This window comes from Gopherus flavomarginatus, chromosome 7 (genome assembly GCF_025201925.1).
Source record: "Gopherus flavomarginatus isolate rGopFla2 chromosome 7, rGopFla2.mat.asm, whole genome shotgun sequence".
Taxonomy (NCBI): domain Eukaryota; kingdom Metazoa; phylum Chordata; order Testudines; family Testudinidae; genus Gopherus; species Gopherus flavomarginatus.
The window spans coordinates 49,309,007-49,369,568 of record NC_066623.1 but is presented as its reverse complement, the minus strand read 5'-3'; the positions used below and the strand labels follow the sequence as shown (position 1 = coordinate 49,369,568).

Below are 60,562 nucleotides of genomic sequence, written 5' to 3'. Positions count from 1 at the left end.
ATGATCATCTGATGCCCAATTGTTCCAGTAGCAGCATGTGATACAGCATTATGTATACTACTCCACATGATCACCACGTCATCCGAGAGCGTATCAAAGTTATGCATGTCATCTTTGATAGCCTGGGTGTATCTTATGGCTTCAGCAGGAACCTCAGAGAGATGCTGGACATTATATTGTTGGTGGATGTCTGGCTTGTGAGGAGCTAGAAGTCGCAGTGACAACTAGGGTGACCAGATAGAAAGTAGGAAAAATCAGGACGGGGGAGGGGGGTAATGGGCACCAATATAAGAAAAAGCCCCGAATATCAGGACTGTCTTTATAAAATCACTACATCTGGGCACTCTAGTGACAGCTGAGTGATAACTAAAGTGTTGTAGCCATGTTGGTCCCAGGATATGAAAGATAGAGGATGGGAGAGATCCTGTCTTTTATTGGACGGACTTCTGTTGGTGTGAGAGACAAGCTTTTGAGCTACATAGAGCTCTTCTTTACTGGTGCTTCTGTGCTGCTGCAGACTGGGTGAGATTTCACTACGGAGTGATTTCTGGTGAGTATGTGGTCAGTTTCCTTCATGGCATGTCTGTTGTTTGAAACCCAGGTCCAGTGATGGTGCCTAAACCAGGAGCCCATAACAGACAAGTCCTTGGTGGCACACAATATCATAAGCTGGGTGATAGGATCATTTGGGGAACCTGAACCAAAGGGACCAATCACAGTTTTATACCTTCCCTGCCACACAAATTGGTTCTTTGGAAATGTAATATTAGGAATGTATTTCATGTAGTTTTTGCTGTCTCAGTGCAATTTAACCAGCACCACGTGACCAGCAAGCTGTCTTCTCACAAGTGCCGCATGCAGTTTGATGAGTGGGACTGAAGCAAGAAGATCAGGTTTCAGGAGGAACTTAGTTCAATGTGTCACCATGGGGGAATGCAAGCTGGGCCCTGGTTGCTGGCACATAAAACTGTACAGGATCAGCATATAACATTGGTTGCTCAGCATGCTTAATAGAGATCTCTTTCCTACAGCTGTGCCTGCCCACTGCCTCATTTATTGCTAATGAAACATTCAGGAACCTCTGATCTCAGCAATATTGTGCAGCTCTTCTTTCGTTGTGTCTTAGGTCTTGATCCTCATTAATTGGCCATCTCTATTGTGAAATACTTTTGTACTATATTGTGTTCCTCAAAGTTTACAATAAAATGAGTTTATAAAGAGAGAGATTTTATACGTGATGGTAGAATGACTGGGTCTCTAAAAACATGCACAGAATCAAGTTCCAGCATGGGGGATTGTACCCCCCTATTCAGTTCTGTCTTATGGAGAGACAATAATGATTTGAGGCTTTTTATGTTGATCTAGCTCTGAGTACTTCCATGACTCAGTTGCTCTCTCACTATCATATCATGTCAGATCCTCTGGAAGCTTTGTAATTTTTCCTTCCCTCTTTTAATCTTTCTGCTAGTTTTCCAAGACCTTGAAGGTAAATGCAGTATTGTCCTATCCACACCAGTCATGTGCAGTTTATAAAGAGGCTTTTTCTGGGAGCAATAGGCTTGTGATACAGCACAATGGGATGTAACAACTGCCCAAGTGTGCTCTCTGCACCATTACCCAACAGTGAAGTGGCGGCATTCCAGCAAGAGAAGTTCTTCAGCTTATTTTCAGGGCCAGACGATCAGCTATTGATGAACAGGAACATATTTCAACAAGGACAGCAGTCTCTTTCTGCTTTCCATCCTGCAGATTTTATAGTGCAGTCTCTTAATTAGCAGCTGATTTGCATTCCTGTTTCCAAGACTCAACACATCCTTTGCATGGCTTAATCACAGATGGATTATCCACACTAGTTGCCCAGATAGCAAACACATCAGACAATGAAAATCCTGGAGCTAGAGCTAATGAGGAGCTATAAAATACAGGCAAATAAAACATCCTACCTCTGGGTTGTTCAAGTTAGGCAAGGAAAGCTCCAAAGCTGGGAAAAGGGGTGGGTCGAGAGAGCAAAGGTGGTGTCAATTTCATTCTCTGACTGAATATAGCTGCAGGGTGACAGTATTGTACTGACGGCTGGTGGAACTCATTGTGAAAGGGCTCAGACATCCTGGGCCCTGTTAGCTAGGAAAGCGATCTTTTGTAAATGGATGCTACCACCCTGGTCAGGTGGTCGGTAGCATAGATGCCGACTCCGTCAGTGCTCTGGGGCTGGAGCAGCCATGGGGAAAAATTGGTGGGTGCTCTGCACCCATTGGCAGCTCCTCGCCCAGCTAACCTCCGCTCCACCTCGTCCCCTGAGCATGCCATCTGCCTGCTTTCCCCCCCAAGCTCCTGGCACTTGCACTGTGAAACAGCTGTTTTGCATGGCTGGGAGGGAGGGGGGAGGAGGGAGAATGCGGAATGCTCAGGGAAGAGGCAGGGCCGGGCCGGGGATTTGGGGAAGGGGTTGGCATGAGGGTGAGGCGGGGGGTGGGGAAAGGATGGAGTCGGGGCAAGGCCAGCGGCAGGGGGGCACGAGCACCCACTAGCACCAGGGAAAGTTGGCGACTATGGTCAGTAGTATATTCCTACTGCTATACTCATATTAGTCAAGCTTGGAATTTCTATCCATAGAGATTCTAGAGACAGTTTGATACATTTAACATTTTTACTTTATTTGACTCTATGCTTTTTTTCACATATAGTGCCAATCCCCTACCAGCACGCCCTACTCAGTCATTCTGATATATTTTGTACCCTGGTATTACCGCATCCCATTGATTATCCTCATTTCACCAAGTTTCTGTGATGCCTATTATATCAATATCGTCATGTAATGCCAGGCACTCTAGTTGACCCATCTTAGTATTGAGATTTCCAGCATTTGTATATAAGCACTTGTACATTTGGTCAATATGCAGTTGCTTGCCTTAATGTGATATTTAAATGGGACTTGTTTATGTTTAACTGTTCCTCACTAGCTCCTACCTGTACTTTACCAACTTCTTTCCTCTCCTGTTTACTAGCATATAGAGTTCCTCCTTTAATAAATTCATTCCTAAGGGATGTCTCCCCTCGAAATGTGTGCTCTTCCGCACCTGTTGACTTTCCCCCAACCCTGACTTCAAAAAATTCTCTACAACCTTTCAAATTTTACATGCTAGCAATCTGGTTCTGTTTTCGTTTCTGTGGAGCCCATCCTTCCTGTCTAGGCCCCTTCTTTCCCCAAAGATTCCCCAGTTCCTATTAAACCTAAAATCTTCCTCCTCTCGTCTCATCTATGCATTGAGACCCTGAAGTTCTGCCTGTCTTCTTGGCCCTTTACACGGAACTGGAAGCATTTCAGCAAATGCTATCACAGAGGTCCTGGACTTGAATCTCTTACCTAGAAACCTAAATTTGGCCTCCAGGACCTCTCTCTTTACTTTCTCTATGTCAGTTGTACCTTCACGTACCACAACCACCAGCTCCTCCCCAGCACTGTGCATAAGTCTGTCTAGATGTCTCACAAGATCCACAACCTTCACACCCAGCAGGCAATTCACCATGCGGTTCTCCCAGTCACCACAAACCCAACTATCTATATTTCTAATAATTAAATCCCCCATTAGGACTACCTGGCTCTTTCTAGTAACTGGGGTTCCCTCCCCAGGACTCTCCAGGAGGAGTCTCCCTTTTCTTAGGGGCTGACCCAGCTGGATAGGAGACATCCTACCAGCTGACAATTCTACCCTACGGTCACCTTCTTGACTCCTCCATCCCTGGCGTGCCCTTTCCAACTCACATTTCCATTCTCCATCACAGATGTCTCTGGTTTTCCCTTTGGAAAATCTGGTCCCATAGAAAAGAAGGGTGCCAAGATGAGCCTTATTTGTCTCGCATGTTCTGTTTATATTTTTATTTTTCATGAAAAAAGCCCAAACCACATCCCATAGTGCAACATCCCCTAAAACATATTGATATATCAACTTTGAAGCAATATCCATATACTCTGCAAGCAGTGAACTAAACAATATACAGGAATATATTTACCAATGAAATGAAATTTACCTATGCGTCCCATGTTGCTTTAAATGTCTCTGGATGTCCTCTAAGTTCATAGGTAATACATTCAAACAGGATACCTGCATCCATATATTTGATCCCATCTGACAATGGAGACACTGAGTCCTGTGTCCAATATCTCATTATGCGTGTTCTTGCTACTGATAATGCTAGTCCCATATATTTTCTTTGGTGTCTGGTCATTGCGACATCTTCTACATTATTTGAAATGCAAACATCTGGATGGAATGAACCAATGGCTTTCAGCTAACCTTGTATTGACCTGTTAACTTCTGACCTTTCTGCATTTCTCAGCCACATGTGCAAAATTCGCTGTATATCCAGTACAATGCTCCCAATATTCGTTTTGAAGAGCTATATAATCTGAGCTGCAAATCAAATAATGTCATCCTGTGTTTAAAATTTATTGATACAAATTTAACCTGCTCATAGATCAACTTCCAGTCTTACTCTGAATAATCTGGATTTAATTCTCCATTCCACCTTTCTACTGATCTTTTCAAATCACTCTCATGACTCCCAATCACAAGAGGAAATAAATTAGAAATGCTCCGAGATCTTGCTGAAGTATTAATCATTTCACTTTCCAAAATGTTCAGTTGAGGCTCTTCTAGTTGATTTCCCAGAAGTGTGGTGAAGTAATGTCTTATCAAGGAATAGCATGACTTTTTGAAAGGGTTTCTAAATTGTTATACATTATACTCTTCTTTCCATAGCTCGCACTGCTGTGAGTTGTGTCAACAACTGATGAAAACGTTTGTGTGGGACTTATCAGTCATACTGCCATCTATCACCACAGTATCTGAGTGATTTCCACATTAAATCAGGGGCACTAGCAAAGTCCCTAGTGAACTTAGGTGGTGGCACTTGGCACTTTGCCATAGACTTCAGTACTTCTGTAGGTTCATCCAGAGTAACATAAATTATTGGCCCAGGGAACAAGAAGTGGACCTGTAACATCAAACCTTAAGTGTCATGCCTGTTATGTAAAGCCTCCACTCAAATGCGATTGTAAGATCTGTAACTTGTATCATTAAGTCCTGCAACCTTGTTGCAGACTTTGTAACTTCAGTTATTGTTAGCATAGCCTTTTAAGTTAACAAACCTCGATGCTAACCCTGCCCACATATTTACACCAGTGACACCGTCACAGGACCTAACCAGATCAGCCACACCATCACCAGTTCATTCACCTGCACATCCACCAATGTAATATACGCCATCATATGCCAGCAATGCCCCTCTGCTATGTACATCGGCCAAACTGGACAGTCTCTACGGAAAAGGATAAATGGACACAAATCAGATATTAGGAATGGCAATATACAAAAACCTGTAGGAGAACACTTCAACCTCCCTGGCCACACAATAGCAGATCTTAAGGTGGCCATACTGCAGCAAAAAAACTTCAGGACCAGACTTCAAAGAGAAACTGCTGAGCTTCAGTTCATCTGCAAATTTGACACCATCAGCTCAGGATTAAACAAAGACTGTGAATGGCTTGCCAACTACAGAACCAGTTTCTCCTCCCTTGGTTTTCACACCTCAGCTGCTAGAACAGGGCCTCATCCTCCCTGATTGAATTAACCTCATTATCTCTAGCTTGCTTCTTGCTTGCATATATGTACCTGCCCCTGGAAATTTCCACTACATGCATCCGACGAAGTGGGTATTCACCCACGAAAGCTCATGCCCCACGACGTCTGTTAGTCTATAAGGTGCCACAAGATTCTTTGCTGCTTTTAAGTTTTGTAACCCTTTGCAAGCTCTGTAACCTTTTCAAGTTACCAGTTGTATGAACTTCCAAGCAGTGTAATATCCAATCAAACAATCAGAGAGAGTGTGAATAAGGGAGTGTATGTGGGACTGGGTGGAGAAGAACTGCAAGGAGAAAGGAGCCCGGAGCCAGGAGTGTCTAATACAGGGGTCGGCAACTTTTCAGGAGTGGGGTGCCAAGTCTTCATTTATTCACTCTAATTTAAGGTTTTGCGTGCCAGTAACACATTTTAACATTTTTAGAAGGTCTCTCTCTATAAGTCTATATTATATAACTAAACTATTGTTGTATGTAAAGTAAACAAAGTTTTCAAAATGTTTAAGAAGCTTCATTTAAAATTGAATTAAAATGTGATCTTATGCTGCCAGCCTGCTCAGCTTGCTCCCAGCCTGGGGTTCTGATCACCTAGGTCAGCAGTGGGCTGAGTGGGGCCTGCGGCTGGGATGCTGGATGGCAAGGGGCCGGCAGCTGGGACCCCAGACCCTGGGGGGGAGTTCAGGGGTCAGGGCAGAGGGCTGGGGTGTGCGGGGGGTGTAGGGCAGAAGGTTGGGTGTGTAGGGGGGTCAGGCCAGAGAGCTTGGGGGTGCAGGGCAGAAGGCTGGGAGTGTGTGGGGATTCAGAGTTCAGGGCAGAGAGATGGGGGCTGTGGGGATGCAGGGCAGAAGGCTGGGTGTGTGGGGGGGTCAGGGCAGAGGGATGAGACCTGTGGGGGTGCAGGGCAGAAGGCTGGGTGCGTGGGGGGGGTTCAGGGGTCAGGGCAGAGAGCTGGGAGGTGTGGAGGATGCAGGGCAGAAGGCTGGATGTGTGAAATGGGTGTGTGAAATACTTCCAGTTCCGTGTACAGGTGTGCGTTGGGGTTCAGGGGTCAGGGCAGAGGGATGAGACCTGTGGGGGTGCAGGGCAGAAGGCTGGGTGTGGGGGGGGTTCAGGGGTCAGGGCAGAGGGCTGGGGGGTGTGGGAGATGCAGGGCAGAAGGCTGGGTGTGTGGGGGAGTTCAGGGGTCAGGGCAGAGGGATGGGGACTGTGGGGGTGCAGGGCAGAAGGCTGGGTGTGGGGGGGTTCAGGGGTCAAGACAGAGGGCTAGGGGTTGTGGGGGATGCAGGGCAGAAGGCTGGGTGTGTGGGGGGATTCAGGGGTCAGGGCAGAGGGATGGGGGCTGTGGAGATGCAGGGCAGAAGGCTGGGTGTGTGTGTAGGGGGTCAGGGCAGAGGGCTGGGGGCTGTGGAGGTGCAGTGCAGAAGGCTGGGTGTGTGTGTGGGGGGGTTCAGGGGTCAGGGCAGAGGACTGGGGTGCTCAGCTCGTGGGTGTGCTCCCAGCCCCTTGCCCTGAGCGGCTCATGGCATGGGGCTGAAAGTGATATGCCCTGTTCCACCCCCTTCCCCAAGGCCCCATCCCTACCTCTTCTCTGCCTCCTCTACAGAGCAGTGAGCACGCTGCCGCTCCTCCCCCTCCCCCTTGCAAGGGCCATCAGCTGATTGGTGCAGGGAAGGAGAGGAGGAGGGGCAGGAAAGCAGCACGCTGGGGGAAGAAGTAGGGGAGGGGAGAAGCTTGGCTGCCACAGTACCAGGCTTCTGCCTCTTGCCTCCACAGGGGAGAGTCGTGGGCAGGGGGCTGAGTGGGGCTGGGGGCCGGGACTGCGTCAGGCAGCAGCGTGCCACTTAAAATTGGCTTGCATGCCGTAGGTTGCCGACCCCTGGTGTAATATAATCTGCCCTGAGAAGGCAATCACTGAGTGCTGTAAAGAAAAGAAGAACCTGGTGTGCATGAAAGGAACTGGTTTGGGAATGCCTCTTGGTGACAGACACAGAAAGGAAACTCAGTGTACGTAACAGGAGCTGCCCAGTTCCAAAATAAGTGGAAGAAGGCATGCACACAAGCCCCTGCTTCTTGACCTGCTTAGCAGCCTGGATTTGTGACCGCAGATAGACACACCAGATCTACCATGCTTGAGCTTCTCAGCCTCTATGCTGTCTCTGTTAACTCTCCTCCTGTGTAAGTGTGTGGGTGCATGAAGGTATGAATGCAGTGTATGTGTGCGTGTATGAAGAAGCTCCATCTCTTTTCTATCTGACCTAACAATGGCATTGTAGTAAAACTAATACAAGTGTGACCCTGAGTTGGTTTTTAGGGGAACAGAGGTAACAATGCCTGCCTTGTGTTCCACACATTTACAAAAGCAGCAAAGAATCCTGTGGCACCTTATAGATTAACAGACGTTTTGGAGCATGAGCTTTCGTGGGTGAATACCCACTTCCTCAGATTGAGACGGTCACATTTCCAGGGACATTCCTGAGTTCTGAAATGATCCACTTCAGAAGAACCCTCCACCTTATTCCCCACATCCTGTCTCATCCTGGTGGTTTGGCTCCATTGGAATTCTACAGCTGCAGATTGTCAGTTCACCTGATTTAACACAAGTGCAGAGGGAAGGTGTCTCATGTGCTTGTGGGTGTTTTATGGTCCATATCCAAGACAGGTAGAAGTCCTTAGTTCATCTTACACAAAAACAGGCAGACCAAATGAGAATGAAGCTACTATTGCACTTTAGAAGAAAAAGTTTCTCTTCAAGGTAGCTTGTGATCTGTTACATAAACAGAATGACACCAGATCTCAATCATGTTTGTGCTTCAGTAGTAACGATATTTATATTGTGCTTTTCATTTTCTCTATAACAAACAAGAAGGTCAAATAACCATAGAACCAGAGGGTTAGAAGGGACCGCAAGGGTCATCTAGTCTAACCCCTTGCCAAGATGCAGGATTTGTTGTGTCTAAACCATCCAAGACAGATGGCTATGCAGCCTCCTTTTGAAAACCTCCAGGGAAGGAGCTTCCACAACTTCCCTAGGCAGTCTGTTCCATTGTTCTGCTGCTCTTCCAGTTAGGACGTTTTTCCTGAGATTTAATCTAAATCTGCTTTGCTGTAGTTTGTCATGTCCTCTATGCCAAGAGAGAACAATTTTTCTCCATCTTTTTTATGGATGCCAAGCTGTGGAACACACCTGGAGGAACGTTTGAGAGGGGGTATGGCAGCGCCTGGGCCAGCCCCCAACGGGGGAGGCAGGGAGGGAGCGCTACCTAGCCATGTTTTGCCCCCAACTCCACTCTGGCCCTGCCCCCAGCCCCACCTCCAGCTCTGGGCCCGGCATTGGTCCCCAGCTGCAGCCCTGTTCCTAGCCCTGGCTGCAGTTCCACTTTGGACCCAGGCTGTGGATCCTGGCCACAGCCCCAGCCGCAGCCGCAGCCGCAGCCCCAGCCTCATCTTCTGGCCCCAGCCATGGCCCCGCTCCCGGCCATGACTCCTGACTGTGACTCCGCTCCTGGCCACGGCTCCACTCCTGGTCCCAGCTCCCAACCGTGGCTTTGGACCCGCTACTGGCCGCAGCTTCCGACCATGCCCCTGGAGGGAATGGACGTGGACAGGTTCTATTATGGGTAAGGGGGGAGGGTGCTACAGAAAAAAATTGAGGGCCATTGATTTAGTCTCTATGCTGATTTATTTTTGTAAGTCACCATTGTGATTCAGGGCACCCAGTGATCGGGAATTGTATATTGGGGACATGGCAAGCTGAAGAATTAGCGTCTGTCACTGTTCCTCACTGAGATGTAGCTAGTGCAGGCTCAGAGTACAGCTTTGCAAAATTTGTAATTTCCAGCCTGTTGACAATTCCAGTATTTCTCTTCATACCAAATTGGGCCAAAAAATTGGAATTTTGAATTTTTTTAGTCAATGGAGACTTCAGAAAATATCGATTCAGAAATATTGAATCAGTTAAAAATGAAGCTGCCTTTTTCCATTGTGATGCATTGCCTTTTGGGAGTTGTGGTTCCGGAGACTGATGCTGCCATGTTCCACTATGGGCCAGGCTTCCTGGCTGGACTACGTCTCTCATGAAGGAGCCAGAGTCATGTGACTCCCATGATGCCCCATGCAGCTTGGTCAGTGGGAAATAAACATTGCATTATGGCAGAGGTGGCTTAAGATTTATTGGGGCCCTGGGCATAAAGAACATTTGGGACCCTCACACCCGAGAGGCCCTGGAGCACCCAGAACTTTTTAACATGGGTGTGGTAGCCTTGGGCAGGTGTGGTGTAGCAGTGGCAGGTGTGATGTGCCATCAAATAGAGTCCTGGCAAATGTGCATGGAACGATGCAGGAACCCTTGCTTCACTGTGTTTGCAGACTAGTGCAGGATGCAGCATGTTACTGAACTCTGGAGAATAGTCCTGCATGATGGAATTGTCTGTCTTTAAAAAAAAAAAAAATCCTAGGCAATTCCATACAGAATTAAAAGAAAAGTGAATCACTGACACATCAGGAACTGCCAGGATTAAGGTAGCATGGGACAGTCTGGTCTTTCTCAGCAGGCTGTAAGGAGCTGGGTGCAGTACAGAACCTCTTGTCTTGAGTCAATGGCCATTCACCATGGTGACTTAGCAAAGGTTGCTTACACAAGCATATTAGTCCCAGTGATAACTTCTAGTAAAGACGTGGTTCTGATTTCATGAGGAGAAGTGTAATGGTCTCAGTCTGGGCAGTCATACTTAGAAAAAAAAATCCACCTGTAGTCAGAGCTATGTACCTTTAATTCCCCTTAGCTTTAAGAATAAGCAAATAAAATATTAAACTGAAATGACAAGTCCAATGAAAAGGATCTTCCCCCAGAACAAGGCTGTGTGCATTTCTCCCCATTGTATAGAGCATCTCTGAATCTCACTAAGTGGGAAATGAAATGGAATAATGAAATTAATTAGGATCTTAATAGCACATTTGATTAGCGGAACTCCCTCCTTCAGGCGCTTTCTGGTTTGTGTTAATGGGCCCTGCAGGGGACAGCAGGCTAAATGATCCTATTAGGGGAGAAGAGCTGATGAAGGCGGTTTGTGATTGCCAAACACAATAGAAGTGTTAACACAAAGAGCTGGTCTGTGTGCCCATGTGACCAGCTTAACGGAAGGATTTTGGTAACTCCTGATATAAGCTACACCAGCGACTCAGAGCTGGGCATAGCTACATCAGCACAGCCTCCTATTGTCAATGCAGCTGATGCCAACAGCAAGGTTTTTTCTGTCAGTGTAGGAACATCACCTCCCCAGAGTCTTGTGTCAGCATAGCTGTGTCTACAGTGGGGTTTTTGTCAGCAGTGCTGTGTCAGTCAGAGGTGTGTTTTTTCACACCCCAGCTGATGCAGCTATGCTGATATGATGTTTAAGTGTAGACCAGGCCTCAGAAAGTCTTGAGGCAATGGTTATTGATGGAGGCACCGATTACGGTTCTATAGATTATTGTGAATTGAGTTTTGCATTTAAACAGGAATTCAAACTGTTTTTGTTATGTTTTGTTATGTTTGTTATGTATTAAAAAATAGAGTGTACTTTCCCAAAGTTATAGCACATACTCTTGGAGCATAAAATTAATATTTTGAGAATTTACAAGTGAATCTGTTGATTAATTTCAATTTAGATTAATAAATACTAGGCCCTTTAAGAAATTTAGTACCTTGTCCTGGATCTCTTTTTGTCCTGAATTATCTTAGTATTGGAATAATGCAGACTCCTCAAACGTCTCATATAGCTAAAATTCATTGAACTCTTGTGCATAGGCTGTATTTGAAGACAATATTTTAGCATTAGCAGTATTGTTGCCATTATTTTGCATAACTGACAGTTTCTGTTTCAGTTGAGGCCAAAGTCTAAAGTCCTGGTCCACAGAATTCCATAAAGACATGCCCTGTTTCAAAATGGATGCCATCTCCTTTTGTTCTCACTGTGACAGAAGCCACAGGCTGTCCTTACAAAGATGGTTCCTTTGGCCATTCACCTTCTCCTTTCTACTTCCTGACAGAAAAGGACACAAATTACTGGAAGAAAATATCAAATTGCTGCTGGTAGTCTGCAGACAGCACAAAGATGGGTGGAGTGGTGAAGAACAGTGACAAGACAGCTATACAGAACTATCTGAATGGCTTGGTAAACTGGGCTTATTTCGATAAAATGTATTTACTACAACCAAATGCTGCATCATAGTTTAGCAAAAAGGAATGTAGGTTACACTTACTGGATGTAGGACTGTATCTTGGAAAACAGTTACACACTGAAAAGGCATGGTGGGTAACCAACTGAACATGAACTCCCAGTGCAGTGCTGCAACTGAGAATGTGAATGCAATTGCAGGGTGTATATACAGGTGATTACGGAGTTGGAAAGTGATATTACCCATGTATACGGCATTGGTGAGACTCATGCTTGAATACTGTGTCCAGTTCTGGTGTCAACAGTTTAAAAAAGATGTCGTCAATTGGAAAAAGTTCTGAAAATGGCTACAAGAATGATTTGAGGCCTGCAAAACCTCTCAGTGCAGTGAGAGACTAATGAAGCTTGAGTTATTTATCTAAGCCAAGATTGGTTAAGAGGTAACTTGATCAGAGCCTAGAAGTAGTTTTCTGATAGTAGAGGGCTCTTTAATGTTGCATACTAAGGTAGAACAAGAGCCAGTGGTTGGAATTTGAAGCTAGACAAATTCAAGGCCTAAAGTTAAGGCTTGAAGAGACCAATGTGGTCATGTGGTCTGACTTCCTCTGTAACACAGGCCACAGAGTTAAACCTACTAACTCCTACAATGAATTCATAACTTCTGGTTGAGCTAGAGCAGGTCTCTTAGAAAGGGACACTCACTTTTGATTTAAAGATTTTAAATTATGTAGAATCCACCACATCATGAGGTAAGTTGTTCCAATGGTTAATTACCCCTCATGATTAAAAACTTGCCCCTTATTTCCAGATTAATAGAATCATAGAATATCAGGATTGGAAGGGACCTCAGGAGGTCATCTAGTCCAACCCCTTGCTCAAAGCAGGACCAATTCCCAACTAAATCATCCCAGCCAGGGCTTTGTCAAACCTGACCTTAAAAACCTCTAAGGAAGGAGATTCCATCACCTCCCTACGTAACTCATTCCAGTGCTTCACCACCCTCCTAGTGAAACATTTTTTCCTACTACTACTACTGCTACCACTGAGAACAGTCTAGATCCATCCTCTTCGGAACTCCCTTTCAGGTAGTTGAAAGCAACTATCAAATCCCCCCCTCATTCTTCTGCATACTAAATAATCCCAGTTCCCTCAGCCTCTCCTCATAAGTCATGTACTGCAGCCTCCTAATCATTTTTGTTGCCCTCCACTGGACTTTTTCCAATTTTTCCACATCCTTCTTGTAGTGTTGGGCCCAAAACTGGACACAGTACTCCAGATGAGGCCACACCAATGCTGAATAGAGGGGAATGATCATGTCCCTCGATCTGCTGCCAATGCTCCTACTTATACAGCTGAAAATGCCATTACCCTTCTTGGCAACAAGAGCACACTGCTGACTCATATCCAGCTTCTCGACTTAGTTGGGGATTGGTCCTGCTTTGAGCAGGGGGTTGGACTAGATGACCTCCTGAGATCCAATCTTACATGGCAGACAAGTTGTCGCTGCTGGTACTCAGGGAGACATTGGATGGGTGATACTGGGGATGCACATTTTCACCTTCATGCCATCATTTGCATTTCACTGCAGATTAGTATGATTGGCAGCTATGTCTTCTCAGTATGCTATGACATTGTTGTCTTTCTTTTGGGGTGAAATTCAGCCCTTTGCAGAGGGCCAGGACAAGGTCCATGTATTACTTAGAGTCCTCTTAAGTTCTGTTTTATGGGTGAAGTGACCCATGGCTCTTTTCATGTGGCCTTATATGGCCCTTTTCACGGAGGTGAATTTCACCCTGAGATAAGTTTTTATTGGGGCTGAGTGAAATTCAGCCCTTCCATCTTGCTGGAAATGCTGACATTTCAGCACTTTTTTAGGATAAAAACATGAAACGTTGAAAGTTTTCGTGGAGTGGAAATTCCAAAAAAATTGGATTCAGAAATATCATAAGAACGGCCATACTGGGTCAGCCAAAGCATAGGGTTGTGTGCCTGACCATCTAGGCTAATAGCCACTGATGGACCTATCCCTCCATGAACTTATCTAGTTCTTTTTTTAACCTAGTTATACTTTTGGTCTTCACAACATCCCCTGGCAACAAGTTCCACAGGTAGACTGGGTATAATGTGAAGATGTACTTCCATATGTTTCTTTTAGATCATCTGCCTCTGAATTTCATTGGGTAACCCCTGGTTCGTGTGTTATGTAAATCAAAACATTGCATTTTGACATTTGTAATTGAAACAAAACATTTAGACATAGCTGAAATCCAAATGTTTCATTGTGGTTTGTAGAACTGACTTGAAATGCTTTGTTTTGAGTCAGTTCGATATTCAACAGCATTTTCCCATTATGACACATTGTCTCATGGGAGTTGTAGTTTGCAAGTCTGATGCCCACATTCTTCTCTATGTGCCAGGCTCTCTGACTGGACTACGTCTCCCCTGATGCATCCAGAATCATCTTTAGTGGCTGGAGATGGGAAACTAGATGGAGAGGACTCTTAGTAACTATAGATCATTCTTTTCCAAGTGTGTGGCTGGTGGGTCACTCTTGCCCACATGCTTAGGGTCTAACCGATCACTATATTTGGGGGCGGGAAGGAATTTTCCCCCAAGTCAGATTGGCCGATCTCCTGGGTATTTTTCACCTTCCTCTGCAGTATGGAGCATGGGTCACTTTCTGGTTTGAACTAGAGTTAATAGTCGATTCTCTGTAACTTGAAGTCCTTACATCAAGATTTGAGGACTTCAGTAACTTAGCCAGAGGTTGTTGGCCTACCACAGGAGGGGGTGTTGAGGTTCTGTGGCCTGCGCTGTGCAGGTGATCAGATGATTGTGGTCAGGGCGGGTGCAAGGATGTTTCGCGCCCTAGGGGAAACTTCCACCTTGTGCCCCCCCCCACCGAGCCCTGTGGCAGCTCTCCACATCCTCCCCCACCCTAAGGCTCCCCCCCCAGGTGGCAGCTCCCCACCCCTACCTCCACCCTGAGGCGCCCCCCCCATGGCAGCTCTCCCCCTCCACCCTGAGGCGCCCTTCCCGCGGCAGCTCCCTGGGGAGCCATGTGGCAGCTTCCTGCCCCAGCTCACCTCTGCTCCGCCTCCTCCCTGATCACGCTGTTGCCGTTCCACTTCTGCCTCCGAGGCTTGCAGTGCCAATCAGCTGTTTGGTGCCACAAGCCTGGGAGGGAGAGAAGCAGAGCAGTGTGGCGTGCTCAGGGGAGGAGATGGAGCAGGGTTGAGCTGGGGTGGGGAGTGGTTCCCCTGCATGCTGCGTCCCCCCTTACTTGCTGCAGGCGGCCCTCCCCGTGCCCCTCTGCCCCAGGTCCCTCTGCCTAAATGCTGATGACGACCAAGGCGGCTGAAGATCCAGCCATCGCGGTCATCGCTGAAAGCCCTGAAATGCCACCTCCCAAATACTAGCACCCTAGTTAACAGCCTAGGTCGCCTAATGGGTTGCACCGCCCCTGACTGTGGTGGTCCCTTCTGGCCTTAAGGTCTAGGAGTCTCTCAGGGTGCACCAAGCACCTTGGTCAGAGGGAAATCTACATTACATTATGGAAGGTGTAGTTTGCTGGGGCACAGTCCATAGGAGAGAATGGGGACCTGAACTAGTTCATTAGTCACCCCATAGTCCAGCTGCATATACTTCACCTGTAATCTTTCCGCATCAATCAGTTCTCCCTGTGTATTTGTTTGTTGTCTGTGTGTATATTTGTAGATATAGGTGTGAATCTGCAGTTTCCACAGATTCAATAGGTTCTGCGCTTATTTAGGGGCCTAAATATGGATTTAGGTGCGTAACTTTAGGCACCCAGGTTTGCAAATGTTTGCTGCATACACAGAGTGCCATCCCATATACAACCTGCAAATAGATCAAGGAAGACAGAGGCTTGTGTGTCTAACTGAGCGCCACTATGACACTGCAGCACAATGGGTTCAAACTTGCTGACATTCCCCTAGATAAATGTTAATGGGCTTGTTCTCACAGTCTGTTTCCTGAACATTAGTTAACAGCCTGGTTCTTTGTGTCTAATCTCTTCTCTCTGACTATAGAAACACCTCGGGCTTTTGGGTTCTGTTATGGCAACAGCTTAATTCCTTGTACTTAATCTTTGTCATGCACAGGGCTTCATTTTAGCATCATTTTTATTTCCTTGCTCCAGCCCCTGAAGTGTCAGAAGAAACAATAGGATTTTTATGCTGTTTTTTGTGAAAATCTTCCGATCCATAGATTGAATACATTATGTTACCTCCTCATAGCCTGGATCCTGAGACTGGCTTAACAGGGATTAACTCTGATAAATCCCTGTCTGGTAGAGGCTGAACCATAGGTATGGACAGCACCTTGTCAATGTGCAACAGTGCTAGGGACTGGGGCCAGAAGTGCTGGCAGTGCAAAGCTTCTGTAGAGACATAGGACCTGCCTGCCTGTGGCTCTATCCACCAGGGTCTGTGCTGATCCCTAGGAGTTTTGGGTTGTGCAGGAGAACCCCGCACCTCTGCACTTGATTGGGGTAGGACTCTGCAGGGGGTTCCCATGGAGACCTCTCTGGCAGCTTTTACCAAGAGAGAGCAATCTAACCCTATAGCAGGAAAGCCAAGAGATTCCCATTTTTCATGCCCTCAGATCGTATAGTACTGGGGTAGGAAGACCAGAACTGGATTTCTGTGCTCACATGGAATGGATTCAGGGCACAGTCCCCAGAAGGCAGAAAACCTGCCCTGGTGTTCTGTGGAAGTCTACTCTTCCCGGGGCAATTTCCAGAATCAATTCCAAGGGCAACAAAGAAATCCAGTTCAGATTCTCGCCCTCCCACGGAAAGCACAGAAACCTAGTCCTGAGGTGGCCACTGCACTCTACTTTAGGTGTCTGCAATGTGTATTGTAGGCCAGCATACAAATCTGATTCAGTTTCTTGTCCACCCAGGTGTATGAAAGAACCTAGCTCTTGCTATACGTCTTAGGCTAGCACTGTAATGACTGTGGACCACCCATCCTGTATGCTAAGCTAGCATCCAAAGGTCCCAGTCTCTACTTGGTGACCTCTGCAAATGGGGCTAAACCAGGTTTGGAAAACTTTCCGTTTCATAGTAACTTTGTCCCTGTCCAAAGAGGCTGGACTGAACTATATTATAACCTGGTGGTATGTTCCATAGGAAGACGACCCCACCTCTACAGTGTACCTAGCTGTCTACAGTGCCAGTGCAATGGCACTGCCCTTCCTGGGGGGACTGCAGCCTCTGTTGTGTGAACAGGCACTCGGTCTGTCTAAGTGCCTTTTCCATCTTCAGCTACTGCGAGCCTTTGCAATAGCAATTTTCAGTCCAGCTCGTGAATGTGTTGACTGGTTTGGGAGTGAAGGAAGGATATATCACTGTTATGATAAAACCTCCAAAGCGGAAAGATCTCAGCTGACAACTGTGGCAAGGGACTCTGTGTTTCCCTGCACCAAGAGGGCCGTCTGTGATGCATTATGGGAGATGTAGGCCAGATGGGGATCCGAGCCCACAGAGAAGAATGGGGACATGAGAAAAAAATACAACCTCCATTTTTGGCCAAAATCTCTCGGTTTTGGTCTGAACTATTTCATCAGAAAAGCAAAATGTTCTGTGGGAAGCAGACACTTTTTGTGAGAAATTTCATGTAGTCAAAAACCTGCTTTTATGTTGAAAAACAGTTTTGATGGAAAAATTTCAACCAGCCCTACTTATGAGATTAGAACCAGTTTAAATGCATCTACATTAGGGTTTGCACTAGTGTAGCAGCATCAATTTTAAATCCATTTTGTTTCACAAATGTAATTCACTTAATCCAGACCTGCCCTGAAAGATTATTAACAGGTGGGGAGTGCTTCTGGGCTGAAATCCAGGCCCTGCTGTAGCCAATGCAACTGTGCCATTGCTGTGCGAATAATGAACAGCTGTGACTGTGCCTGTCTAAATCTGAAGACAGCTGTGTGCATGATGAATAACTATTCCCCAAGCATTTGTGCAACCATTTGTGTGACAGAATGGGGGTGAGTGCTGCCGAATCAAATGCCATTGATAACATGTAGGAATGCTTGGGAATAATTTTCCCACTGGTCCACCCAGCTGGATCAGGACACAATCCTGTCAAAGTTAGACTCAGGACTCACAGTTTGTCAGACCATTCTGTTTTATTAGCACAGCACTCTGCTAATAACACACAGATAATGTGAGCACCATGCAAGACACAAGCTATCTTATTTATACAGATAAAAGGGCGAGAACTTAACAAGATAACAAAGGAAGCAGAATCTGATAAGTTTACCTGGGCTAGGCATGCATATCTTATTTCCTTAGTAACTATTACCGATCTCCTGTTAATGTTTCACCATTAGCACCATTGTTTATGCCTACTGTTTCTTTTCCTGACACCTGTATTTCAACATTTCTTATTTTTGCTTAAAAATACATACAACATTTCTTTAAACCATTCTTATTTTTACAATATAATTCATTCTACTTTCACAATCCCTCCTTTTGGTCAAGCTACACCATGACCAACATTTTACTGGGTTCCACATATTAACCGTTCTTTATCTCTTTGTTCATCAGCGATATTCAAAATCATCATATTAGCACTCTGTTTTGGGGCAGTCACCTGGGTGGCGTGCCTTAAACAATTTTGGATACAACAGGAGACTAACTGAAAACATACAAAAATTATTAGGATTCCAAACAGGATAGTCAGGGCTCCTTGAAACAACCAGTTTCCTATGTCAGAGAAATTGAACAGCTCTTCATGGGGAAGATATGCGACTTGTTCTAAGTGGCTAGCGTGATCAATTATCTCATTGATATCATCACGTATAAACACACAACATTGATTTCCAATGAGAGCACGGGTCCTTCCTTTGCCGTCAGCACTATGTCCAATGCCTGACGGTTTTGGAGGGTCACTTGTCGGATCACCCATGTTTCTTTGGCCAGGGCTCTTAAACTTTCTCCAGTTTTATTTGCCATTATTTTAACTACTGCTTGTAACCTCAGGAGCCTTTTTGCATGGTGTATTACTCCCCCAAGTGGGATAAAGGAACTGCCAATAGCCTCTTCCCAGGTGTCATTACTGTTCCATATCATGTTAAACAGACAAGGTCCTCCAGTGAGGTCTGGGGAATTGAGTGGGATAGCCAGGACAGGAACATCAGTTTGAGAGTGGGAAATATTAAGGGTCTGAGCTATCCACACTTGCTGCTGGATAAAAGAATTGTCATTGTGGACTCCCCAGAACTTAAGACACTAGGAGCCGAGGAACAGGCGCCACCAGAGGTGCATGTTGGAGGCAGGGCCCTTCTGGTTCTGACAACCTCAACTGAGGAAACCGCAGTCATGGTTTTACGTCCACCAGGCAGCAGGCGCTAGGCTTGCTACTACTTCTTCTTGGGCCTTGCTTTAGGTCGTCGTCTGCTTCTGGCAACCCTTACGAGAACGTAGATTGTAAGGTATTGCAGGCTGTTCCTCTATGTCTTCTTTTGGAGTCAAAATTGACTCTGCATGGTCCTGAGGTGATGATTGGTTCACTGGGGGTGGTGCCTTCTTGACAGTTTAACAGCCGTCTGGCTAGTAAGCAGTGCCTGATGATTCTTTGATGTTCTTTGTCTCTTTACTACTTCTTCCTTGACTCTGGCTATAACAATGGCAGTCACAGCTTATCTTTTCCTGATGCATACATTCCTCATTCACACAAACAGATTGAGAATACAAACAGCAGTATTTTATATCGAGCAAAAAGGCATTTGCAAATTAAACCTTGCTAAGTTTTACAATCAATAACCAAGACAATTTACACTGAGACCCAGGTTCTCAATGTTCCTCTAATCTACATAACATAGACACAATAGAGAATCCTGTCTTTTATTTACTAAACCCTAAAACAAAGAAATGTATATTTAACTAGAGTGCCTAATTTGTAATACATATAGGAAACCATAGTAGACATTATAACTCATCATAAAACAAAAGGGTGACCATAATCACTCATAAGGATTGTTCTGGTCTGTCATTCCTTTCTGCTATTCAAAAAGGGGTGGCTTGCAGGATGAAATCAAATCATACATTAATTCTCATAGTACATTATAAAATGCAGCTCCTTCATATCCCCCTTTTGACACTAAGATTACTAATCGCCAGTGTCACTTCCTATTTAGTCCGCATAATAGAAAATACTGGGAGGTGATTTGGGCCTGTGGCTCTAGCTTTGCATACATTTGTTTTATCCAACAGCACATTTCAAACATTTCAATAAAACACATACAATTTAAAACCAAAAATGATTAGGGGTAGTAACATTAGTATGCCAGTCGTTATGGGAGACAATCCAGAAAATATGTTATACCAATGGTAAGCTGTTATGTCTTTCTGCGGTGGCAATTCTTAACATGTCCCCATTTGCGTGTATAATATGAATGGTCCTGTTTCCCACATTGTTTTTTTTTTTCTAGGAACTATGTTACCTTTTACTTTTTAACAGATGATTTGTAGTAAGCTAAGACTTTTTGGTTATGGCAAATAGTAAATGTGTAAAAGCAGCAAAGAATCCTGTGGCACCTTATAGACTAACAGACGTTTTGGAGCATGAGCTTTCATGGGTGAATACCCACTTCATCAGATGCATGCATAGTAAATGTGATTATTGGTAAACACAGTACTTACATTACATGTACATTTGTCTACTGGTGGGTTGCTACCCATTATACAATACTTTGGTTTAATTATTAATTTTATCCCACATACAGAATCCTAGTGAGATGTCTTTACTACAGGGCTTTGGAGCATCAGACATGGATAAACACACCCACTTTTGAAAGATCCCAGGTGCAATCTGGGGAGTGGGCTAACTTGCCATATCTTTGCTTCCAGAGCCTGTTGGTGTGCGATTTTAACAACAATTTCTTCACTTAACAAATTTGGTCTCACCATACTGTAGACATATTCCATCCATTTATATTGAAAGGTATTAAACAATGATCTTTTCCTTTGCTTTAACAGATGCATCAAAACCTTAATATTTTCTGATATTACCCAAAACATCTTATGCTCTAAATAACTGCATTTCAGACCATTCCATAGCTATTGCAGTATGTTTTTTTCCTTTCATTTGTTTTTGTAATAGGTTGTTCTGTAGCTGGTATTAGCTTTTTCTGATTTTCTGAAAGACAAAAATAACATTTTTCTACCCCTTTCGGGGTGGCATTGATTATTGCTTAAAAGATTCCTTTCTTTTACAAATACCCTTGCTGATTTCAGGCAAAACAGAGGAATTACCCCCATATTTTCATGTTTTTTTTTTGTTCTATAGGCAGGCCAGGTTTTAATGGCTTCTACTTTTTAAGGATTATGGGGAAAATATCCCACTGTTTAGTCATTAAATCCATGAGGTGGTGTACCTCAGTTTTTCCTCTTATATAGCAGACCAAGTTTGTAATGTTTTTCCTGCTGTGTTAAGCTTTAAGTTTATTCACAGGTAATAGCTGAGAAGCATCATTACCATATTACCTTAAAGGATTTTTCCAAAAATCATACACACTATACGTTGTTACAGGGGTACTTACTAACATTAAATTTATTTCAATGTTTAATATTAAAAATAACATTAGCGTCAAATCTATTAAAGGTATCTTGTTATACCATGTCTTTTATTTAGGCAATTTCTTTTGTGCTGGCAGTTCTCACCTTCTTTTATCAGTTAGATAATTTGCATCAACACAGGCTTGGCTTTTGGATTCAAAGCCATCAGCAGAGTTCAGAGGCCATGGCTACACTAGAGAGTTGCAGCGCTGGTGAGGGGGTTACAGCACTGCAACTTAGGATGTGGCCATACTTGCAAAGCACGGCCAGCGCTGCAACTCCGTGGTTGCAGCGCTGGCTGTACACCTGGTCGAGCCTCGGGTGTAGCGATTCCAGCGCTGGTGATTCAGCGCTGGTCAGCAAGTGTGGACCCCACCAGCGCTTTTATTGACCTCCGGGGTATAAGGAGGTATCCCAGCATACCTTTTAAGCCTCTCTGGTAAGCCTGCACACTCCACTGCCCTGGGCTCAGCTAACCCCACCTTTAAATGCCCCGGGAATTTTAAATATCCCCTTCCTGTTTGCTCAGCCAGGTGTGGAGTGCAATCAATCAATAAATCAATCAGCGACCATGCCTCCACGCCCCAGACGAGCCCCAGCATGGAACAGTTCCGAGCTGCAGGACCTCATCAGTGTTTGGGGTGAGGAAGCTGTGCAAGCACAGCTGTGCTCCAGCAGGAGAAATTATGATACCTATGGGCAGATATCACAGTCCTTGCTGATAAGGGGCCATGAACGGGACGTGTTGCAGTGTAGGGTAAAAATTAAGGAGCTGCGCAGTGCTTACTGCAAAGCCCGTGAGGGAAATCGCCGCTCAGGAGCTGCCCCCATGACCTGCCATTTTTACAAGGAGCTGGATGCCATACTTGGGTGTGACCCCACTGCCAATCCTAGGAGCACGATGGAGAGTTCAGAACAGGGAGAAGTGGGGAAGGGTGTAGAGGAAGCCGAGAGTCAGGCTACTGGGGTGGAGGGAGACACCCCGGAGTCCCAGGAGGCATGCAGCCAGGAGCTCTTCTCAAGCCAGGAGGAGGCTAGCCAGTCGCAGCAGCTGGAAGTTGCTGGTGAAGAAGAAGCAGAGGAGCATGCTCGGGGTAAGCAGATTTTTATGTTTTGGGAGAGGACGGTTTGGGTTATGGCTGCCTGCATGCATGCCTAAACGTGGAATAGCCCATTGATTTGCTCTATCATGTCTCTGTAATCGGCCTCGGTAATCTCTTGAAAAGTTGCAGCCAGAGCGTGGGCAATGTGCTTTCGCAAGTTTATAGGGAGAGCCACCGTGGTCCTTGTCCCGGTCAGGCTAACTCGTCCGATCCACTGTGCAGCGAGGAGTGGGGGTACCATGGCTGCACACAGGCAAGCTGCAAAGGGGCCAGGGCAGAATCCACATTGCTGTAGAAGACCCTCCCTCTCTTCCCAGGTAACACGCAGCAGTGATATATCTGGCAGTAGGAAACCCTGCTGAGAATTTAGGGATACTTCAGTGCAGGGCGTCGGGTTCGTGGTCTCCCCCCCCTCGCCTTCCAGCAGGTAGCCAGCCCCGTGGTGCGTTCCGGTCTCCCCACCCCCTTCCAGCAGGTAGCCAGCCCCGCGGTGCGTTCCTCCCCCCAGCAGGCCGGCAGTTCCGCGGACCGCCCCCCCCCGCCAGCAGCTCGCCAGCTTCATGTTCCCTACTGTCCCCTGTGCAGGCCACCAGCTACCTCCTCTACCCAGTGCAGATAAACCCCAGTGAGCCATCAGTCAGTTCCCCCTCCCAGGTGAAGTCAGGGCAGAAACACTCACCCCATTGCTTGCCATGCATTCACTTCCCTGGCCTCTCTGTGTTATGTTAGGTATGTGGGAATGATGCTACAAAAAGTCTAAAAACTCCTTCACTGTGTGATAATAAACAATGTAGCCTCTGTGTTTCTATCTATGTTTTTTTTAGTGACCTTGACTAATGCAGCCGGATCACCGGCCTCACGTCGCTTGCAGAACTTGAGAAAAAATCCGCGAAAATCAAAAGAAGAATTGATCAAAGCAGTTATGAATCACTACAACAGAGAAAGTAGGAAGACGCAGGAATGGAGAGAGAAAATGTATGAGTGGAGGCAAACAGAAAGCAGGAGAAAGGAATTGGCTACCAAAAAAACCTCAAAGCACATGATAAGCCTCCTGGCTCGCCAAACTGACTCTTTCGAGTCTCTCGTAGCCATGCAGGCAGATCTGTACCGTGATAACCCACAACCATCCCAAAGTTCTCTTTCTTGTTCGCCAGTATTTGCACAAAACACCTTTCTCCAGCAGCCAGTTTCTTATTACCCCCAGCTGCCCCCAACACCTGTACGATCACCTACCAGCCCTGATAACTACAATCCTTACCCTGTGCACTCCACCCCCATTACTCTGCAGCATAGTAATCCTGAAGTGCAGCAGACATTGAACAGTAATCCAAACAGGACATATTCAAACCTCTGAATGTACAGTCCACCACCCTAACCCCCCTGGCCTTTTATGTACTGTACTTTGAATAAAGGATTTTATGGCTTTTACAATACTTTTTATTATTGCAGAAAGTGGTAAATACTGTACCCCAAGGTAGAAAGGAGCACAGCAAAGGCACCAAACATTACTGTTGGCTCTCAGCATCAAATTGCTCCCTTAAGGCATCCCTAATCCTTGAAGCCCTTTCCTGGGCCTCTCTAGTAGCCCTGCTCTCTGGCTGTGCAAATTCATCCTCTAGGCGTCGAACCTTGGAGGTTCATTCTTCACTGAATCTTTCACCCTTCCCTTCACAAATATTATGGAGGGTACAGCACGCGGATATAACAGCGGAGATGCTGCTTTCCCCCAAATCTAGCTTCCCATAAAGACAACGCCAGCGGGCTTTCAAACGGTCAAAAGCACACTCCACAGTCATTCGGCACCGGCTCAGCCTGTAGTTGAACCGGTCCTTGCTCCTGTCAAGCTTCCCTGTATATGATTTCATGAGCCAAGGCATTAAGGGGTAAGCGGGGTCTCCAAGGATCGCAGTGGGCATTTCGATGTCCCCTACTGTGATCTTGCGGTCTGGGAAAAAAGTCCCGGCCCTCAGCTTCCTGAACAGGGCACTGTTCCGAAAGATGCGTGCATCATGCACCTTTCCAGGCCATCCTGAGTAAATGTCAGTGAAACACCCACGGTGATCCACAAACGCTTCCAGAACCACGGAGAAATACCCCTTGCAATTAATATACTCTGATGCCAGGTGGGGCGGTGACAGAATAGGAATATGCGTCCCATCTATTGCCCCTCCACAGTTAGGGAAACTCGTTTGTGCAAAGCCATCCACAATGTCCTGCACGTTCCCCAGAGTCACAGTTCTTCTTAGCAGGGTGTGATTAATGGCTGTGCAAACTTGCATCAGCACCATTCCAACGGTGGACTGTCCCACTCCAAACTGGTTCGCCACCAATCGGTAGCTGTCTGGAGATGCCAGCTTCCAGATTGCAATAGCTACCCGCTTCTCCACTGGCAGGGCAGCTCTCAATCTCGTGTCCCTGCGCCGCAGGGTAGGGGAGAGCTCAGCACACAGTCCCATGAAAGTGGCTTTTCTCATCCGAAAGTTCTGCAGCCACTGCTTGTCATCCCAGACTTGCAGAATGATGTGATCCCACCACTCAGTGCTGGTTTCCCGAGCCCAAAGGCGCCGTTTCACGGTGCTGAGCACATCTGTTACTGCCACAAGCAATTGAGTGTCTTGAGCGTCAGGCGTTTCAATATCATCGTCTGACTCCTCACTGTCACTTTGCAGCTGAAGGAATAGCTCCATTGCCATGCGTGATGTGCTGGCAACATTCATCAGCATGGTCCTCAGCAGCTCAGGCTCCATTTGTAACAGAAATCTCAGAAATCGCGCTGCAGACTCACAATGCCGCCACACTGCTCGGAACGTGTAGCAAAGCACCACGGGGCATTGGAACAGGAAGCAAAAAGACCCGCACACTTCCTTCCCCTTCCCACAAGCCACAGCGCCAAAATGGGACGAGGTGCTCTGTGGGATAGCTGCCCACAATGCACCACTCCCAACAGCACTGCAAGTGCTGCAAATGTGGCCACACTGCAGCGCTGGTAGCTGTCAGTGTGGCCACACTGCAGCACTGGCCCTACACAGCTGTACGAACACAGCTGTAACTACCAGCGCTGCAGAACTGTAAGTGTAGCCATGGCCAGAGACTCTGTCTTCAAAGGGACACAATCAACTTCCACTAGAGTTTTGATTTCTTTCCACTTTCAACTCCTGCTTACAAAACACACAGAGATCTGAAAAAGAAAACACAGTTTATTGCGGCTCTTTTTGGAGCCCTAATGGGATTTTAATTCAGTAGCAGGTTTCATTTGTATTTCTTTTACCTCTTTCTACAATATACACTGCACATGTCCTAGGGAAAATGCACATTCCTTCTATACTATAACTTTTAAAACATTAGCCATATCAATTTTTACATAAGGTGTAACAGTTTCTTTTGTTCTTACAAAGTTTTTCAGTACCCTTATCAAAGTGACAGTCTGATTACGCAGAGCCATTTTAGGGCTCAGTGTTTTTAACATTGCTTCTTTTTGTTTTGCGCACCTCACCTCTGCTGTTGCTTCAGAGGGTCACTGTTAATTTCTTATTCTTTCACTACAGCTCTTATCTGCTATTGTTACAAAAAAAACATCCAAACAAACAAAAAGACTCCAGAATCTCTTCCTATTTTCCTGATTTTGACTGCCCTATTGCAGCCATGACTTGGTCTTTATTTAAAAATATTTTAAATTTTGTAAAGAATCAAGTTACCCCTTAAGGATTAAATGCTAAATCCCAAAGCTAAACAAACTAATTACACTGCTCTACAGCCAAAATGCTTCTGAAATAAATGTAGTCCAGCTTTACTAATTCTGGGTCACTGAGAATGAAAATGATGCTTAAAATTGTTGATTGGCTCTAGTTTTCAAGATATGCTATTGGGTCAGTATATATGACCCTTGACTTGGGAATGGCGGAGGATAAGTGAGTTAGAAAGGGAAGGGATCTCAATTTAAACTAGAAATGACTAAAATACATCTTTGACTGGATCTATGAATAAATCTATGACTGGGTTTGGACAGTACTTTCTTTTTAGGCAAAACAATGATTGATGCAATCTGAAGCTGGTATTGCATCATACAGGATATGAATTGCATCATGTTATTCCTAGAAGTCATGGATGATGCAATCATAACGAAGCTTACATCACTCTGCTGAACAAATTGCCCTATATCAGCTCTAGAAATCATACAGTGTCGTGCTCTCTTATTTGTCAGTGTTTGATTTTGCAAAGGGACACATTTCTATTTAACCAAAGTGAGCAGAGATGCCTTGTACTTGTGTGAACAGTGCATATAACTTCTGCTATGTTTGTGGTGAAGTGACTTTTGCATCACAAAAGCGCAGTATAACCACTATGGTTAAGAAAGCCTATCACCTTTCTTTTAGCTGCAAAATTGGAGATCAGGACAAGAGGTGGGCCCCGCACATATGCTGCAACACTTGTGCAACAAATCTTGGCCAGTGGTTGAACAGGAAAAGGAAATCTATGCCTTTTGCAGTGCCAATGATTTGGAGAGAGCCAACAGATCATACCAGCAATTGTTACTTCTGCATGGTGCCTCTAGTTGGGAAAGGTTTGTCAAAGAAGAAAAAGTGGACTGTGCATTATCCAAACATTCCATCAGCTATGCGCCCAGTACCCCACGGAGAAGGACTGCTGGTTCCTGATGCACTGGAATCATTCTCACTTGAGACAGATGAGGAAGAGGAAGAGGATGAAACTTCTGGTCCTGAACCATCAATGTCACAGGACCCACATTTTCTCCCATCCTCCTCCTCTGAACCACACCTCATAACACAAGGTGAACTGAATGACCTTGTCAGGGATTTGGAACTACCCAAGAGTAAGGCAGAGCTGTTGGGCTCCAGACTACAGCAGTGGAATCTCCTGGCAGGCTATCAGGGCAAATGGAGCCCATCAATGCTTGCAGACTATTGCTGGACAGTGACAAGAGATGCTCCATTTAAGGAATACAAGAGATAAGCCAAGAAGCACTGAGTAGACATTGAATAGGACTAAACTATGTACATAATAGATTTTTGCCTTTTGTTTCATAATAAATTTTATTTATATAATCCTTTTGCTGATTTTTAAAGTGTTACATAAACAGGACAGGTGAAATATTATCATGTAAAGCAACCATAAACACATGAAAAGACCTAGATTTACAATGTATGATTAAAACGCTACTATCTACACAATATACATAGACATAAAATGTAAAAACTTAACTATCTTAGAAACAGTAGCCAATCAGTTGTTTTAATTGTCATATTTGAATTCAGCACATCAAAATACATAATAAATATCACATTTTATCTCTGAAGCAGACGACTTCTCAAAAATTGTAGACCAGTGTTATCTGTGTCTTGTAAAAAGATCTGTCAGTTTTGCAACTTTGAATTAAAGAGTCAAATGAATTTTTAGTGGCATTAAAAACAAAAACAAAACCAATTTATCTTACACCTACAAAACAGGAGTTTTACAAACCAAATGTACTGGTTTAGATTCTTAGAACTTTACATATTTTCACAGACAAATAGATACATACACATCTTCTTTTCCTTAACATTCCTTTACATTGCTTTGTTTTTACATAGCTGTATATATATTTGGATTATTTACAGACATTCTTTTGGAAAAGGGCCCATTTTTCCTTCAGAAGGCTGCAAAGAAACCAAGAATTCTCTCTCTTTAACATGGTCCTTTTTAACATTTTTACAAAGTTTAACTGCTTAATTCTCTCCAGCCTCTGTAGAGTTAACTTTTCACTCTTTCCTTAAATCACTTGTTTATCTCCCAAAATGACCCCTTTATCACCTCAGATTTCACCATTTTAAGTATTGTTCCAGGGATTCATGCCTGCACTTACTGCTTCTTCTTACTCCTGACACTATGGCCTTAGGGCTTCCAACTTGTTTTTCAGTTTCTTTATATGTTGCTTGCCTGTTTGTCTGGGCCCAATCCTGCTTTTTTTTTTTTTCAATGAACCCTTTGTGAGTGATATTGTGGTCATTTCACAATTTTGAAAGAAATGTTTAAGGAACGGGACCAGGAAGGGTGAGGGCTAGTTGAGGAGTCCACCCTCCTTGCTGAATTGGTAGTGGAACGCTAAAGAATCAGTTTCTGAGGCAGACAACAAAGGGGAACAGAAAAAGGGGCTTTTTGTACTTTTTTACAATTAGATGGGAGTATGAAGGGGGTTGGATCGATCCGGGGTAGTTTTTTTTTTGAGAACAGGGTAAAGGGGAGCACTCAGTCTGGTGGTGGGAGAGGAGGCTTTTAATAAAGCTTTTAACTTATTATTTGAATATTTGAGAGAGGCGAGTTTTGATTTTGTCCACCTATGATTTGCCTTTTCCCACCACTGCATGAAACAATTAACCTCTGCTTTAGCCAATTTAGTTTTAGGTTGGCTGAGTTTGTCCTTTAAGACGTCCACTCGGTCTTTGTTCCAAGATTTTAACAGTGGCCACTGAGTTTTGGGATCCCCCTGAGTTAGTCTAGACCGTTTTTCCAGAAATTTACAGGAGTCTGGACCCTTTTTACAGGAGTCTGGACCCATCCTAAAATACATAAAATGAGCCGGCATTTGTTTAGGGAACTGTTAGACATCTGGTTACCCATACAGGAGGACTTCACACACCAATGCACAAGAAGGAAATTTGGGTTCATCAGAGCGATGCCCGGTGCAACACACAAAAGGAGCCCACAAGCTACTGCCTCAATCGTCCTTGCTTTCACACCAAGGGTTTTACCCAAAGTGCGGTGCAGCTGTGATTGTGCAGATTCCACTCACTCAGACTGCGGGGACAGGAACCCCTTGGTCGGTCGATCCCCGGACGGAGACAGCACCCAGACTCAAACACTCCACAGGGAAAACGGATAGACACAGAGACAGGACAGTCCTCAGTCTGGACAAAACACAGAAATAATTACCTGACCAGATTCCTGATGTCAGATCCCGGGATCCCTACCAGAACAGAGTGGGAACCAACAGGCGTAGACTTCACTGTGGTTGTGCACCTTTCCGTTCTGATGGAGGACTACTCGGGCCAAATGCCCAGGTGCCGGCTGCCAGGGTCGTCCTATAAAAACGGTCAGGAATCACACAGCCCCAATGAAGACGGTTGCCATCTGAGTGGAACCTCCAAATTGTCAAAGTTAGACTCAGGACCAGGGCCGTCCTTAGCCATAGGCAGAACAGGCAGCTGCCTAGGGCACCACTAGGTCTGGGGGCACCGCTCTGCTGGGAGCCCGTACAGATGGGAAGCAGTGGGACATGTAAGAGCAGGGCTGCTGGGTCCTAGAGAGAGATGAATGCAGCACAGTCTGAGGGAGGGGATTGGCTGCTGGGGTCTCTGGGAAGGGGTGGGGGAAGGAACTCACCTGTAGGGTGACCAGATGTCCCAATTTTATAGGGACAGTCCCGATTTTTGGGTCTTTTTCTTATATAGGCTCCTATTCCCTGCCACACCCGTCCCGGTTTTTCACACTTGGTGTCTGGTCACCCTAGGTGAGGGTAATTGGTACCTATATAAGACAAAGCCCCAAATATAGGGACTGGCCCTATAAAATCTGGATATCTGGATCTGGTCACTCTAGCTGGGAAGCTCGTCACTTCCCCGGGCTGACAGTGATCCATCTCATCCGGGGGAAGCTGCACAGGGCAGGATGAGCTGCTGTGACTTCATAGGTACCCTGTCCCTGAGATCAGATGCTGTGCTAACTTCACCATGGTCCTTTGGGCTGGTGGTGGTGCCCATAGGCATGTGATCAGACCTGAGGGTTTGCTGCTGCTGTTGCCACTCTGCACCCCAAGAGGTGGATTTTGGGGTCCTGCAGTTTTCCACCTATCTCCTCCTCTACTGCAGCTGTTGGACCAGCAGGCTGCAGGGTGAGCCAAGCATGAAAGCAGTGCTGCGTTGCGATTTAGATTGTCATTTAACAAATTTGGTTGCCAAAAATGCTTGCTAACAATCCTGAATTCAGTTTCAGTATTTTTTTAAAAAATAAATCACTATCTTAGCCAAAAACAGAAAATTAAGTTGTTAACAATTATTTGTGACAAGTTTGGTATGGGGAAGAGAGTGGGCCGGTTTTCATCAGAGAAACAAAAAATGTTGACTGACTTTCCTATAGCCCTGTTACTGCTAAATAGAGCCCTCCAACAACTGTAATATGCTCCTCTCCTTACTCATGTATAGAGCAGGGGTCAGCAACCTACGGCACACGTGCCAAAGGTGGCACGCGAGCTGATTTTTGATGGCATGCGGTGGTGGGCTGAGTGGCTCAGCCTGCCACTGCTCTAGGGTCCCAGCTGCTGACTCATTGCCACCCAGAGTCCCGGCCACTGGCCCCACTCAGCACCCACTGCTGGCCTGGGGACCCCTAAGGAACCTCAGGCTGGCAGCGGGCTGAGCAGGCCGGCGGCTGATACCCTGGCTGAGCCACTCAACCCGCTGTCGGCCTGCAGTTCCATTCACTCAACTGGTAGCGGGCTGAGCAGGACTAAATTCAACAAAATAGGAAAACAAGAGCAACTAATGACAAAATGCAAGAACTTAGAGCAGTGGTCCCCAACCTTTTTCGTCTAGCGGGCACCAGATGACGGACAGTGGCGGTGGATGAGCATCTGCCAAAATGCCGCTGAAATTCGGTGGCATTTCAGCGGCAATGCCTCTGGATGATGCTGCTTATCAGCGGCAAGCAGCGTCATCCAGAGGCTTTACCGCCGAAATGCCGCCAAATTTCGCTGGCATTTCAGCGGATGCTTGTCCGCTGGCCAGTACGCAGGTGCACTGAGAGGCCCCTGTGGGCGCCATGGCACCCACCTGACCTAGAGAGCCTCCTGAAGCATGGTGATCATTTTGATTTAAATGGACTTGAACTGTATGAAGAATTGAGTACACTGTCATCAGTGTTGCCACATGCAGAATCGATGATGGACATTGTACAGTTTACTCGTACCAGCAAACTTGTTGACATATATCCTAATGTGTGCATTGCCACTTGTATTCTACTGACAATTCCTGTAACAGTAGCATCAGGAGAACGGAGTTTCTCAAAACTAAAGCTCATTAAAAACTATCTCCGTTCTATGAGTGAGGAACACTTGACTGGTCTTGCTATTCTTGCAGTCGAACAAGACATCACTTTGTCTTTGTCATATGATGACATTATTCCTGATTTTGCAGCCAAAAAAGCCAGAAAGATTGCTTTTAATTAAAAACAAATCCTTGTTTCAATACCTCTTCATAGAAATTTCCAATAAAATGTTGACAAATTAAAAAAATTATATTATTTGCATCATTCTGTCAAATCAGATTTTTTTCTATAGTGCTACTTCTTTAGTGCTAGTCCATCAGCATTACAGTGTGCTTAACTATGTTAAACTGGTTTTAATAACATGCATGTGGCAAGTTTTCCAATAGTGTAAGCTTATGTTTGTGTTGCTAAGAGCAAGACAGGCTCAGGGGCACCAGTTTAATAATCCCGCCTAGGGCACCATAAATCCTAAGGACGGCCCTGCTCAGGACTCACAATTTGTCAGACCACTCTGTCTTATTAGCACAGCACTCTGCTAATAACACACAGATAACGTGAGCACCATGTAAGACACAAGCTATCTTATTTATACAGATAAAAGGGCGAGAACTTAACAAGATAACAAAGGAAGCAGAATCTGCTAAATTTACCTGGGCTAGGCATGCATATCTTATTTCCTTACTAACTATTACCGATCTCTTGTTAATGTTTCATCATTAGCACCATTGTTTATGCCTAATGTTTCTTTTCCTGGCACCTGTATTTCAACATTTCTTATTTCTGCTTAAAGGTACATACAACACTTCTTTAATCCATTCCTATTTTTACAATGTAATTCATTTTACTTTCACAATCCCAGCCCTCATTCTCCAGTGTAAGAAAGTGAATTGCAGGTTTGCATTTCCTATCCTGTGTTAGTTGATACTTGCTCTCTCCAAATTTAGGCCATCTCCTAAAATTACAGATAAACTGAGACTCATTCATATGTAGAATGTAAAGTCCCAGCACAGCCCAACACTGCTTAGGATAATCTATTCCCATCATTTTAGCATATGTCTACACTGCAATCAGAGATGTGACTGAAGCATGTGGAGAAATACCTGATAACAATAGCAATGCAGCTGTGGCAGAGCAAACTCTGATACAGGCTAGCCACTGGAGTACATACCCATGGTCCCGGCTAGGGAGGTACGGCTCACATGCTATTGTTTTTCCAGCTAGCTTGGTTAAAGTTAGCAGGAGTATGTCTACACATGTGGCAGTCACATATCTGGGTCATACCCTTAGATCTCTGTGCTACCCCTAAGACATTTGGAAATTGCCCTCCCTTCTGCACTGATGAAAAGCAGCCTTGCATTACTTACCTGTGTTGAGTCTGTTTATAGCACACATTTTGTCTCTGCTCTAATTGCTTCAGATGAATCAATTGCATTATTTTCACTCCTTTCACTTAGGTGAGAGCTCTCAGCCAGCTGACAAAGTCCGCCCTCAACATGAATTAAATCTAGATACTCAGTAAGTGCGAGTGTGGAAGGCACAGCTCGAAGTATCTTGTGATGTAAACATGGTGTAGGGAGGCTGCCAAGTGTGCTGATGCATTGTGACAGCAGTGTGTATGGATTTTGAGCACTGTAGTCTCTGCAGAATTCACGCTCCGTTTCAAATTGACTTCACTGGGATTTTAATGTACAGAAAAGAGGTTAAAAATAAACATTCTTTTCCTTCTTGCCTCTCCTTTCTGCTGTCCCTTACGACATTTGGTGCTGTCTCTGCTCCAGGCCTGTGTCTGTACCTGTCCAAAAGTTTGGTTTCAAGAGTCAACTTGGATTCTGGAAAGCTCTGGCATCCTGCGTACCACATAAACCAGCCGTTCTGTGCTAAGCTTATAAAATTGCTGTGCTGTAAATATTATACAAGTTACTGCTGCCAAAGAGGCCATAACTTACACAACCTCGTATTCCAGATTGTTTCTAATTAAATTTCTCCTCACTGTGCTGCATGTCGCGTTGCTTCACTCCCTTGCCCTGCTCTCAGTGCAGTGAGGATCTCGCTCCAGGCTCTCTGCCTCAGGGGAGCTCTTTTGGAGTGGTGTGGAGACTTAAGTTTAAGCCCCTGCTCTCCCACAGGCTTCCTGGGTGACCTTGAGCACATCTCATAGGGCTGGATTGGCAAAAGGACGTAGGCACCTAACTACCACGTAAAGTGCCTAAATCCCAGAACCAGTCCCATTGGGATTGACAAAACCTCATAGGCGACTAACTGCTCTCAATACTTCCATATGTGCAGACAAACCATCCCAGGCACCTTTGCAGCTACTTCTGCATCTGCGTGGCCCCAGAGTGATACACAGGGCTGGGAGAACTATGTGTTCCTCTGCCTATGTCACCTGTGGGGCCTGATCCCATCGGAACCATGGGCAATGGATGGAGCCCCCTTTGGTGAGGCTAAAGCTGCCAGCCCCACCCCTTCCATTCAAGTCCCCTCCCCCCCGCAGCTAGAGCCCTAAGCCCACCCCCAAACTCCTGGATGGAGCCCCAAGCCCCCCTGACTAGAGGGAGCTCCACCCTCCGTCGGCTGGAGGAGCCCCAAACTGGCTCAAGCCACCTCAGTCGTGCCGCGCCTTCCCTCCTGAGACCCCAAGCTGCCCAGCAGGAAAAATGTTTGTCTCTTCCTGAAGAATTTGAGCTTTTATATACCCCATGCAGGTTCTGGGGCAGCTGAGAAAGCAGTATGTGCTACTCAGCTTCCTGTCTTCATCAGTAATCTCCAGGGAAATGATAATAACAAGCAAAAACTTCCCCCATGCAAACCACCAAAACCCACAACTGAATGTCCAGTGGCTGTGGCTGTGCCTATTATACCCACCACCTCAGAGCCTGCCACCCAGCTTTATGTAGATGAGCCTACATAAAACAGGCTAGAGGGGAGGAGGACCTCGCTTAGAACTTTTAGCTGAGTCACTGGTTAGCATACTCAAGTGGGAGACACCCAGGTCAAGTTCCCTTTCTGTCTGAGGCTTGTGAATGGGGCTCAGCCACCTCCTAGAGTGCTCCTACCGTTAGGGTGACCAGACAGCAAGTGGGAAAAATCGGGACAGTGGGTGGGGGGTAATAGGAGCCTGTAGAAGAAAAAGACCCAAAACTCAGGACTGTGCCTATAAAATCGGGACATCTGGCCACCCTACCTACTGCTGGGCTGTGGGATATGCTGATGTGGTACCCTCCATCTCTCCTGTTGATGCTGTTACGCTGGGGATAAATAATGAAAGAATCATTGGGCCGGAGAGCAAGTGAGTGAGAGCAAACATGAGAATTAGAGCACTCACCTGGGAGGTGAGAGGCCCAGGCTCCAGTTCCCTGCTCTAATAACTGGTTTTAATTATGTATCCACAGGGAACTGCTTCAACAAGGAGACTAAGGGAGCCCCCCACCACATCTGACTTACCCTAGGAGGGGGGACTTGAACCAGCACACCCTCACACCTGGTGGATATACCCTAACCAGTGGGCTAAAAGTGACAAGGAAGCTTCCTCTTTCTACCCCCACCCCCAAGATTCCTGCTGAAACAGCATAGGCACCTAACCTAAGGAGTGGGTTCACAGCTGAGGGTCACAAACAGAGGGCAGTGATGCTCCCATCTCTCCCCATCCTTTTTATTGAAAGCCTTGGTGCCAGTGGTTTTCCTAGATGCCTGAAAGTTAGGTGTGGTGACACTCCGCATTGCCACACCTGAGTTCCTTTATGAATTGGGCCTTTGGTCTTTCTGAGCCTCACTTTCCCATCTGTACAATGGGGTAATAGCCATGCCCTGCCTCACGGGGCGTTGTGAGGATAAATACACGAGAGATTGTGAGGCACTCAGATACTATGTTGACAGGGTCATATAAACACCAAATATATGATAGAAATCCCTCTGTGCTATTTCATCAGTTCTGGTTTCCAGCCACCATAGGACAAGGAGGAACAATGCCATTACATCTGGGCTCTGTGTTGTTTGAGACTCACAGCAAATAATATAGTCAACCAAAAGCAAAATGTCAACCAGACAAAAGACTATTCCTGTCAGTATTCCTGGTCTGGTCTCAGCAGCACAGCAGCTGCTGAGTGTCCCCCCGTCCTTGTGCAGGGCTGATTAAGAGCCATTGTGTCCCTGTAATGAAATCAGTGTCTTCGGCATCTGAGAGAAAATTGGTTTTAGAAACTAAACAAATATGACACATGCCGTGAAGAGAAGCCACTCGCAGCACAGGTTCCAGCCCATCAAAGTCCTATTTCCCATCGCAGCCGAGCTGATCCTTCAGTTAATTGGAAGATAAAGTCTGAGGTTAACAAGGAAATGACAAGGTGGCGGCCTTTGCTGTTGTGTGTTTGCTGGTGCCTTTTCCTCAGATAACTCCCCCTGGATTACTGTACTTATACATGTTGTTTGGTGGGGCTGGGGAAGTTAGTGTTGGGCAAGTGAAATCACTTAACATCTATGATGATGTCACAAGGGGAGTAACTGCAAATTGTACATCCCTAGCTGGTCTGTGAGTGCGCAGGGAAGCTGGGGGTAGTGAGTGCAAGGACCCGTGTGCTTACCCCTCTGTCCGGGCGCAGGAAGAGGCTCAGCACTTCCATCCTTCTTTGAGTGCTTGTTCATGTCACTTCCAATCAGGTGTGCGCACGCTGCGTGCACAGTTGTTGGAAACTTTTTCCCTTAGCAGCTCCTGTTGAGTCGGCTGGGAGCCCCCTGGAGTGGCGCCTCCATGGTGCTCAATATATGACCCTGCCGACTAACCCCCCCCTTCAGTTCCTTCTTACCATCTGTGGCAGCTGTTGTAACTGTGCCTTGTGCGCCATGCAAGTGCTCCCTTAGCTTAGTTATCTAGCTCTCTCTGTTTCTTGGTAGTTATTGTTGGTGTAGTTTAGTATAGTTAGCATAGAGATTGGTGAGTGGGATCGTCCCTATCCTCTCACCCCTTCTTGGGCTCCGGGACATGTAGCTACATGATCTCATTTTAAGCCTTGTCCATCCACCCCTCACTCCCTTGTTTGCTATTACTACTTGTCCTGTTTTGTGTCAGCTTATGGTCTGACCCACAGCCACTGATGGTAAGGGGAGAATTACCACTGAGTTCAGTGGATCCAGGATTGGGTCCCCATTCTGCTTTCCTGGTATAAGTACATTGGGTCAGATCCTCCAATGGCATAAAAGACAGCCAGTGGAATGTCGCTGATTTTCTTCAGCTGAGGAATCCCCCTGTGGTAGCAGCTACAGCAAGTAGGATCCCACACATGATTACTGAGGTTCTGCAGAGCAGAGGAAGCTAGTGCAGGATGACTGGCATAAAAGAGAATATAGACAGAGATAATGTCAGTGACACGAGCTGGAGAACCTCAACTGAGTGTGTGATAGCTGAGGACAATTTGGGGGCTCTATTCTGAGTTAAATGAGTAGGCAACAGAGCTGCTGTTTTCCATTTTTAATCTGTATTTTCTAACTCCCATCAAGAGCTGTTTTGTGTCTGGTCACAGCTGGCTGCATGTCATTATGATGAGAAGAAATATTTTCTCTATAACTTGGCTTTCTGCACCCTGTGATTTGCAGGGATGTGTCTGCGTTTTACAGTTAATTGGGGGTGGTGATGTTGAAACTGTATCTAGCCCTTCACAGTACGGTTCTGAGCTTTCAGAAAACCTCTCAGTCCTTGCAACCATGAATGAGCTGCCTGCTGGATAAAGTCTCCTCATTCCATCTTTGCCTTCCTGCATGTAGTTTTAAATAGTTCTTTGCAAGGAAGTGGCTTTTAAATTCAAAAGGTCTTACCCTTAGCTTTACTAGGAGGATAAACTCTCTCTGGATGATATTCAGTCTGCATACACAGGAGGATGAGGCATGAAACCAAAGCAAACTCAGAGCTCAGCCACATGCTGTTTTTTTCACCAGTTTAACTAAATCAACACAACCTTCACTGTGGATGCACTTGCATCGATTTATATGTGTTGATAGCAGTTTAGCTTGTGCCACTTAGTTAAATCAGAGCAAAAACTGAATGTAGTCTAGAGCTGGTCAAAACTTAGACCTTCCATTTCATGGGCTATATTGGCAGAGAACTTTATTTTCATTCCAAATTGAAACAAACTCAACTATTTCCCATGATATAGACAGTTTAGAAATTTCATTTGGAAAATGTCGAAAATTTATTTCAAAATGAAAGTCTTTTTTTCAAAATTTACTTTTTATATATATTATTATTTTACATTATTTCATGACATCAATAGTAGTACTAATGCATAAATATAGTGACATAAGAATCAAAGTATAAAATAATAAATAGCATATTATAACTACTATGTGTCATACATATGATATATTGTTGCATGCTCTGACATGCCATATTATGCACTACTGACATGTCATGACCTGGTGGAAAATAATACAAAATAAAATAAAGTTTGAAACAAAATATCAAAAAATTTTGAAAATGAAAATTTCCAAAAAATGGAACATTTTTCATTTTGGAACAAAATGTTTTTTTCAGGAAATTCCATTGCAGAGATGTGATTGTGTGAAAATTTTGGTTTTGTTGAAATGACATTTTCAGAAGAAAAAAACCCATTTCAACTAAAATTTTCCAGCTAGCTCTACTGTAGACAAACCTGTGTTGACTCTCATATGTAATCCTCTCCATTATAGAGAGTGGTACATTGTCTCATTCCCTCACCTGGTTTCATACTATTTCTGAAAGATGTGCCCCTCTTGAAAGCACTAGATTGTGTATGTGTGGGAGGAAAGAGGGAACTTTTCTCAAGCCTGACAACAATGCTGATCAGCCTGTTGCTGGTGACTCAGGCCTTCACTGAAATGCATGCAGGGCTGGTGCAAGGATATTTTGCGCCCTAGGTGAAACTTCCACTTTGCATCCCCTCCCTCTCCTGCCCCCCCCAACCTCCAAAAACTAGTAAACATAGCATAATAAACAGCATGTCAGAATGAATAATGGCTGTTGTAATGTTTCTTTTTTTACCTTTAAAGGTGTTTCAGTTGTTTGTCATTGCCTCTGGTGGTGTCCCATTCAAAGTCTTATTATTGTGCAAAGCTAAACAATTGAGCCTTGCATTGCATCACTAGCCAGGTTAGGCAGGGTAACAAATCCCCCTTGCCCCAAGGGGCCACTATCCCTTGGTGACTAATTTCTACTCCAAGTCTATAAAGCAGACTTTTAAGGTAAATACATTATTTCTTCCATATTACCCATGCACACATCTTGCAAAGATTCTCACTCTTGACAAGTTACCAGCCTTGTATAGATCCCTTCCATGTTCCTCTTTGTGGGTAAGTACCCGTAAGACACGTGAGGGGTGCAGTGAGTTTGTCAGGCCTGCGGTGACAGCTGTTTGTGAAGATCAGGGGGCCCTTTGCCAAGGGGTGCTGGTGTCACAGTGAGCTTGAGGTGCTGATAGTATGGGGCAGGGCACTGAGGCTGCTGGGGCAGGTAACATTTACTGGGTTGGTTGGCAGGTGATGCCAGGATGGGGCAGGGACAGTTACCTGTCAGCCTCCAGGGCTTGGGCTGCGCCAGTGCCAGCAGCCTCTTCACCTCGGAGTCTCCTCCACCTGGCTGCTGCCGCCGTGGCAGTGTTGGGTCTAAACTTTTGGTGAACTTTGGGGAGCCAAAACACACCCAGACTGGCCATCTCTGCATAATCCTTTCTGAACCCTTTATCGAACAAAGCACTGACCTGCAAACTACTCATGACACCCCCTTTCTCAAGTAGCCATTAGCCTTTATCTCTATGCATTTACTTGTTAAACTTGCTTTTCCTGTAAAATCTTGATTGATTATGCATGACCATTATCTTTTGTTAATCACTTTGTTTACTTCTGTGTATAAATATTGATGCTCACCCCTAATAAAGGGGCCACACTTAATCTAAAGCTTTGAGAGCTAAGGATAGTGTGAGCCCGTTGATCAACGCATTGGTGTCTGGTCTCTGACAGAATTGTGTGCCCCATACCAACTCCGCACGAACTCGGGTGCTGGAGAGGTGAGTGAGGACTTGCTTTATTACCTAACAATTTGGGGGCTTGTCCGGGATTCCTTCTGGTGCGGTACCTCTGTCCAGTGGTCAGACCACTCATATATGAATTGGCAAGGCGCCACAGATTTCTCCCAGCCAATTCAATATTGAGGGGTCGTGTACTGGACAGCAGGGTAAACGCCAGTTGGAGGGCTCCTGTCAGACATCATGGGTCAAGGGACTAGCGTGCCTCTTGAGAGTCCGTTGGGGATTGTAAATAAGTTATGGAACGAAGGGAAACTCCCAGTACAGACAGGAATGTCTAGGAAGAAGTTGTACACACTATGTGTAAGGAATTGGACTGGGTATACCGCGGTATTGGCCGACCCGGAGATGAGGTGGCCTTCGTATGGCTCTTTCGAACAGGCTGCCTTAAGAGGAGTAAAGAGCCAGATCGAAAAAGACCATCCGGGACAGTTATGTTACTGGTTTTGTTGGGACACAGCAGCAGAGCTGTGGAAATCTTTAAAAATTATGGCAGTCAGGTACTCTCCCGAGAGTGAACCCCCTCCAGGTTATTTCGATGAAGGGTGTAGACCACGGCATTTTGACTCGTCAGCTGGTCCCCTCTGCACCTGCCCCTATTCCTCCGCAGGGGGACTCTCTCCTTGTAGCAGAGGGGAATCTGCAGGATACCAGATTGGAATTTCTGCAGAAGGATGAGGAGGAAATGGAGGGGCAAACCTCGGGAGGAGTGGTTACTAGGCTAATGTCCAAGCAGGTACGGCAGGGTGCATGCCCCCCCCCTGAGGATAGCCCAGAGGATGTCCCCGTCAAATCTCTTGCGAGTAATAAAAGTATAGTTAGAGAGATGCCTTTACAGGTGCACGATCAACCTTATATGGGCAATGATGGACGGTTACAACATGCTAATATTGTGGAATATAAAGGATGGCTAGAATGGGACTTGAAAGAGTGGGGACAGTTGTCAGGGTCTTTTGGGGAAAATCCCCGAAAGATCATAGAACTTCTAGAAAGATTGTTTTTAAGTTATAATCCTACTTATACGGATGTGGATCAGTTGTTAAGTAGAGTTTTGACCGGAGAGGAACGTAGTAGATTGTGGATGGCAGAAAGGACATGGGGAGATAGCAATGCAGTTAATCGTACTTGGATGGATAGGCGGGATCTGGCCGCTGGCTGGAATCCCCTAGACTGGACTCAGCCAAGGCTGACTCAGCTGCGAACAGATCGAGAGCGATTGTTAGAGAGACTCAAGGAAATGGCTCGCCGCTCGCCTAATCAGGCTAAGTTCATGCAGATTCGGCAGGAATCTGATGAGCCGCCCAGAAAGTTCTGGTCGAGGCTATTGGAGGGGGCCCGAATGTTCACTCAGATGGATCCTGAGAGAGAAGCAGACCACCCTACTCTTATTTCATTTTTTGTGAATCAGTCGGTGCCCCCTGTAAGGGATTACTTCTTAAAGTTTCGCCCTGGTTGGGGAGGTGAGTCAGTCACTTCAGTGTTGGACGTAGCTGATTTTGCCTGGGAGAAAGAAAGGGAAAGTAGTAAAAAGAAAGAGAAAAAGGAAGAATATAAGCTGATGGCTTTAGCTTTTCACGGCGGTGTTCGAGGCAAAGGCCGTGGCCGTGGCAGGGGATTCCAGGGTGCTCGGGGAAGAGGGTCCTGGCGACCCCAGCCATCAGGAAATTGTTTTCAGTGCGGACAGCCCGGTCACTTTAAACGTGAATGCCCCTGGGGACGCCCAGAGGGTCTGGTTGCATTCGCAGATGCTTACACAAGTGAGGAATACACCCCTGCACCACCAGCTCAGCCCATTCCCCAGGCCTGGATCAACTACGGGAAACAGCAGCAGCCGCAGCAAACTCAGCCTCCTCAATGACAGTACCCCGGGGGCGAAGGCAAACAATGTGATGGTCTTACTTCCTTAATGTCTTTAGCCGGCTCCTTTCTCACTTTCTCCCCTCCCAGCAAAGAGCCTTGTTTAACCCTTTCAGTCCAGGGACTGCCTGTCTCTTTCCTCATTGATACTGGGGCTACTTTCTCTCTTTTAAATCATGCCCCCTCTCCCTGGCTATCCTCTGAGGTTAAAACTGCGACTGGGGTGGAGGGCAACCCACAGTCTCTGGAACTCACTTTGCCTTTGAATGTTGTTTATGCTGATAAATGTTTTCCTCACCGTTTTCTTTTTTCCCCAGCTTGTCCAATCCCTTTGATGGGCCGGGATTTACTCTGTAAGCTTGAGGCTACTTTAACCTGCACTCCTGAAGGGGTAGGATTATTGATGACAGTGTTAGGAGATTCGGCCCCTACTCAGGGTAATTGGGAAACACCCCCCTCTCTCTCCCCTGACCTCACTGACTTGCCTTCAACCCTCTGGGGAATTTCTGACACTGATGTTGGCCTGCTCCTTTCGGCAGAGCCCGTAAGGATTCAGGTGAAGCCTTCCTTAACCCCCCCGTCAGTCCCTCAATACCCCCTGTCGCTGGAAGCCCGGGAGGGCATCCGCCCCATTATCGAGGGATTCATTGCACAAAAGCTAGTCCGCCCTCAGCGCACTCCCTGTAACACCCCTATACTGCCTGTCAAAAAGCCTCCTAAAAAGGACGGAGACCCTGTTCGTTGGCGCTTTGTACAGGATCTACGAGTTGTTAATCAGTATGTGGTCCCTCTTCATGCAGTAGTTCCTGACCCAGCTACTATCATCAGCCAAATCCCCTGGGATGCTGAGTGGTTCACTGTTATTGACTTAAAATCAGCTTTTTTCAGCATTCCTGTGCACCCAGACTCTCAGTATCTCTTTGGTTTCACCTGGGAGGGACAAAGTTATGTCTGGCAACGACTTCCTCAAGGCTACAGAGACAGCCCCACGATTTTCAGCCAGTGCCTCCGCCACGACTTGGAAGGTTTCACCAGTCCGCAGGGATCCACATTGGTCCTATACGTAGATGACATCCTATTAGGTAATCGCGAAGAAGCTGCCCTCCGCATCGATGGTAAGGCACTTTTATTATACCTACACACCAGAGGCCACAAGGTAGACCCTAAAAAGATTCAGTGGGTCTCACAGAAGGTCCGATATCTGGGCTTCCTGTTAACCCCAGAGGGAAGACAGATGGACCCAGCCCACATAAAGACTATTCAAAACTGCCCTCTACCGAACACCAAGAAACAACTTCGAGGTTTCTTAGGATTAATTGGCTTCTGTCGCCCCTGGTTGCCGTCCTGCGGGGAGTTAAGCAAACCGCTCCACCGACTCACTGCTAACCTTGCTCCTGACCCTTTGCAGTGGTCCCCGGACACTATTCAAGCCTTTCAGTTACTCAAGGACAGTGTGGCCTCCTCCATGTCTCTCCGCCCCCCCAATTACAGCAAACCCTTTCACCTTTTTGTCCACGAGAGGGGCGGAATTGCTAGTGGTGTCCTTACCCAGCTGAGCGGGCCCCACCATTTCCCGCTTGCTTTTTACTCTCAGCAAATCGACCCTGTCGCTCAGGGAACCCCATCCTGCACCCGGACTCTGGCAGCAGCTGCCCTGCTGATCACAAAGGCAAAGAGCCTAACCCTGGGTCATTTTACCACGGTTTGGACCTCTCATGCCTTGTCAGCCCTTCTGCGTAGGGGCACAACCCAAGTCTTTTCGGCCCATCGTCAGCAACAGCTAGAGGCCGAACTCTTAGAAGACACTAACCTAATTTTTGAAAGGTGTGGACCCCTTAATCCAGCTACCTTGCTTCCTGACCTGCCAGTCCTCCAGGATCAGCACGACTGTGTGGAAGTAGTTTACAGCATCTTACAGATAAGAGACAACCTGTTTGACGTGCCACTGGACAACCCCGATTGCATCCTCTTCTCGGACGGAAGCTCCTTCTATGTTGATGGCAAGCGTTTCACTGGTTATGCTGTCACCTCTGAATGGGACATTCAAGAGGCCGCCTCACTGCCAGGCAACTGGGGAGCCCAAGCCGCTGAACTCTATGCCCTGGCCCGAGCTTGCCAGTTGGCCGCTGGTAAGACCGTTACCATTTTTACTGATAGCAAATATGCTTTTGGAGTTGTGCATTGTCATATCCACCTCTGGAAGTTTCGAGGTTTCCAGACAGCTGCCGGTAAACCCATTCAGCACCTCCCCCTCATCCACAAGCTTTTGGACGCCCTCCAAAAACCCTCTGTCCTGGCTGTAGTTCACTGCCGGGCCCATACTAAAGATAGTAGCCCCGTTACCCGTGGGAATGCCCTGGCTGACGCCTCCGCCAAGAAGGCTGCCACCTTACCTTTAGCCATGCCCACATTGGCTATTGCAACCTCCTCCTTTACTCCACCGCACCCCGTACCAGTACCCGCTGCTGAACTACAATCGTGGGAAAGCCTCGGGGCCACTCTGGTCAAAGGGACCTGGCTTATGCCAGATGGCCGAGCCTGCCTCCCTCGCTCCACATACCCCGTGGCAGTTCGCTGGCACCATGATAAAGGGGGTCACTACGGCACGCACGCCCTCGTGGACACTATCGCTCGCTTTTGGTATGCTCCAGGCATTCAACCCTATTGCCTGTCAATAGTGAAAGCATGCAGCACATGTCAGCGTAATGGACCTGCTCCGCCTCTTAACAAAATTAAGGGTGGAAGACCTCCGCCTGCTGCTCCATTTCAACATCTTCAAATTGACTTTGCAGATATGCCAAAGGCTTTTGGGAAAAAGCACCTCCTTGTTTTGGTTTGCCCTCTGACTTCCTGGGTCGAAGCTTTTCCTACTGCTAATTGTACTGCTGCCACAGTGGCGAAGATTCTCCTTAGAGATATTGTACCCCGTTTTGGCATCCCTCTTGTGCTCGACTCAGATCGCGGACCTCACTTTACTGGTCATGTCCTTGGCCGTTTAGAACAAGGACTGGGCATTTCACACTCCTTTCATACACCCTACCACCCCCAGTCTAGCGGGAAAGTTGAGCGTATGAATAGGGAACTTAAGTTTACATTGGCTAAATACTGTCAGGAAACAGGATTAAAGTGGCCTCAGGTACTTCCCTTGGTCCTGTTTCACCTTCGTATTCGCCCAACCCGCGCATTGGGATTATCCCCCTTTGAACTGCTCTATGGACACCCCCCTTTCAAAGGCGGGGCGCTACCACGTGCTGATGTTTCACTATTGGGAGGGGATCATATGACCGCGTGTCAGTTTCTCTCCCTACAGGCTCGCCTTCGTACCCTTTGGAAAGCCTCGCAGTTTTCCCAGACCGTGCCGCTGGAGGAACAAATCCACCCGTTCCAACCAGGGGACTTCGTCTGGGCCAAAAAGTTCGTTCGTGACGACACCCTCCAGCCAAGGTTTACTGGACCCCACCAGGTTCTTTTGACAACCCAGACTGCAGTGTTCCTGGAAGGACACAAATCTTGGATCCACCACTCCCACGTCAAGCCAGCCGTAGTGGACCACAGTGACGGACCAGCAGCTCTTGTCACCACTGAGGACACTGCCTTCGACCAGTGGACCAGCTTACCTCTCTCAGACATTAGACTTAAATTGACTCGAAAAAAATGAGAGGACCCTTTATTCTGACAACTGTATGTTTTTTTTTATGCTTTTTTAGTTTATTTTCTGCTTATGAAGATAATGCTTTTATTAGATATTCCCACGAGGTTAAAACTCGTATTTTAGGAAATAGAAGTGATTGCTGGGTATGTACTCAATTTCCAGTAAATGCAGCACAGGGACTCCCCTTCACACCCATTCCCCTAACCACTGCTAATATGACTTGGATGCCACCGACTAGAATAAAAGATCCAGTCCAACCCAATCTTACATGGGACAAAACAGGAGTGCCAATTAACAAATATCTCAGGGTAACCAATCAAACAGGATCACTGTGTTTTGTTAAAGAAAAAGGGTCAACTTTTGTGGGAACAAGTAAATGCAACATATATTTTAATGGCACTGCCTTTAGTAAAAATCTTGGCTTCAAGCCTTGCGCATCCCACTTATCCCATATGTGGATCCCTCACCCCGATCCAACCTTTTCAACTTTTTCATGGAGGGGCAGGTTTTCAGAGTCAGTTTTTAAAAAGCCCTGCTCAGATCTCGAGGGTGTCCAACTAATTGTTAAAGGATACACAATTGCCTTCTACAACTGCTCAAGCAGTACTACACTGCCCTTTGAGGACAACACTACCAAATTGTGCCTCTGCAGTTCACACAACGACCCCTCTGCGTTACCAGGGGAACAGTGGTACAACGGGTGGTGGGTTACCTCCTACTTTGAGAAATGGAATACCCAAAACGCATTATATGGAACATACTGGGTGTGCGGGCCCAAGGCTTATTATTTTCTCTTCCCTGATTGGGCAGGGTCATGTTATTTGGCATGGCTAGCACCGCCTTCTCGCATCTCCCTCACTCCCCCTCATTTTCCCCACGTTCGTAACATCCGTGAAACTGACAGAGATATTAATCTCCGTGATGGTTTGTCCTGGCAGCGGTGGGCTGGTCACACTAGCTTGAAGGGTGCTATCATCCGCCTACAGGGGCTATTAGAATCTTTGACAAATGAAACTGCAACCCTATTTGAAAATCAGGCCGGGGAAATGTCCCAGCTGCGCCAGTTAGCTTTGCAAAACAGAATGGCTTTAGATATGATGTTAGCAGCCCAGGGAGGAACTTGCGCCCTCATAAATGAAGAATGCTGTGTTTTTGTAAATGACACCTACTCTGACACTTTTCAACGTACCAAACACCTAAGGGAAATGGCTAAAAACTACTCCTCTGGCCAGCCACCTTATGATTGGTGGGGAGCCTTATGGAATTGGCTGCCCGGACTTGGGTGGGTTAAAAACCTCTTGGTGGGTGTTTTTGGGGCCATAGTAGTCCTTATAATACTGTGTTGCTGTATTCAGTGTGTCCCCTCCCTCATAAACTCATGTAAGTCAGTTTATTCTTTTCCCACTTCAGCTAAAAGCCTTACTCTCTTCGAATTGGCCCAGGCTGAAATTGCCAAGCGGCCCTTGAGATCTTGAAATAGGGTGTAGCTTTTTGATTAATAGTTATCTCAAAGCTACAAATGGAGGAATGTTGGGTCTAAACTTTTGGTGAACTTTGGGGAGCCAAAACACACCCAGACTGGCCGTCTCTGCATAATCCTTTCTGAACCCTTTATCGAACAAAGCACTGACCTGCAAACTACTCATGACACCCCCTTTCTCAAGTAGCCATTAGCCTTTATCTCTATGCATTTACTTGTTAAACTTGCTTTTCCTGTAAAATCTTGATTGATTATGCATGACCATTATCTTTTGTTAATCACTTTGTTTACTTCTGTGTATAAATATTGATGCTCACCCCTAATAAAGGGGCCACACTTAATCTAAAGCTTTGAGAGCTAAGGATAGTGTGAGCCCGTTGATCAACGCATTGGTGTCTGGTCTCTGACAGAATTGTGTGCCCCATACCAACTCCGCACGAACTCGGGTGCTGGAGAGGTGAGTGAGGACTTGCTTTATTACCTAACAGCAGGACGTATGTGGGGGGCACCGCTGCGGAGGAGATGTAAGGGGCCAGGCTTTGCTGGGGCTCTGCACCTGCTGGCTGAGAGCAGCAGGAACCAGGCGCCACTCGGGGAGAGCTGGGGGGGCCTGAGCCCAGGGCGGCGGCAGCCTCCATGGTGGCAGGGGCATGCAGGGAGCATAGCCCGCCCCTGGGGCAGGAGAGGCCCTGCCGCGCGGCACAGGAGAAGGACGGCTGTAGGTGGGGAACAGCAGCAGCAGTGCTGCCTCTCCTGCCCCATGGCTGGCTACGCTCCCCGCCTGGCCCTGCTGCCGCGGAGGCTGCTGCCTAGTAACGTAGATAGGGGGAGAGGGGAAGCAGCTGCTCCCCACTGAGCACATTCCCTAAAAGTGGCGTCTTTTTAATTTTTACACTCACCCCAGTAGTCTGGGTCTTCGGTGGCAATTTGGAGGCGGGTCCTTCAGTTGCTCCGGGTGTTTGGCGGCAATTTGGCGGCAGGTCCTTCAGCCGCTCCAGGTCTTCAGCAGCAAGACTTGGGTTTTTTATTTTCTTTGCTGCTTTGGGGCCTTTTTTATGTGTTTGCTCCCCCTGCTGGTAGAACCTGGCTATGCCACTGCACCGCTGCCCTTAGCTCAGGCCGCCTGGCTCCACCTGAGTGGCTCCCAGTTCCTGCTGCTCTTGGTCAGCAGGTGCGGGGCCCCAGCCGAGCCTGGCCCCTTGCATCTCCTCCACGGCGGTGCCCCCTGCCCGCATCCTCCTAGGTGGCTACAGTGGCAGCGGCCGGGGAGCCTGAGAGGAGGAACGGCCCCCGGACAAGCGGGGTAGACTCCGAGGTGAAGAGGCTGCTGGTGTGGCCCAAGTGCTGGAGACTGACAGGTACCTGCCCCTAAGCAATGGTATAAAAAAAAAATTTGGGCACTGCTTTTTGACGCCCCCAAATCTTGGTGCCTCAGGCGGCCGCCTAGTTCACCTAGTGCTTACACCGGCCCTGGATGCATGTCAGGAGAGGGGTGAACAGACGGTGAGACCCTTCCTCTCTGGCCAATGTCATACACATGCCCCTTCTGGTGGATAGAAACACTGCTGGTTTAGTGCAGACTCCTGCAATGTGCAATAAATGGACAAAGCCCAAATCCAGAGCTGAGTGAAATATTTTTAAACTAATTCCTCAGAGGGAGATCAGAGGAACTGGGGAGTAGGTAAAATATTTTCACAGGGGTTCTTTGAGAGCCTGATAGGAAAAGAGCTATCAAAATACAAAGAGCTGTGCAACCATGAAGGGTCACAGGTACGCAAGGTGTGCAGTGAGTGTCCCAGCACAGAGGCTGGGGACAAGGCATCTGAATATGAACGTTGTGCAGGGCGACATGCATTAGACACCCAAAAGTAGGTGAGAGAGAGGTGCAGCCATGGGTCTGTGGTCCACCTCCTCGCACTGGCCAATGGAGAAGAGAGTGTGTTTGCTGCACCTTTTATTGCCTGCCAGAGACCTGTGGAAGGCATGTGCCTAACTGCAGTACACACACTGTTCTAACCACTGGCCTAACATGTGTCTTCCTTTGGCACTGTCCCTGTAGGTGACACAGTGTGTCAGTTACTGGGTATAGTGTAACTCATGGGGAGGTGGGTGAGATGTGATCGTAAGGGAATGGACTCTGTGTGAGCAGCATGCACAACTGGTCAGCATACAGCCCTCCCTCCTGGGACACGTGTCTGTTCCTGTATCCTGGGCTCATTTCCATTCACTGTGACATCCCCGCTTAGGAGAGGCTTTTTTCTTGCTGAAAGGAAGATTACTCCTGCAGGTAAGAGATTCATAAATCTGCAGGCTAATGTAGGAGACTGCTAATTGGAGCCAGTTTCAGAGGAGAAGGTACAGTTGCTGTTTCCTGCACAGACTGGATAACTAAAGAAAGTCTCCTAGGCATTTATATCGGGGAAGAAAATCTCTTGCATCTGACTCTCACCTTTGCCATATTGGCCTCTTTTCTCTAAGGCACTTGCCAGCCATGTAGAAGTGCCACCATGACCGTGTTTGCTGTCAGCCATAGGAAGTACAGAAAGAGCTTCAGCAAAACAGATTTCTAAGCCACAGTACTGCCAGCTCTTGAGATTTTATCACACAGCTTGTGAGATCTGATGGCTGTTCTTAAAGCCCCAGCTTCTGGAGTTGTGTGAGTATAGGAGAACCTCAACTTTCATTTAAAGACAAAATTAAGTTTCTAAACTTTGTGGGTACAGTGAAAAACCTGAAAAGGTGACCCCTAATGGTTCAAAAACCAGAAGGTGAATGAAAAGCGCCCAATGATCATTTATGCATTAAATCTCATGATTTTATGACATTTTAATGAAATTATGCGGGGGAGGAGACATATCTTTTTAGTGCTAGGCACTGGTGATTCTGAAATAGAGACCTTCCTGCCTGTGCTTTTTAGTTGACTTCATAGTTTTCTTACATTTCCCACACACAAGGAACAAAGCATGTACTTCCCATCTAGGGACTTCTATTTCAGATTAAGGAAAACAAGGGAACAAAGAAAGAACAAATATAAGTCTGCCTGCACTTTGTAGCACATCACAGCTAGGCACAGTTTTTGACTCCCTGTGCTACTGTCCCACCTTTGCAGTCCATGTTCCCCCTGCATACTGCCTGGCTCCATGCACGTGTGTGGTGTTGTCAATATGCTCAGGGCTAGGGGAGAGAAAGAGGGAGCTGTGTGCCTCTTGCCACCACCTGCAGCATGTACAGTAGTCCTGACAGAGAACCATAGAACCACAGGGTTAGACAGGACCGCAAGGATCAGCTAGTCTGCCCCCCTGCCAAGATGCTGGATTTGTTGTGTCTCAACCATCCAAGACAGATGGTGATCCAGCCTCCTCTTGGAAACCTCCAGTGAAGGAGTTTCCCCGACTTCTCTGGCTGTGATGAACCTTTACAGCAGAGCCTTCTCCATTTCCCGCCTTTGCAGGCCAGCCTGCCAGCTGGCCAAGCCCCAGGGGAGGGAAGGGACCACTGCTGGCCCCCAAACTCCCCACTCCCACTCCTGTAGCCCACAGCTAGATAAGGAGCTGCCACCAGCACAACTCCCAGCCCCTGAACTAAGCAAGTGGCACTGCTTTACCACTGGCTGTTTTGGGAGCAAATGGGGAGACTATGAAGGGGGAAGCAGGCAAAAGTGGGAAAGGAGAATGCACATGCTGGGGGAGCAGCTATTGAATGCATTTTATTGAACGGATGGCTTTTCATTTGTATTTAATTTCATTTTAATGAATAACAATTTTTACTTTTGTATTTAAGTGTGTTTTTTACACTGAAGTTATAGCTGCATTTTTGGCAGGGTGTCATATACAAGCACTACTTGTGCACTATGCTGCAGGGAAAGGGCAGGCTGTGTCCATGCTTGTCATTGTGGTGTCTAGTGCCTGAGCCTTTTCCCACTGCATCTCTGCTGCTGGTGCCTTTCTCTGCAGTGAGGAAAAGCTGTGGTGGGGGGAGGCAGCAGGGAAAGACTCCAGGAGCAGGGGCACAACATAGATAAAATAGCAGGGTAGGCGTGAGAGGTGTTGCTTTGGCATGCACCGCTACAGGCTGGGCACCGACTTGCTAAGCAGCAGTTCTGCAGAAAAGGACGTGGGGATTACAGTGAATGAGAAGCTGGATATGAGTCAGCAGTGTGCCCTTGTTGCCAAGAAGGCTAAGGGCATATTGGACTGCATTAGTAGGAGCATTGCCAGCAGATCGAGGGAAGTGATTATTCCCCTCTATTTAGCACTGGTGAGGCCACATCTAGAGTATTGAATCCAGTTTTGGGCCCCCCACTACAGAAGGGATGTGGACAAATTGGAGAGAGTCTAGCGGAGGGCAATGAAAATGATCAGGGGGCTGGGGCACATGACATGAGGAGAGGCTGAGGGACCTGTGCTTATTTAGTCTGCAAAAGAGAAGAGTGAGGGGGGATTTGATAGCTGCTTTCAACTACCTGACAGGGGAGTTCCAAAGGGGATGGAGCTCGGCTGTTCTCACTGGTACCAGATGACAGAACAAGGAGCAATGGTCTCAAGTTGCAGTGGGGGAGGTCTAGGTTGGATATTAGGAACGAACTTTTTCACTAGGAGGGTGGTGAAGCACTGGAATGAGTTACCTATGAATGTGGTGGAATCTCCATCCTTAGAGGTTTTTAAGACCTGGCTTGACAAAGCCATAGCTGGGATGATTTAGTTGGTGTTGGTCCTGCTTTGAGCAGGGGATTGGACTAGATGACTTCCTGCGGTCTCTTCCAAACCTAATCTTCTATGATTCTATGTAGATAGCCTGTATAGGGTCTATACCCTAAGGGGTCAGGTTCATAGGACACTTTACCCACCTAAGCTGTTCTGCACCGTCTACCCTGCTATTAATGCTTGCGCTAGCTGGGCGTGCAGTGTCTGTACTCTACACATCACTGTAAGTGAAGACCGACCCTAAGAATTTGCAGTGTTTCCTCTTGAGGAAGACACATTTAAATGAACGTTTCAGGGCAAAACACACTTTTGGAAACATAAGTCATAACATGCAGGCAATACTGTTTGCTAAAAGCTTCCTTCCCTGAACCTTCCTGCCCCTTTCTCCCATCTATTCTCTACTTTTGAATAAAGGATCTCTATTATTAAACTGTTTTCCCCCCTGGAAGGGCTCCTTCAACCATCTCTTCTCAAGAGGGAAATGCAAATGTTAGAATCAGTAACTTGTTAACTAAAAAACAAGAATATTCATTAATTTTGGCATGATGTAGAACAAAGCAGGTATTCCACGTCTCTCATTTCTTATCTGTTTTGATGGTTTGTGCAGGGTTGAGAGTCTTCCAAGGCACCCCCAAAGCTACCTCAAATTGACTTTCAGCTCTGCAGTCCAGCAGACAATCTGGAACACCTTCCATTGAAAGATGCAGTGCATGGAAAAACAATCTCAACAGCTTCCTGTAGGCTCACCTCCCTCCTTACACTGCAGATTTCAGTACAAATACATCCCCCACATGCCACAGTGAGTAACATCACAGCACCGCTCTGTGCCAGGAGGTCCATCATGAATCTGTATTTTCAAGGAATTTCCAGCCCATTTTAATTTCTAACGAGCTTTTGAAACAATAGTTTTGGCCACTTTCATAGTCCACTACTAGAGCAGAGGTGAACCCCACTCCTTTCATGCCGTACTGTGGCAGCAAAGCTGACTACTAGAAGCGGCTGATGATCTCCCAAGCCCCCTCCCATCCCTGTGGTATCACAGGGATACTCACTGCCCATCTCTACCACTGTGAGAGCACCTGCCTCATCCTTTTAACAACCCACTCACTGACCTCCATCACACTGTCCAGGAGGGGACTGGCCTTAGGGGATGCTTTTATCAGCTGAATATGTAATTCTGGAGACTTAATCAGGCTTAAGAAAACAATAAAACCTCTCCTAGAAGAATGTGTTTTATTGCAACAACTGATGTAGAATACAGTGCGGGGTGGGGCGGGAGAAGGAGAGGAGGATTATATATTTTTTCTTTGCCTTTTAAATGACAAATGCCATAAAAGAGGGGAAATGAGCATAGGGAAGCTTGCTAGAGTGGAATATAAAATTGATTACTCTCAAATAAGCAGCAGTAATTTACAGTGCTGACCATGACATGACTCCTCAGCCTCAACCACTGCAGTTAACAACAGCACAAATTAGTTTGCAAGAATCAGCAGCCAGCAATCTCGTCTTTATAATAATGTTGACTTTGTGGTGAGAAAAGCAGCCTGAGAACTGCATTTTTAAAACCCCTTCATTAGACAAATTATTTTATTGCATCACTGATTTATAATTCATGGCTTACTGTGACAGGCTTATAAAAGTTGGAGTGTTTACAACTGTTATTGTTTTCTACTTGAAATTGTGATAAGAAATGATAGAAAAATAAGTTAAAGGGCTGCTTTTGGAACATGTCAGGCTGGGTAATAAAAAGAAGGCATGGATGGATACAGAGGTGTATAAAAGTATATAACATCACAGTATTGTCAATTCTTGTGATAATTGTTGTTTTTTTCTTCAAGCCCCAGCTTCAGGATGCATGTGATTAGGTGAGAATAATAAAAATTCTAGACCTCATGGTTGCAGAGAAAAGCTTGAAAATATGATCTGAATGAACCCTAAAGACTCAAAAAACAAGTCAAAATAAAAGACTCTCAAATGTATTATTTATCTACAATCTAATGATTTTTTTCAGCCACTCTTGTGGGTTTTTTGGAGGGCTCAACTCATGATTTTTGAAGGTTTCACATTAGCAATACTGATACCATAAGAGGAAGACTTTTTAAAAAAAAGTTAACAAAGAGACACACAAACCTGACCTCTGCTTTCCTGATTATTTTTGCAGCAGAATTCTCATCTCTGCATTCCAGTCCGCAGAACTCTTGCTAGTCTTCAGCATCAAGAGATGTGCAAAAAATGTGAGTAGAAATTCAGAACTTCCCTGAGATTTTCAAAACAGTGGAGGGGATTTAGAAGATGTGCAGCTAATCCCCGGTCTTGCTTTCAAAATCTCTCCCTTAAATACAATTTAAGTCTTTGCAGCACTTCCATTCAGAATGCAAAAGTGTTGTCAGAGTTATGTCTAAAACTTTTGTGCACCCTCTGCATGTCAGTGAGCTGCAGATGCAGCATTGCATAGGCTCCATTAAGATTTCAGGCTGGCTTTGGTTGATTTTGTCATATGGGTGAAGTCACATATCATAGTTCTCTGACTGCCTTAGCCCTCAGTCTCTGTTATTTTTCCAGTATTTGAGATTTTAAAATAAACTTCCCATTCACTATGGGCATACAGCCACATGAATTGTCTTCTGTTCTGTGGAGGGCTCACCTGCAATCTTCATACAGCGCAGAAGGTCTGGAGGAGCATTAGCAAGAGATGCAGCAGCAGTCGCTTCCAACCTACAGTCCAAAATAGTTATTTCTTCAGAAGAGGCACCATCATCAAGATGAAGCAGCTAAATGCAGGCACCAGATGCAGGGGCCTTGGCTTCCCAGCCAGACAGGCCCAAAGCTCGCGCAGCTGATGCCCTTTTAATTTAGCTGTAATGTTTTCAATGCACCCAGAGGTCTAGGCAATCAGGGAAGCTCTTGAGGGGGTGCTTGGGAGCGGCCCAAAGAGAGCAGCAGGCTGCTTGCTGCTGCATTTGGAGAGGATGAGTCTTTTGATGCCCCAGTGAATCTAGAAATTTGCACACCTGGAGCCTGTGAGTGAGAATGATAGGAAAAGGGACAGAAGCAGCAGCAATCCAATATTAGTGGCCAGGAGGAGTTAATGGGTAGACACCCACCTACTTCACCCCAGTTTACCACCATTGTCTCTTGCCTTAAACTGCTCTTATTCCCAGGGGCCTCACCCTGCACAGCTCTTCGTGAACACTTGACTTAAATGGGACCTTCAGCCCAAATAGCTCTTCATGTGCTAACATTAAACTGGTCCCATGGTGCTCACCCTACACAGCTCCTCCTAAGATTGCCAGGTTTGGTATTTCTGGAGGTTTCATCACATGATATAATCTTTAATTCAAAATTAATTGTCAATTCCTAGAGACTCCAGGACAATTCTGCAGGGTTGGCAACGCTAGCTCCTACCTGAGCGCTGACCACAAAAAGTTTGTCCCTGTATGAGAGAACTAGGGTATACAGTGACACGGATGTGATAGAAGGTATTCAAATGGGTTTCATTGTGATAGGTTTTAAAGTAACTTTTCTCTCTCAAGAGGAAAATTCCAGATGTAAACTGTTGGATTTATACCCCAGTTCTAAAATAGAAAGAGTAGTGTAAATTGTCATGGTTGTGAGAAGACTGATGATATTGAGCATAAGGTGTCCACATTTATTTTTAACATTGCTAATAGAGGAATGGTGAGTGAATAATTGTTGCTAGGGTCTATTTTTCAATAGGCTCTTTTTATAGGATTTTTTCATGTTGAACTTTCTATTAACTGATGATGCCCTCTGAAGGCTTGTTCGCCCAGGTGAGTCAACATCAACTTCCTCAGCAGTGGTCTGATGTTCTGTGTGTTATTTTTGTGCTGTCTGTGGCATGCAAATCACCGAATATTTTTAAAATGGTTGGCTTTTCCCAAAAGTGAGATTCATGAAGGATGACCTCATTTGAACCTGATTGGCTCAAGCTGCATCGCTCAAAGATAGGCCTTGCACTGATTTGTCTGAAAGTCTTGGAAGGAGGTGCTGCCGGGTGGTGTAAGAGAAGATCACAAACTATCAGACCCGAAGCCCAGGTTGAAAAGCTTCACTTTTCAGGTCAACAAGCCACCTAATGGAAGCCTGATGTTTTAGAACCTCCAAGTCTGATCACCTTGGAGTGAAGAAATCATTACATCAACACACAGACTACGCCAGCCTTTGACCAGTCTCCCTGCATCCAAAGAAGGTCCCCTCCTCAGAAGCATTGTGCCAGCAATATCACCATCTGGCTCCTTGATGGCAGTACCAGCTCCCACTCCATAGGAATCCAGAAGACTGTGAAAGCTGAAGAGTTTGCAAATCCCCTATTATCTTAGGCCTCATCTTCTTCCTCTTTTCTATTTCTGTTTTTATGAGCTGGGACAAGTGCCAGCCTTTTTATGTTCTATAAGTTCATGGTATGAGACTGTGGCTGTGTGCATGTGTATGAGCATGAGCACCCATAGAGTACATCTACACTTACAGCAACGTGTAGAATAGACACTGCCACCCAGCTAGCATGGGTATAGAGAGATTTGCTTAGATAAGTAGAGTGAAGTGCCCTATACGCCTGACCCCAAAGTATATACTCTGCAGCACTCTCTAGATGCCCAGGTCATGCCTTCTATGTCTACTCTGTATTTTTAGCAGTATAAAGTCCCATTGCCTGCCTGCTGCCGGACCCTTGCTCTACTGCAGTGAAATGCTCTGGTAGAGAGGAAAGGCTCCGGCAGTGTGTAACTACTTGTGTAGTGCTTGTACTTTACATGCTGCTTTAAGTGTAGCCACAGAGTCCACATAGGGAAAGTGTAAGAAAGAAAGTTCCCCAGGTTGCAACTCCTCTAAATTCCATCTCATAAAACTATTCATTAAAGTGTGTTCTGTGCCCTGTGTTTAAACCAGTGGTCACCAACTGGTCGATTGCAATCTCCGGCCACTAAAAGACCAGTGGCAGGCTCCCTGCCTGTCCCAGCCCCATGCCAGTGCCAGAAGCAGCCAGTGCAGCCCTGGTGGTGGGGGGGTCTCTGTGTGCTGCGCTTGCCTGCAAGTACCGCCCCTGCATCTCCCATTGGTCGGGAATGGGGAACTGCAGTCAATGTGCCTGCAGAGAGGGGCAGCACATAAAGCCACATGGCCCCAAGGGCTTCAGGGGTGCGTTGGCCACTTCTGGAAATGGCCTGGGGCCAGGGCAGGCAGGGAACCTGCTTTAGCCCTGCTGCACCACTGACTGGGAGCTGCCCAAGGTAAGTGTCCCCCAGAGGGAGCCTGCACCCCAACCCCAGCCCTGAGCCTCCTCCTGGAGCCAGCCCCCATGCCCCCTCCTGCATCCCTCACCCCCTCCTGCACCCCAAACGCCTCAGCCCCAGCCCAGAGCTCGCATCCCCTCCCAAACCCCGAGCCCCTGTCCCAGCCCAGTGAAAGTAAGTGAGGGTGGGGGAGAGCGAGCGATGGAGGGAGAGGGGATGGAGTGAGTGAGGCAGGGCTTTGGGGAAGGGACGTGGTAGATTTTGGGTTGTACTTAAATTCAGAAAGTGATCTTGTGTGTAAAATGGTTGGAGACCATTGGTCTACACTGTCACATGGACATTTTGATTTCAGTGAAGCTGTAGCCACGTCAGTCCCAGGATGTTAGAGAACCAAGGTGGGTGAGATAATCTCTTTGTAGTAGAGCTCTGCCGGGGCTCGACCCTCCTTGAGGGGGTAGGGGAGCCACACCAGCTCGCCTCACTCCTTCTGCCTCGGGCCCGTCCCTTGCTGCGGGGTTGAGCACGAGAGAATAGTATATAAGTACGGCCCGGTCCTTGGGCGGGGCAGGGCAACACACACAGTCTAGGCTCAGGCCTTTGAGCAGGGGCTGAGCGACAAGGTAACAGTACATATATAAGCCCAGGCCCTTAGGCAGGGCGGGGCAGCACACAGTCTATGCTCAGGCCTTTCAGCAGGGGCTGAGCAATAAGCGAGCGGAGACGGCCTCCTCAGGTCAGGGGAGGGGGAGTCTGCCACCCTTGGAGGGGTGGCAGGGGGAACGAAGGCCCTCCCACTCCACTGCGTTCCAGCCCGGGGCTCTAGCAGCGGTTAACGTTGCTGACAGTCAGTGGGGAATCCTGACCAAAACACACGGCCATCGGCTCAGGTGAGCCTGCAGCCTGACTGGGGTCGGCTGCCCCCTGGCCACTTCCAACCTCCCCCCCCACTGGGTACCTGCCCTCTGCCAGCGTCGTCCGGGGCGTCCCAGACCATGGGTTCCTCAGGGTGTCTGGCATCGGGAGGTCCAGTCCACTCCTCGGGGTACTGGGGTTCGGGAGGTCCGATCCACTCCTCGGGGTACCGGGCGTCGGGAGGTCCAGGCTGCTCCTCCACAGGCCGAGTGTCGGACCGCTCAGTCGGCTCCTCTGAGTGCTGGCCCCAGGGGAGGTCAGGCCAGTGCCCCTCCGGGTACCTGGCACGGGGTAGGCCGGGCCCAGCGGGAGCTCGGGCCCTAGCGTCTGCTCTCTCTGGCCGCCTCCCTCTAACTGAGCGCTGGGGCCAGGCTTTTGTACTTCCTGTCCCGCCCCTTGACTTCCAGGGGGCGGGGACAGGCGGTGGTGGCCTTGGACTTCCTGTCCCGCCCCTTGACTTCCTGGAGGCGGGGACAGGCGGCGGGGCCGTGGCCACACCTTCTCTGGCCTATGTCCCTCAGGAGCGCGGGGGAGTGGGGCCCCCTCACTACACTCTTTTATTGGCCCATCTTCTGTTGGTGAGGGAGACAAGCCTTCAAGCTACACAGAGCTCTTCTTTTAAATATTGGTGTGTAAGAGTTGTCAAATTTCTACTGATCAAAAAAGTTACTGTTAAAAGGTATAATCTAGTACAGTGGTCCCCAACCTTTTCAGCTGGCGGGCACCAGCCGAAGGACCACTGCGGCGGTGCAGCACCTGCCGAAATGCTGCCAAATTTCGGCGGCATTTCGGTGGCGACGCCTCTCGATGACTCCGCTTGCTGTCGACAAGCGACATCATTGAGAGGCATCCCCGCCGAAATTCAGGAGTGACACCTCTTGATGCTGTCACTTGTCGACGGCAAGTGGCGTCAGCGAGAGGCGTCGCCGCTGAAATGCTGCTGAAATTTGGTGGCATTTCAGTGGGTGCTCTCCTGGGGGGCAGGACGTGGATGCATTAAGATGCCCCCGTGGGCGCCATGGCACCCACGGGCACAGCATTGGGGACAACTGGTCTAGTATCTCTGTGTGGGGAGGAAAGGGCCACCACACATGAACTGAAAACTAAGGTGGAAGATTTACAATTGGGTCTGAGGCTGTGGTTCAGAAATTGGATGATCATTTGGTTTCAGTATGAAAATATTTAACCAGCTTCTAGTTATAGATCTGATTGACTTTGTTAATCTTTAGATGGGGTTTATAACCAAATGGCCAGCTGTGTGCTTAGATCCCTTCTTAAGATTTATGAAAGTTGATTACTTGTTAAAGCATCAGATTAATGGAACTAATTTGATTTAATTCCAACCCAATACTGAGACTAAGGGCAGGTCTACACTGGGAATTTACATCAGCATAGTTGTGTTGCAAAGGAGGTGCAAAATCCACACCCCTGAGTGACATAATAAAGCCGACCTAACCCTGGGTATACCCAGTGTTAGGTCAATGGAAGAATTCTTCCCCTGGACTAGCTATTACCTCTCAGGGAGGTGGATTAACTAGGGTGGTGGGAGAACCCATCCTGTCGGTGTAGGTAGTGTCTCCAGTGAAGCGCTACAGCAGTGCAGCCGCCATAGTACAGCTGTGCCAGGATTGGCATGGCACGTGGGGACAAAGCCTAACTTGTTGATTTATTGATTTTACCTTCAGTTGATTGTTGTATTGCTTTAGTCTTAGTTTGGTAGTACTAATAATAGCTTAGCTTTGGAGATATGTTTTCTCAATTTTATTTTTGTTTATTTTATTTATTTTGACATGGAAAAACCGAGGTACAGTGAACAAGCAGATGCTGTTCAAATCATTACTGGATCAAGCTCTGTGAAGAGATACAGACAGCCTCAGACACAGGAAACCTTAAAGTCATGTATAACGGTCTGAAGAAAGCTCTAGGTCCCTCTGTCAACAAGGTTGCCACTGTCAAATTGCACAGTGGTGAAATCATTGCAGATAAAAGCAAGCAGTTGTCTTGTTGGGATGAACACTATTCAGAGCTATACACACATGAAAGAAACATCACCTGCGAATCACTGGACCAAATACCAATGTTACAGGTCATGCCAAAGCTAGATGTGGTGCTCACGGTAGAAGAGCTAAGCAAGGCCATTGATTTGCTATCAACTGGCAAGGCTCCTGGAAAAGATGGCATCCCAGTGGAAATCCTCAAGTGTGGGAAAGACAGCCTATTACCATATCTTCATCAGCTGCTACTTAAATGCTGGAAAGAGGGTGAGGTACCACAAGAGATTCACGATGCAAATATAATCACTTTGTATAAAAATAAAGGCAAAAAGGGCAACTGCAACAATTACAGGGGAATCTTGCTACTAAGCATAGCAGAAAAAGCTTTCGCAAAAGTTGTCTTAGTGCGCCTACAACAGCTGGTGAATTATGTCTACCCTGAATCACGGTACGGCTTCAGGGCTGGAAGACAAACTATATACATGATATTTTCTCTGCATCAACTCAATGAAAAGTGCAGAGAACAAAACCAACCATTGTAAATCACGTTTGTGGACCTAACCAAAGCATTTGACACAGTCACCAGAGCAGGTCTATTTGCAATATTAGAAAAGATAGGATGTCTTATAATATCAGCATTGGAAGGGACCTCTAGTCCAATCCGCTATGCAAAGCAGGACCAATCCCTAACTAAATCATCCCAGACAGGGCTTTGTCAAGCCTGACCTTAAAAACCTCTAAAGTAGGAGATTCCACCACCTCCCCAGGTAACCCATTCCAGTGCTTCACCACCCTCCTAGTGAAAAAGTTTTTCCTACTGCTACTGCTACCACTGAGAACAGTCTAGATCAATCCTCTTCGGAACCGCCTTTCAGGTAGTTGAAAGCAGCTACCAAATCCCCCCTCATTCTTCTCTTCTGCAGACTAAACAATCCCAGTTCCCTCAGCCTATCCTCATAAGTCATGTGCTCCAGCCCACTAATCATTTTTGTTGCCCTCCACTGGATTCTTTCCAATTTTTCCACATCCTTCTTGTAGTGTTTGGCCCAGAACTGTACACAGTACTCCAGATGAGGCCTCACCAATGTCAAATAGAGGGGAATGATCATGTCCCTCGATCTGCTGGCAATGCCCCTCTTATACAGT

The 60,562-nt window shown here is 46.6% G+C and overlaps 1 protein-coding gene across 1 annotated transcript; it reads left to right on the top strand.

Annotated features, from left to right (window-relative positions):
• The first annotated feature begins 21,967 nt into the window (after positions 1-21,967).
• Positions 21,968-23,878, top strand: LOC127055864 (uncharacterized). Its single transcript, XM_050963384.1, has 2 exons — positions 21,968-22,476; positions 23,310-23,878. Exons 1-2 carry the CDS (start codon positions 22,212-22,214, stop codon positions 23,837-23,839), a joined length of 795 nt encoding a protein of 264 aa, XP_050819341.1. The 5' UTR covers positions 21,968-22,211; the 3' UTR covers positions 23,840-23,878.
• Positions 23,879-60,562: the final 36,684 nt, after the last annotated feature.

Excerpts from the sequence above, each read along its gene's own strand:
- LOC127055864 (XM_050963384.1), top strand. The coding sequence starts at position 22,212 with ATGACCTGCCATTTTTACAAGGAGCTGGATGCCATACTTGGGTGTGAC. Across the intron at positions 22,477-23,309 it reads AGCAGAGGAGCATGCTCGGG|TGACCTTGACTAATGCAGCC; the intron begins GTAAGCAGATTT and ends TGTTTTTTTTAG.